This window comes from Lampetra planeri, chromosome 18 (genome assembly GCF_965212315.1).
Source record: "Lampetra planeri chromosome 18, kcLamPlan1.2.h2, whole genome shotgun sequence".
In the NCBI taxonomy this organism is placed as follows: domain Eukaryota; kingdom Metazoa; phylum Chordata; class Hyperoartia; order Petromyzontiformes; family Petromyzontidae; genus Lampetra; species Lampetra planeri.
Window position 1 is genome coordinate 8,588,293 of NC_136124.1, and position 67,887 is coordinate 8,656,179.

At 47.9% G+C, this 67,887-nt stretch overlaps 2 protein-coding genes across 2 annotated transcripts; one reads left to right on the forward strand and one right to left on the reverse strand.

Annotated features, from left to right (window-relative positions):
- Positions 1-9,248: 9,248 nt before the first annotated feature.
- On the reverse strand, positions 9,249-27,858 carry AIDA (axin interactor, dorsalization associated). The gene is made up of 10 exons (XM_078602475.1): positions 27,525-27,858; positions 23,403-23,472; positions 21,150-21,203; positions 20,201-20,255; positions 19,736-19,799; positions 16,196-16,314; positions 15,575-15,697; positions 12,967-13,089; positions 11,821-11,938; positions 9,249-11,473 (listed from the first exon to the last, which is right to left on the reverse strand). Exons 1-10 carry the CDS (start codon positions 27,629-27,631, stop codon positions 11,377-11,379), a joined length of 930 nt encoding a protein of 309 aa, XP_078458601.1. The 5' UTR covers positions 27,632-27,858; the 3' UTR covers positions 9,249-11,376.
- Positions 27,859-31,393: 3,535 nt separating this feature from the next.
- On the forward strand, positions 31,394-41,993 carry LOC144723607 (F-box only protein 33-like). The gene is made up of 4 exons (XM_078602476.1): positions 31,394-32,847; positions 34,170-34,572; positions 35,466-35,811; positions 38,023-41,993. The coding sequence occupies exons 1-4, from the start codon at positions 32,105-32,107 to the stop codon at positions 38,346-38,348; spliced, it is 1,818 nt and encodes a 605-aa protein (XP_078458602.1). The 5' UTR covers positions 31,394-32,104; the 3' UTR covers positions 38,349-41,993.
- Positions 41,994-67,887: the final 25,894 nt, after the last annotated feature.

Here is a 67,887-nt window from a genome sequence, read left to right on the forward strand (position 1 = left end):
GTCACTGATCTGGACTGGGCTGGGGAGATCACTGCCTGGCTCTGACACGGCTTACACACACAACATGCATGCGCCTACTGGTGGCGATGCGATAACCAGCAGTGGATAGACCTTGACAGATGGTGCTGATGATGATAAGAAAATGCTTTTTGGCGATGAAAGTCTCACTCTGAGACCCATGGATTAATGTATAGAATGTGCACGTGTTTGGGTGATTTATTTATCTTTCTTGTACTTTCCACTCCTATAGTGTTTGTTGTTAAAGCGTTCGAACCCGCCCCTGCTGGACATTTGTGAAAAAGAGCTTTATAGCTTATCAGATTCCCCCATTTTAATAAATATTCTGAGTCTGATTTATTTCTCAATGGAAGCTGATTACCGGGTCACTACTGACAGATCGGAGTATGCGGCATGTAACCAGTAGCCACAACCACGGCGAGGTGTCTGCTGGTTGTAATGTGCCGGGTACAAACATCTCTTTTCCCGGGATGCTGATCCAGACGGATCGTGCTGACATCTCCTCCTGTGTGTATACAGACACAGGACACACTCAGTGCTCATCTCACTCCTGGTGTCACGTCATGTGCGAGTGAACCCAAGGGGCACGGATGGCAAACACACGGACTCCTCATCACCACGCAGCTCACACCACACAGCACACACCACACAGCTCACTCCACGCAGCTCACAGCTACACAGCTCACAGCTACACAGCACACACCACGCAGCTCACACCACACAGCTCACACCACACAGCTCACACCACACAGCTCACAGCTACACAGCTCACACCACACAGCTCACACCACACAGCTCACACCACACAGCTCACACCACACAGCTCACAGCTACACAGCACACACCACACAGCTCACACCACACAGCTCACACCACACAGCTCACACCACACAGCTCACACCACACAGCTCACACCACACAGCTCACACCACACAGCTCACACCACACAGCACACACCACACAGCTCACACCACACAGCTCACACCACACAGCACACACCACACAGCTCACACCACACAGCTCACACCACACAGCTCACAGCTACACAGCACACACCACACAGCACACACCACACATCTCACAGCTACACAGCTCACACCACACAGCACACACCACACAGCACACACCACACAGCTCACAGCTACACAGCACACACCACACAGCTCACACCACACAGCACACACCACACAGCACACACCACACAGCACACACCACACAGCTCACACCACACATCTCACACCACACAGCACACACCACACAGCACACACCACGCAGCTCACACCACACAGCTCACAGCTACACAGCACACACCACACAGCTCACAGCTACGCAGCTCACAGCTACACAGCCCACACCACACAGCACACACCACACAGCTCACAGCTACACAGCACACACCACACAGCTCACAGCTACACAGCTCACAGCTACACAGCACACACCACACAGCTCACAGCTACACACCACAGAGCTCACAGCTACACACCACACAGCTCACAGCTACACAGCTCACAGCTACACACCACACAGCTCACAGCTACACACCACACAGCTCACAGCTACACACCACAGAGCTCACAGCTACACACCACAGAGCTCACAGCTACACACCACACAGCTCACAGCTACACACCACACAGCTCACAGCTACACACCCTCACGTCTCGCTGCGTCCGTGCGACAACAGCTGCAGGGAACCTCCCCAGCGCAGCCGCCATGTGGGGGCACCCATTCTGACATTATTATTATTTATCTCTCCATCTACGCTCGTGTATTCATTCGTTTGTTTACCGCGCGCGAGCGAATAAATGAATGAGCGACCGCGCGATTTCTCACTTGCTCGTCCATTGCGCTGTGCGGGGGCTCATTTGCAATCTGCGCGGTGAATTCCCATCCATCCTCTGGCGGTATCGCGTCCGGCACTTGGCATGAGATGCCCGTGGCTGCCTATGGCCGGTCTTCGCGAACGTCTCTTGAATTCTGTTTTGCGGTGTCGAAAGTGCGACCATCACGGCCACTCACGGGGCCACGGATCCCAACGGCAGGTCTTGTCAGCCGCACGCCGCCAAAGTGATGATAATTATATCGGTGTGATAATGTGGCTACTCTCGTTTGCTCTGAGCACCGTTTACTAAACAAAGAGCTGTGGCCTCGATTTGGTGAATTTATTGACAGCGGACATAACTTTGAATCCAACGCCAGAACATCGAATTGCTCTCAGAGGAAGTGATTTATTCTCACGTCAATTTTAACATTTCTTAAATCCGCCCAACGGGATCAGCAGGCCAGCACTGCAGGACCAGATATGCACCGATTGTCAAAACCCAGCCTATCTCATGCGCTAAATGAGCACTGCGCATTGATAAGGGGAAATGAAATCAATGTGAGATGTCCGCTCCGTCCATAAATCAGCGCCGTGTTATCGGATACAGCGATCTCACTCCGCTGAGGATGATCAACGCGAACCTAAAATAAAACATGATACAATAATTCTCACGACGTTTCGGCCACAACGCAAGCAGAATTATTTTATTATGTTTTATTATTATTATTTTATTATTTCCCTTCTACGTGACTTTACCGAAAGAACCAAGAAGATGAATCCCTGCAGTCACGAAAGCTTTAAATCGAAACGCACACACCCAATTACATTATTGTTACTGCTACAAAGTAACAAAGCCACATTATTTTAATTCTGAAGCAATATTCCCAGTTGTGTCACTGGAGTCCTGCCATGAGATGGAGGATCTGTTCGCAACTCTGAAGCCAGCAGTGGAGAGTCACCACGGCGCCGCCTCCATCTGCATGCAGCACATCGGTGTGAGTGGGAAACGCGTGTGTGGACAGAATTGATAATCGCCGGCCATGCCTCGCTGAGTGCTCAGATATCTCAGTGTTTTGCCAGTTGGTCGTGTGCTTTTTGTTTCCGTAAAAAATTAAACACAAATCAATATAAATTCAGACAAAAATCTAAAATCTGTACATTCATCTTTTTGTACAGCCCTCTTGTCAATCTCACTGTTGGAAGAAGGGCTTCCCCACCACACCTTCCGTTGATGGGGGTTGATTGACCATACTTCACCATACTGGTCAGGGCATGTTGGTTCAGGGAGCCAGCACCGGTTCAGTTATCTATCGCCACGTGTTAGATGTGGCTCGGGTCTGCTGCGGGTTTCATAGCACAGCGGGTTAAGCGCTGCGTCACCGCTCGATTAGAATACGAACTCCGAAACAGAACAACTCCCTGTGTGATGCAGCGTCTGCTCCGGTGATTAATCACAGCTGAACTCGCCGGTGTAACACCCGATGATGTTAATTACTAAACGCCGCGAAGCGTTGCCTAAAACACACACACACATCGGGGTGGGTGGCTAAGAGTGCGGCCATTGAATCGTCACGACTCGCCAGTCTTTCAACATGAACCACGCCGGAATGTGGCGCTGTACGGGCAGTGGCGCCCAACCACACATATCAGCTGGGAAGCCCTATACCAGGGGTCGGCAACCAAAACAACAAGAAGAGCCATTTCTTTCCAATTCGGTACAAAATGCAGTATTTCAAGAGCCGCAATGCATCTATGTACATACGTACATATCGTCAAGAAGCAGCCCGTAAAGAGCCGCATGCGGCTCCGGAGCCGTAGGTTGCCGACCCCTGCCCTATACGGTAGTCGCAATGCGTTTGGCCTCTTGCCGAAACATCGCCTGTTATTATTTTGCTTTTCCAAGTCAAAGCAAATTTCCTCCCGATGCTCACGGGGGCATTGAGGCAGTGGTAGTCTCTTGTTTACAGCCCTGAGTCGGGAGTAGGAAATTCCACATTATGGCGGGAGCCAGTTTCTCCAGAAAACAACCACTGTTGATATTATTTGGTTCTTTCGGTAAAGTCGCGTAGATAGAAAACAAAATATAAATGACAATAAAATAAAGAATCAAGGCGTTTCGATCGCAACACAAGCGGCCGTCATCAGGCTCAATGACGACCGCTTGTGTTGCGATCGAAACGTCGTGAGTTTTTATTTTTATTATTTTAATTGTATTTTCTATCTATGTGACTTTACCGAAAGAACCAAAGAATATGAATTCATGCAGTCACGAAAGTTTTAAGTCAAAATTTCACCACTGTTGACTTGACCACGACGCAGTAGTGATTTTACCGACCCCGGAGGGATGATGGGCTGAGTCAACACCCAACCAGGATTTAAACTCGCAACCTTCCTTCCGATCGCAAGCCGCTCGCACGAGCGCTGATTTGCCCGGTCAGAGGTCCTCTCCGTGTTGCTGACGAACGCGTGGAGTTTTTTGTGATTATTTAACTTCTCTGCAAGCCTCGTGGAGAACACGCAATGCGTCTGCTCCAACGACACAGGCAACCGGTGACCGCGCATCACGATCACGTCGCGCTCTCGATATTCTTGGCTCATTGTCCCCGCAGTTGAAAGTCTGTTTACATTCCTGTTGATTGCTGTGAAGCAATGACCTTGCCAGGAGCATTGCGACATTTGAACAGCGCTTGTCCCGACAGCCACACTGCGCGAAACGTCACAAAAATCAAGTTCAGCGAGCCGTGGCGTTGGTTGCGAAGCTCCTCGTATACAGCGTCGGTCTACTGCTGGATGAGGGCCTCCCCACGCGGGGCGGGTTGTGGCTGCTCATTTGACCATACTTCACCACGTTGGTCATGGACGGTTGTTGATGGCGGGGAGCAGTGCCGGATTATCCTAGTAGCAAAAGTAGCTACTACATATGTAGCAGCGACGGGCCCTGCACTTTCAAGGGCCCCGCGCTAAATGCTTTCAAGCTATCAATTCCGGTTCAGTGATTCTGCACTTGCTCTATTACTATAGTACTATACTGCCTTCAACTTTTATGAACGACTAGGTGTTTAAGGTTAGCGATTTATCTTATTATCTGGATGTATAGAAAATGAAAAACTACAATTACTTTACTATGCAAGTTAAAAATGTGTTTAATATTTGTGTTAATTTTGATTTATTTAGGGCCCCTTTATAACATATGCTACAGGCCCCCGCACTAACTTAATCCGGCACTGGCGGGGAGCGTAGATGGATTATAGTACTGCACAACAACAGACGTTGTTTTTGTTGTGCTATCCTCTGCTGACAACGTAGCACACTAGCAGCAGCAGTCCACGTCGACGGGCTGTTAGCCCGGGAGGACGTCCGCCGTGGAGACGGAGCGATGTCATCAGCCCAGGATTCACTCAACTGCAAGATCATGGCGGCTTCTGGCGGCTTTCACCAAGCAGTGGTTCGCCCACGGCCGATGACAATAGGCAATTAATTAGCTATACTATTTAATAACACAACATTACAATGATCATAGCCGCTAAGAAATTAGAATTGTGGACCGGAGCTTGACAGTAATGGGAAAGTAAAATGGCAGAAATTATCGTGACATTTGTAAAAAAAAAAAAATGAGAGAAGCGTCAGAGAAATTGTGCCCAGAGATAAAGCGGCTGGCATTCACTCCCCAGAGTAGCGGCGTTTGCAGAGCTCCTAACACGCACACGACCGCACCCCCCCACCCGTGCGCTCCAGCGACCTTCGTCCCATCATTGACACTCCACGCTTCTCGGAACCCGCCAGTAGCAGCAGCAGCCGCCAGCAGCAGCTGCTGCTTCGGGGGATGACACAAATATTTACTCCGCTCAGCCTGTCCAAGCAGCAGCAACCTCAGCCGCGTTTACCGGGACCTCGAGTGATTTGTTCGCAACTCCCGCATCATCCTCCACCAGTTTTATTTGGGTCTTTCGGTAAAGTCACGTAGATAGAAAATGAAAGAACTACGACGTTTCGATCGCAACACATGCTGTCGTCGATTGTGTTGCGATCTAAACATCGAAGTTTTTTGTTATTTTCTTTGAACCTATCTACGTGACTTTACCGAAAGACCCAAAGAATATGAATTCCTGCAGTCACGAAAGCTTTAAGTCAAGATCCTCCACCAGCTTTTACGCAAATTACTTTACGGTCGATGATTTATTTGTTTCTGAAGAGCCACTTTGGGATGACCGATATTAATTGCAACCTTGGAAGGCTGAGGTGGTAAATTAGTGTTACTGAATAGTTCAGCTAATGCATTAATTTCCTATCGTCGTTATCAGCCGTGGTTGATCCACTGCTGGATTCAGGGCTCCCCACGCCACCACCGCCACCTCTCACGGTCCCGCTGTAGAATAATTATATGAGATTATTATATAACCGGCACCTGCACACACAAACGGATCGAGCGTTGCATCACCTTGGTGGCCGTCCATTGCAGAAACCAAAAGGCTTGAAGGAACGCGAATTTCCTAATGAATGTAAAAACAAGTTTATTTCCGTCACAATCTTGCACATCACACAACAGACAAGAGCCCGATTAGCGAGGCCGACCGACCAATCGTTCTCTCACAGCTCATGGCACGCAGAGTGTTTTGGTAAAGGAGGCGGCGCTGAGGTCTCCAGCCAGCTCCGAGCTCACACTCAAGTCTCCCTGTGGTTGTGCATTTGTAATTAATGAGCGTGAACAAATTCACCGGCTCGAGGCTTCTCCGCGGTCGACCGTCCGAATCCTGACAACACGGCCCCCAGCATCAGAATACAAAGCCACGCATTCTTGCGCCGTGCAATCTCGTCGTCGTCGCGTGAAGAGAGGGAGATAATGAGAGTATATTGACCATATCGGGCAGGCAATGTTATTTTAATCACAGCAGGGATTTTGCGGATACAGTCGACGAAATTAAACCCAACAACACAACGGAATGCCGTTCAATAGCGCGCCCTTCACTTACAAGTCAATGTTACTGACTCACTGCTGCCCATCCACTTTATCATAGGCAGATAATAGCACTAATGGCTCTCTCACCTTTGGTGCAACGGATGTCCTCTGTTGTGACTTTCACTCCCCGCGATGTTTAGAAATTCCGTCTAAAATGCACAGCTCAAGCAGTGTAACCTGTAATCGTACGTGGCACCTACTATCGAACACTTGACATGTGATGTCCGTGTGGCCGCTTGAATCGCTGGTCCTTATGAACAGTTATCAGCGGTGCTGCAGGAACACCGATCGAATTCCAGCCTTTCCTCATTCCTCGTGGGAACACCTCCCATGTTCAGGGCTCCGTCTCTCAGACTGTTCTGTCTCACCCACACTGTTCCACCATCACAGTGCAGGTCACGATACCGCACTCACACACCCACTCACTTACCCACTAACCAACCCACTCGCCAACCCACTCACTTATTCACTAACCGACCTACTAACCAACCCCCTCACTAACCAATGCACTCACTCACCCACTAACCAAGCCACTCACCTACTCACTAACCAACCTACTCACTCACCCACCCACTCACCACAGTGCAGGTCAAAACACCGCACTCACCCACCCACTCACCCATCCACCCACTCACCCATCCACCCACTCACCCATCCACCCACTCACCCATCCACCCACTCACCCCCTCACTCCACTGCCGGTCACCTCACTTATCTCTCTCTGCTTCTTCCCCTGCACTGCTCCACTTTGGAATCCCCTCCCACCATCATCTCTGTTCACAAGCTCCTAATTGTAATAACGTTGCTCAATTAAAAACGCGTTGTACACTCTTGTCTCCTGCAGCTGTCGGCGTGCTGTTTGTTGCTGCTCGCTGGGCACACGGCGCGAGTGTGTGAACAACGCGCGGTTCGCGAGCGGCGCTGCCGTGCTTTGAGCCAGGCTGCCCCCGTGTGGACGCGGACTGCAATTGTCCAACAGCCTGCAAGCGCGCACGCTTCACAAATACACGTGCCCGCACGGAGGCTTGCGCGATACGGAGGGGTGCAGCGACGCACCGGATTCATCAATTTTGATATGGATTGTTCGTTGGGTTTTTCGGTAAAGTCACGTAGATAGGTTCAAAGAAATTAACAAAAAACTACGACGTTTCGATCGCAACGAAAGCGTTCGTCATCAGAGTCGTCTCCCACCTGAAGACGATTGCTTGCGTGGCGATCGAAACGTCGTGCTCTATTATTTTTTCTACCTACGTGACTTTACTGAAAGAACCAAAGGGTATGGATTCCTGCAGTCACGAAAGCTTCAAAGCAAGATTACAAGCGTTCGGCTTGTGTTGCGATCGAAACGTCGTAGTTTTTTGTTATTTTCGTTGAACCTTTCTACGTGACTTTACCGAAAGAACCAAAGAATATGAATTCCTGCAGTCACGAAAGCTTTAAGTCAATATTTGATATCGATTCTTCCAGCTACTAACGCGTGCAGTCGAAAGGCGTGTGTCTGCAGCCGTTGCATGTGTTGACGGGGTTTCACGTGGTGCCTCCAGGCCTAAGAGCAGCGGCTGTTGGCCGTCGTGGGCCAGGGTCCACCAATAACATCGCTGACTCAACGAACACGGCGCTCAAATCCTCCCGCGGGCCACTCGCCACGGCCGTGCGGACAACTCATCGTAGAATGTAATCGCGATCCTGAATCTTTACAAACCACCGATTTGCGTCGGAAGCGGAGAGCTACCATCGTACACAAGCGCGGAACCTGGCCCCTGGGATGCGTTCGTTTTCTCTCCAGGTAAAAAAATGTTACACATCCATACGCACCCATAAAAAGGAGTAAAATAACACAATAAAGTTATAATGGCACGCCCCGGAAAGGAAGGTTTTACTTGCACAAGAACAGTTAAAACAGTTACGGTTAGTGGCAACACTATTTTAGTGGCAATAAAATGTGCAAATGTTTACTCGTCTCCGTTGGTGACGTTAAGACGCCGAGAGCGTCTCTCCTTGCTAGGGGCGAGCCCACACACGGAGCCCGGAGCACCTGGATAGAGGAACGGCGCCTGCAGGGACCCCCAGGCCACGCAACGAGGTTCTAGCACAAGCGTGAACACCACGCTCCTCATAACAACAGCAGTAGTAGTAGATCAGAGAATACATTCCTGCGGAGGGAGCTGGTAGGAACGTTGGGTTGCTCGGTCAATGGCCAGGGTCAACGGCGGCGTGGTGTATTCCGCAAATATGCCCGACTGTGAGGGCGGGCACAAGCCGGCGTGAGTAGGTTAAACGTTGAGTTTTATAAGGGCACCACGGGGTGACCAGCCCCTCCCCACCCAGCCCCACCCCTCCCACCCCCCACCCAGCCCCACCCTCCCCACCCAACCACTCCCCACCCTCCCCACCCAGCCTCTCCCCACCCTCCCCACCCAGCCCCTCCTCTCTCCACCCAGCCCCACCCCTCCCATTTTTGGATGCACGACGGACGGACACAATAATCCCCTGTGGGCTGGTGTAACCAGGAGGTTCCTACCAGTATAACGGGGACAGCCCTGCAGGAGCGCTCACGCAACTACTGGCGGAGGGGCCTCCACTGGAGGGAGCTCTGGAGAGCCCCATCCAGGAGGGTGTTTGGCCTACTCTTCCACGCTGGCTGGACATCTTGCAAGTGGTGGTGATGATGATAATGGTATAATAATAAACATAAAAAGGTGTTTGAGACACCATAAGCACGACGAGAAGTCCCAACATGCTTTGCATGGCAAGATGCTGTCCAAATATTCTGCACGCAAGTTGCGGCAGCCACGTGCTCAAAAGAGCTGAAAGTTTCGGGCTTCGTTTTAGGCGGAAACATGACAACGAAGCAGCTCCGTACCGTTTCCGTCCTTGCGAGGACTCGTCAGTACGGAATAGCCATCGTCGCCTACTGCCGCCTTGAATGGCCGAGGGAGCCGTGCCACGCAGCTCTCACCCTACACGGCGCGGTACGGAAACTCCCGGGCTGTCTGCAGCGCACAGAGAACAGCAAACCAGCCAGAGGAGCGCACGACGCCGGCCTGAGACGGCGTGACAACTACGCAAGCAGGAGCCGTAGGCAGTGAGCGCTCTCCTGGCCGTCTCACTGGGTGTTCTGTCGTGCACACACATAGCCTGTGTGTACACACGTGCCCCGCACGCACACACACATAGCCCGTGTGCACACACACCCACACCAAAACCCGCCATTCGTCACTAAGTGACGGTGACGTCACCACTTTGAGGCCACGTGAAGTGTCGAAGGCTCGCTGACAGAAGGTCTCGGGATAGGCCTCGGTGCCATGGGTTGGCAGATTGAGATGACTGGCAGATGCACCAGCTGTACCCCCTACTTGGCGTACACACACCCTGGCATACGCACACCCTGGCATACGCACACCCTGGCGTGCACGCACACCCCGCCACCGTGCAGGCGTGCGAGCGCTGCATCCTTGCGCAGTACCTGGCGGAGGATTGCTACTGCCGTCTCGCGAGACGCCGAAAGGGGAAAGCGAAATTATTAGGCGACTTAAATTAGCTTGACATTCAATATTATTTGTTAAACGATTTGTTTTGCAAATAATAAATAGCGACTTGGATAAATACCACGTTGCCTAACTTTCTCCCACCTCCACGTGAGAAGTTCACAACTCGGACACACGGGGCGGGAATATAAACGGTAAATGGCACTCCGTAACTACAAGCCACTATAGTTACAGTCGCTCACACGCGGACACTCTCGTGCTACGCCAGAGTGCATTTAGTGATTGGCTATTGTGCATTTGCATTGTTAATAACACAGAATGTATAAAAGGTAAGAAACACACTCTTCCGTCACAGTATTACTCACTTAGCTGCAATGCAACTGTACATAAATAGCGACTCAGTGCTGTGGCAAAAGGCTTTGCTGCGGAATGACTTAAGTTCTTGAATCTAGCGCCAGGGCCCAAACCTGCCCTGCCACCGGCACAATCCTAGCCGTGCCAGCGTGGGGCTGCCACGGTGTGGGTGGTTTTTCACTGGCTATTTGCCGAGCCGAGCTGGAACCAAACTGCGATTCGCCGGCCTCGCAGGGCATTTGAATCCTGCTGGGGGCCGAACAGGGCCAGGGGCGGGGTTAATCGTTTCCCTCATCCTCGTCCATCGCGTGGTACGACGACGCGAGCGGCAGCACACCGCGGGATCTGCGGTGAGCAACATCCTCACGCCTCCTGAGCCCCTGGCGCCCGGCCGGTTCGGCACGGCCCCAGCGCCGCTCGGTTATGCAGTGGAAACATAGGTATGAACTCAGTACTGGTGCTTGTTTTATGGCGCCATCTGGCACTGTCACTTTGTGCTGCTGCCGCTGCCACCGTCAAAGGCAGACTTTTTAGTTTTTTTCAGTGCCAAGTTAAAAATCAGCGGCCGGCGTTCTCAGAAGGGGACGGTGTCGGGCTCGGGGCCCCAACGCCTCGCCACCGCGCCGGCACGCACGCGGCACCGGGAAGCAGATCGCTCGCCAAGACCCGGAGGGCCAAGGATACCGGCACTCTGCGTTCAGGGTTGCGGCAGCGAGGGGCAAGGCCGTGGCGCGTCAGTCCTTGTGCAGCGTTTGGTGCAGGTGAAGGTAGAGAGGCTTCTTGGTCAGAAGGGTGAGCTTCCTCCTCTTGAAGTCCGTTGGTTTTTTGTACCTGGAGACAAACATCGCAAACAACATTACGATGTGCGCCCTCTACTGCTGCCCCCGCACTCAGGAACTCCCTTCCCCCAGCCATCTGTGCCGTCGACTACCTACCCATGTTCAAGTCGAGGTTCAATGCCTTTCTTTGTTCCTCTGCCTATCACTGATGGAATAAATACGCAGCCTGTTTCTGTGCAGAGTGGTTCATACACAACATAAAACATACCTTACATACACACAACACACGAATACACAACACGACATAAATAGCACACAACACACTGACGCACAACATGGAACGCAAAGGCCTCTCTTAACGCCTGAGCGGTTTGCGTGGACGGCGAGCCCGGCACTCACAGCTCGATGACGACAGGGCCCGGCTTGATCTCGTCCATTTCCATGAAGGCGAAGCACTTGGTGCTGGTGAAGTGCTTCTTCGGCTTGTAGTGCTTGAACTCAAAGAAGATGGCAGCGCCTGTCACGCAGAAGAATGTCGGTGGGGAGGTTGATAGGAACTGGTAAAGACGAAACTTTTTATTTATTTTTTACAACCAGGCAATGCCCACTGAGCTATGGGCTCTTATTGAGAGGTGACCTATCCACATTTGATGATAGCTCATCCAAGTGGCTGATATCATCATCACACGTGGGCATTTATAGCAGCAGCCAAATGATCTAAACGCGTATTTATAAATGGGGAGGGCAAACCCGGAGGTTCCGGAGAAAAAGCAACGCGACCACTACGGGGACGGGAGAACACAAATTCCCAATAAAAAAACAGGCATCGCCAGGGTCCGGGATCGAACCCACAACCTTCCTGTTTGCCAGGCAATGGAGATAACATCTCGCCACCGCCCAATGTTCAGCTCTCTGTTTACGTTTCATTTGCTGTGGTCACGTTGTCGTAGGTGACAACATTACGAGCATCTTCTTTGCTGATCACAACACCAACTTAGTTGTGTGTTGTTTAAGGATCTATAATCATCAGCCATGGTCAATCCACTGCTGGATGAAGGCCTGCCCAAGCCGTCGCTATCTCGCTGTCATGTGATGTGACAATCCACCCAGCGCGTGCACACGAGGTGCCGACTCCATCACTCCGTCTCCGTTTGTATGTCCTCTGGGCATTACCGAAAGCAACATGGCTCCTATTGCCAGACTACTCCAGACTGTGTCTATGACCCCAGCAGCGCCTTGGTAATGCCTTGCACTATAAGAATGGTGGGAATACCAAATATGCTAAATTATTAATTATTGCACCTTAACCAGCCGGGTGCCTCATTGGTAGAGTGAGCGGTTCGCAATTTGAAAGATACAAGTTCAAATCCTGGCTGGGGGTTGACTCATCATCCCTCCGAGGTCGATAAAATTCGTACCACTTTGTGGGAAAGTCAACAGTGGTTGCTCAATGGAGAGACTCGCCCCCCCCACCATAGGAATGTGGAATTTACACCCCGCTGGTCGTTTGACGTTGAACCGCTTGCGGAGCGGTGCGAGCGTCACCCTTGGGCAGCTGCTCCACGTGCTTCTGAATCTCGACGTCCGTGCCAAAGTGGACGAAGGTGTCCTCCTTCCTGGAGGCCACCGGCGTGTCCTGCACGGGGCTCAGCTCCACGGCGCTCGCGTCTGCGGGCGAGAGAGGCCGGGCACGGTCGGCGAGCATGTCCCGGGGCCCGCGGCGTGACCTTCTCAAGCAGTGGTTCTCAACCGGGGGTACGCGGACCCCTGGGGGTGTGTGGCAATGTACCAGGGGGCATGTGAGGTGATTTATAAATGTGTAAAACTATATCATCCGTGAGTCATTGGGGAATAATCGTGTACAAATCTGCGAATATAAAATGGCTACGATAACATTCTAATCCGTATGGTAACCCCAGAACTATGTAAAAGACCTTTCTCAACTCATTGATCGTAAACAATGGGGTTTCCAAGAGTAACCAGCTAGCGTAAACAAATGACGTCACGCGCGTAAACAAATGACGTCACGCGTGCAGAGTGTCCGCTGACATTTTTTATTCGCTTGCAGTTACTAGCAGCTAGTTAGAATATCCCTTCTTGGTTCTTTCGGTAAAGTCACGTAGAAGGGAAATAATGAAATAATTATTCCATTATTTAAATTTGTATTCTTTTATTATTTCCCTTATACGTGACTTTACCGAAAGAACCAAGAGGATGAATCCCTGCAGTCACGAAAGCTTTAAATCGAAATTTAGTTAGAATACCTCACAAAATGGACAATCGGTTACAATGTTGATGTTCATTATTCGTACATTCATTTCTCAGAACCATGTTGGCTCAGGCAAGCGGCTGCTCAGTTGAAATAAAATTCAACCGTGCAGTAGCTAAAAAAAACTACAGTAGCCATAAAAGGTTGAGAACCACTGTACTAAAGGATAACATTGCGCTGAAAAGCAATCGGTCGACGAGCTAAAAGATACTTACCCTTAAAAGGAGGAGGCATACATAACTCAGGAGGGAGCACGACACGGCCAACGTTAAACAAACTTCGTGAAACACTTAAAACGGAACGCGTAACGGTACGACATGGTTGTGCCTGCCTGGCGTTCTGCCGTAGCCCTCACCCCATGTATGTACGACAAACGTTTTGTCCGGCCTCCACCAACTATCGCAGGCAATTTGTCTATCATCTCGCGAAGCTTGATCATGAACAGGACACCATGGCAGATGAGTCAGTGTGTGCCGTGCTGGCCTTCATAGGTGCTTGCTAACAGCACTTGCCCCAAAAGTCTGCTGAAGGCTATATGGGGGAACTTTATTGTTGTTGTGTGAGCCATCATCACAATGGTTGGAGCCGACGTGGACGGCCACGGCAACGTTTTATTCGTGACTCTGGGTGCCCGCCGAACTGGAGAACTCTAAAGGAAAAAAACGCCACCTGTGTTAAACATTCTATTTCTTTCTTGATTTGAAGCTTTCGTGACTGCAGGAATCCATACTGTTTGGTTCTTTCAGTCAAGTCACGTAGGTATCAAATAAAATAGATCACGACGTTTCGATCGCAACACCAGCGGTCGTCCTTAGGCGGAAAAAATAGAATCCAGCAGTGGATTATATTTCTTGACTTGATCATTTATAAGGGGGGCTAAGCCCTCAACAGAGGTGGACTCTGCCCCCTTCAGCTCCCCGACGCTACAGGGCTTGCACGCACGCACAGGCGGATGAATCTGCGAGGTGTTCGCATGGAGAGCTTGCGGATATGATAAGACGTTCAACTGTCGTGCAGCGCACACTTCTTACATGCGGAGTGACATCGTACTGGAAGAGTTTTAGAGAAATAAACAATGCGCGGGCAACGGCGGGCGGAATAAGAAAACGTATTAAAGTACGCAGGCTTCCTTCAGACGAAGCTTCGCTTTTCCAAGCAAAATATACAAATGCAACAAGGAATGTAGAACGCCCCTTCACACATTTGTGGCCGCGTTGAAGAATGTGTGATGTCATAGCCAAACAGTTTATACTTGCTGCCGAGTGAAGCCTTCCTCTGCTAATGCCTTAAACAAGTATACATTCGGAGTGCAACGACACATTAATATCAGTTCTTGAACTCAAGAGGAAGATGCTCGCATATAATTGCATGGGTAATAATTCACGTATATTAGGTGAATGTGGATTGCATCTAAACCCCGCCAAGGTGGCTCAGTGGTAGAGCGAGCGGCTCGCATTCGGAAAGTTGCGAGTTGAAAAAATGTTTGGGGATTGACTCGGGCCCATCATCACTCTGAGGTCATTAAAATATTTACCACTTTGTTGAGCAATCAACAGTGGTTATTCTACAGGTAGATTCTCCCCTGTTTTATGAATGAAACATTTCCATCACTGGCCCCGTCAACAGGCGATGAGCACCCCTTTTGATGCTCATTTGACGAGGAAATGACTTTGCATTTTGTAATATAGTTTACGTGTGAGGAGCGGTGGCGCAGTAGTTGGCGCACTGCAGGATAAACCCTGTAACCCGAGTTTAATTCCTCATCATGGCGAACATGAGTGGCCAGTGATATCCGAACCGTTTCTTTATTTTCCCCTTCACCAACCCATGCCAACCGGTACGGCCAAAGTGAAGTGAGGGAGCTACCGTGTGGGACGCTGGTACCTTTGACGCTCACGGTGATGTACGGGTCGATGCACTGGCCTGCGTCCTTCAGGCCGATCTTGTCGATGCGGATCGTCAGCAGGGTCATGCCGGGCTCAGAGGGCAGGCGGGGCAGCAGCGTGCCTGTGGAGCGGAGGGCATCAGTGTTAGGGGTGCTCTCCAGAGCAATCCAAAGATTTTCCGTGCTCAATTCTTCAGGATGCTTTCAAAACAGCAGCAGACCCCGCATCCTGCCCCCCCCCCCCGCATGTCCAGCGTGACGCGGCTGACGGTGCCGATGACGTCACCAAGTCTGGCCCATCACCTCCCATCTAGCAGCACAGGTCGCAAAAAGAGGTCATGGTTTTTATTATAACCGTTTTCGCATTATCTAATTCGTCGAGTAATGGAACCGATAATCGGTAGAGTGGTGTCGTAAAGCGTGGGCCGCCAACGACATGCCAACGTTCGACTCGATCCTCGGTGAGGAAAAGATTCTATACTCCTGATCTACTATCAATGATGAGCAACAGAAGACGGGTTTAACGGCGATAATGATGATGACAAAGACAATGATGATGATGATGATGCGAAAGCGCGCTTGCTATGCCTCAACAAGCCCGTCGTCGCACGTGCCATTACCGGACGGACGGGCGTTGAAGACGTGGGAGGTGACGCCGCCAGCTGCCCCCACCGCGCCGTCCTCCTCCTCCTCCTCGCCCACATCGAGACTCTGTTCCTCACCAGGAGCCAGGAGCCTCCTGCAGGGTGGAGTGAGAGACATCGCATTCGCTACACCTGCTGGAGCCCACCCCATAACTCAGTGGTGATGGGCGTGTGCACAAGACCGATGGCGCAGATATCGGATGCGCAGGTGGTGCAATTGCACCGGGGCCCACGACAGGCCAGAAGAAGGCCCAGGTACCACAAGAGGGCCCACGACAGGCCAGAAGAAGTCCCAGGTACCGCAAGAGGGCCCAGTATACTAGAAGAAGGCCCAGGTACCGCAAGAGGGCCCAGGATACTAGAAGAAGGCCCAGGTACCGCAAGAGGGCCCAGGATACTAGAAGAAGGCTCAGGTACCGCAAGAGGGCCCAGGATACTAGAAGAAGGTCCAGGTACCGCAAGAGGGCCCAGGATACTAGAAGAAGGCTCAGGTACCACAAGAGGGCCCAGGATACTAGAAGAAGGCCCAGGTACCGCAAGAGGGCCCAGGATACTAGAAGAAGGCCCAGGTGCCGCAAGAGGGCCCAGGATACTAGAAGAAGGCTCAGGTACCGCAAGAGGGCCCAGGATACTAGAAGAAGGCTCAGGTACCGCAAGAGGGCCCAGGATACTAGAAGAAGGCTCAGGTACCGCAAGAGGGCCCAGGATACTAGAAGAAGGCCCAGGTACCACAAGAGGGCCCAGGATACTAGAAGAAGGCTCAGGTACCACAAGAGGGCCCAGGATACTAGAAGAAGGCCCAGGTACCACAAGAGGGCCCAGGATACTAGAAGAAGGCTCAGGTACCGCAAGAAGGCCCAGGATACTAGAAGAAGGCCCAGGTACCACAAGAGGGCCCAGGATACTAGAAGAAGGCTCAGGTACCGCAAGAGGGCCCAGGATACTAGAAGAAGGCCCAGGTACCGCAAGAGGGCCCAGGATACTAGAAGAAGGCTCAGGTACCGCAAGAGGGCCCAGGATACTAGAAGAAGGCCCAGGTACCACAAGAGGGCCCAGGATACTAGAAGAAGGCCCAGGTACCGCAAGAGGGCCCAGGATACTAGAAGAAGGCCCAGGTACCGCAAGAGGGCCCAGGATACTAGAAGAAGGCCCAGGTACCGCAAGAGGGCCCAGGATACTAGAAGAAGGCTCAGGTACCGCAAGAGGGCCCAGGATACTAGAAGAAGGCTCAGGTACCGCAAGAGGGCACAGGATACTAGAAGAAGGCTCAGGTACTGCAAGAGGGCCCAGGATACTAGAATAAGGCCCAGGTACCACAAGAGGGCCCAGGATACTAGAAGAAGGCTCAGGTACCACAAGAGGGCACAGGATACTAGAAGAAGGCCCAGGTACCGCAAGAGGGCCCAGGATACTAGAAGAAGGCCCAGGTACCGCAAGAGGGCCCAGGATACTAGAAGAAGGCCCAGGTACCACAAGAGGGCCCAGGATACTAGAAGAAGGCTCAGGTACCGCAAGAGGGCCCAGGATACTAGAAGAAGGCTCAGGTACCGCAAGAGGGCCCAGGATACTAGAAGAAGGCCCACGTACCACAAGAGGGCCCAGGATACTAGAAGAAGGCTCAGGTACCGCAAGAGGGCCCAGGATACTAGAAGAAGGCCCAGGTACCACAAGAGGGCCCAGGATACTAGAAGAAGGCTCAGGTACCACAAGAGGGCCCAGGATACTAGAAGAAGGCCCAGGTACCGCAAGAGGGCCCAGGATACTAGAAGAAGGCCCAGGTACCGCAAGAGGGCCCCGATACCAGAAGAAGGCCCAGGTAGCAGAAGAAGGCCCGGTTACCAGAAGAAGGCCCCGGTTACCGGGCTACTAATAGGGAAGGTAGGGGAATTATAAATTATGCAAGGGGCCCAATTTAATTCCTTGCAGCAGGGCCGATGCCAATCGTGCTAGGCCACTCCACATGGTGAACAAATTCAAATCAGCGAGTTGCTGCATTGCATGAGAAATTGATTTTCTTCATGAGCTTGCATCCGCACCTCCGATTATGACGATTGGCTACGTACGATGTGAAAGAAGTTCAACATACATACGCGCAGTTTATTTTTTCAAATCTGCGTCAAACACACCCATAAAACTATTTCAAACTCTTACGTAAATCTGAATAAAAAAAAAATTGTGATTGTATTGGCAGTGTTGTACAACCACGAACAAAGACGAATGGCTCTACATCTCCGTCATGAACAGAGATGACTCGTTTGACTCTCCCTTCTCTACGAAGCGTGTTAATTTGCATCGTATCGTCACCGTTGTCTAGTTCGTACCTCTGCACAGCAGTCCCCCACTGCATATCTCCGCAATGCGCGCACCGCCACCCCCACTGTTTGTTTGGACAGCATATGAATCAAAAAAGCATTATATATCGAGCTCATTTGGTCAATGCGCTATGAACCCATCGACCTAAGTTAAATTTCTGGCCAAGGCTGATGCCAGTAGCAAATGATTTCTGAACCGGACTTGGGCCCTGTGCACTTTAAACGACCCGCACTGACCAGCATGGTGTAGTATTATCATACTAAACCCCAACCACTGACATTGTGTAGAGGCCTTCATTCAGCAGTGGGAAAAAATTATAATAGTAATAAAAGTGTTATAGGCCGTATCGAGCAAATGGCCCCACTGCAGGGACAACTGCTGCCACACTGCCGGAAGGTTGCGTTTCACCACAACTTACTCTCGCTCACCAGCGTGGCTTCGCAGCCCACTGCAGGGCACCCGCATAAAATTACGAGCCAGACACAGAGGGAAAAACATCACAGGAAAGGAGCAGGCTGAAAACAGGAAGTGCTACAAACAAAAACGGTGGCCAGACGGCCTCGCCCGGCCCGCGCAGGATTGGGTGTGGGCACCGTGCTCCCCGGGGTCCCCTCGCACACAAAAGGCAGCGACCATCCGGAGCACGCCGGCGACGGGGCACCGTCACAACACGGATGCGGCGCAGGGCATGCCAGCCAGTCCGTAGGCCGGCCGGCCGGCTCGTGGCCCCCCCTCCGTTCAGTCGCTCGGTCGTCTAGCGAGCGTGTCCCCGCAAATAATTTCTGTCGAGCCGTGAAATTGTGACGCATCCTCAGCAGGTGTGGGACTCATCTTCTTGGTAGAAGGGAAATAATTAAATAATAAAAAATGTACATCATTAAATAATTCTCACGACGTTTTGGCCACAACGCAAGCAGCCGTCCTCAGGTGAAGAACAGGTCTGTCGGAAAGACAGCGTCATTCAGACCATACTTCACCACTTTCCGACAGACCTGTTCTTCACCTGAGGACGGCTGCTTGCGTTGTGGCCGAAACGTCGTGAGAATTGTATTTTATTCAGTTTTATTTGTATTATTTTATTATTTCCCTTCTACGTGACTTTACCGAAAGAACCAAGAAGATGAATCCCTGCAGTCACGAAAGCTTTAAATCGAAAAAACAGGTGTGGGACGTCGACGCGCCCAGAACGGCACGGCTCGTTACCTTTGGGGCAGGGGCTGAACATCAAATGGGAATTCTTTGTTGTACGTGAGAATGTTCTTTATTACTGTGAAAAGAGATAAAAAAAAGTAATGAATGTAACTTGAAAAGGAGGGTTCATTCATATCACAGTGGCGTGACTGTGTTGCTATGAACACTGTCATTTCAAGTTATGACTTAGATACAGGGAAACAGTGACGAGTGCATTGCACTATGAACCCGGAGATCTGAGTCTGCTTCCCAGCCAGGGATAACGCCAGCTGTTAGTGATATCTGAACTGGTCCTGGTCTCCCCATTCACTACCCGCACTACCCAGTGTGGTGAAGTATGGCAAACAACCCCCATCTGGCACAGTTCCATATATGATTATCAGCGATGACCAATCCATTGCTGGATAAATATCATTAATGTAGTATCCTGTGAGAATAAAATGCACCGTGGCCAAAAGGGGAATAAACAGCACTCGCCTGGTTCCAGTTGCTTCAAATCTTCGAGTGGAAATTCTTCATTTGATTGTGTGGTCTAAAAGAGTACAACAATATATATATAAGTTATTTGTATACCAAAGAAAAGTATCTTGGCATAATAAATAACAATAATAATACATGTATTTTACATTAAATCATAGTCGTTTACACATTGTACATATATTCTTTTTCACGGTTTACATTTTCAGCGCAAACAATACAATGCAGTGAGACACTTTAAGTAGAAACAGAATGGTTTGTGTCGTCATAAACTTACTGCAGGATTATGGACTCGTATAGAGTACAGCGTAGAGTATAGAAGTACAGGGTCTAGTACAGAAGTACAGGGTAGGGTATAGAAGTACAGGGTAGAGTATAAAAGTACAGGGTAGGGTATAGAAGTACAGGGTAGGGCACAGAAGTACAAGGTAGAATATAAGAAGTACAGGGTAGGGTATAAGAAGTACAGGGCAGAGCACAGAAGTACAGGGTAAAGTATAAGAAGTACAGGGTAGGGTACAAAAGTACAGGGTAGAGTATGAGAAGTACAGGGTATGGTAAAGAAGTACAGGGTACGGTACAGAAGTACAGGGTAGGGTACAGAAGTACAGGGTAGGGTACAGAAGTACAGGGTAGGGTAGAGTAGTACAGGGTCGGGTACAGAAGTACAGGGTAGGGTACAGAAGTACAGGGTAGGGTACAGAAGTACAGGGTAGGGTACAGAAGTACAGGGTAGGGTACAGAAGTACAGGGTAGGGTACAGAAGTACAGGGTAGGGTACAGAAGTACAGGGTAGGGTACAGAAGTACAGGGTAGGGTACAGAAGTACAGGGTAGGGTACAGAAGTACAGGGTAGAGTACAGAAGTACAGGGTAGAGTATGAGAAGTACAGGGTAGGGTATAAGAAGTACAGGGTAGAGTATGAGAAGTACGGGGTAGGGTACAGTACCTGCAGAGACTGACTCCGCACCTCCAGGCAGGCGGCAATCTTCCCCAGGATTTTCTGAAGAAAATTAAAAACACGATTCCAGATGAACAGGAATCATAATAATTGTCAAATACTTACCTAGGAAAGTTTCGTCGAGTCTCAAGGCTCTTTTGCAAGAGGGTCTTGTTTTAACCTTGAGAACCAATTTAATAGTATGAATGAGTGTTCATTTAGTGGGACAAAACCAGAGCACCAGGAGAAAATACACATAAGAGTGGATACCACCCAACATACAATGCAAGCCTTGTGATGCAAGTCCCCCGAAAAAACAACTTCATACAAAGACTACAACAGACTAGATGCCCTGTTAAACAATATATCACCATTGGCACAGAGAATATAAACAGTTAACAGTGTCATAGAAACCTCAAGCCAATTGTTCCCTTCGTTTCTCATGTAAAGCAGTACGCTTTAAGCACAAACAACGTCACTCCAGGTGTTTTATGCAATCAGTCACTGGCCCACAAGTGCCCCTTGCAGAGCGGCCAACTCCGCTTGGTGCACACCCATGTTTATTAACGAGCGGTGCCTCTGCCAAGCTTGTTTTGGAGGCCTGCTGAGCTCTGTCGGTGGTCTGTCCAGGAAATAATTCAGTTTTAAGCCCCCTTCGTTGGCTTTACGCTTTGCCGCAGGGACCTCGGCCTTTTGGTGTTGCGAACCCGGCGGTTTGGTCTGTCACATACAGATCAGCCTTTGGTCAATCCACTGCTGGATGAGGGCCTCCTTATGCCGTCGTAGGGGCTATTTGATCAACTTGCACTGACGCTGGTCAGTGCAGGTTGGTGAAAGTGGGAAGCATAAACGTGGGGGCATAAAAGTACACTGCCCACAAAGGTCTGTGTGACTCGAGTGATTAATAAATAAATCTACCCTTTCCTCGGGGGCAGGGCCATCTAGAGGGGGGAGCGGGGCCCGGAGCAAATCCCACCGTGTGGGCCCCCCGACGCCTTCAAACAAAAGCTGAAGTATTACTTCTGGCACCGTAACGTCGAAACGCGGGGTCCCCCAAATCACGGAGCCCGGTGTAACAGGCTAAAATAACCCCTGCCCCGATTAAACCCGGGTATAGTTTGGCCCAGGCCAGAGTATACCCGGGGGGATAAAGTATCCTCGGCTAAACTATACCCCCCGGGGGTTTAAACTAGACTGGGCCAGACCATACCCCTCCAGGCCAGAACATGCCCCATGTGAAAGTTCAAAGGCAATTATCCATACAGAGAACAGCCGACAAAGAACTTCAATCGATATCTAAAAAGCATATAAATGGAAGCAAGAATCTCAATTTGATCAATTGAAGCATTTTAATGGGGTAGGGGTAATATTAAAGTTTTTATGGTTGAAGCAATCAAAGTCTATGTGTTTACAGTTTTAAATAAAATGTTGGAAAAATTTAGTAATTCACGTGTATATCGCTCAACACTATTACTATCATGGGGATATGATTTGGCCTAGAGGGGCATAATTTGGCCTAGGCCATAATATACCCCAGAGTATAAATTGGCCTAGGCAATAATATACCCGGGTATAATCTAGCCAGGGCCGTTTTAACCCCGGGTATACTACGGCCTGTGGGTATACTCCGGCCTGTTACACCGGGGCGGTCGCCTAGATTCGCCGTACCCTAGGGACGGCTCCGATCAGGGGCATCTTACAGCAATCGGCAACTGTTCTGAAACCAATGAAAGGGCAGCGCCCTACACAGGCATCTGTGTTTAGTAAATTGTATCCACAGAAAGCTTCCAACTACAGCCAGTGACCAAATTGCCCAGAATGCACCCGATCTTAAGCTCAGCAGGCTTGAGCTTGGAGAGCTCTTGACTGAGTGACCGCCGTGCATGAACAGGATGTGATAGGCGGTTGCAGAGTTGCACTGCGTGCTGGTCAGCAGAGGGCAGTGCAGCTAAATAAATTTGTTATATGGTTCTTCTAAGTTCCCACGTCTATATTCCCTGCCTTCACCACCCCCCCCCCCCCCATGATCTGTGTGGTAAAGTATGATCGATCACACGCACACACATTACGTGCTCATGCAGTAGGCCTTCAAACTTGTGGAGACAGCTTGATTTATACAAAATGAAACGCACAATAGAAATGAGACAATATGCAAGACGGACAAAACACCTCGCGAAGAACGTGTGACCAATCAATACAAATGAGACGGAACGTAGGAATCCAGATGCTGAAAACCCATCCTGCAGTTGAGAATCCGCATACCTTCTGGTCTTCAGTGAATCCCGAGCAGTTTGGCGGTGACTGTGCCTCTTTGAGAAGCTGCCTGGCAAGGCTGCAAGCACCAGATAGTCAACACGGGAAGCAATGGCATCAGTCCCTGCAGTCGCTGCATCACAAACCTCCTATCGAGTAGAGGATCAACAACACAATGCACAACACATCACCACTGATGATGATAATGACGACGATGATGGGAATGGAAATCGATTTTTAATGAAACAGGTTGGGAGTTATTTGAAATGAGTTATGTTCAATCAAATTGTGGTTATCCAGGAAGTTATATTTGTATATGCAAATCACGGTTTATCACTCAACTTGAAAAGTGGGTTGTGCTGTAGGAATATTTTTCACGTGCGAATGATTACTGATGTTTGAGTTATTTAGTGATGGATGATTACTTGTGGACAGGAAGATTCTGTACTTTGTGATGGTGATTACTCGTGGACAGGATGATTCTGTACTTTGTGATGGTGATTACTTGTGGACAGGAAGATTCTGTACTTTGTGATGGTGATTACTCGTGGACAAGATGATTCTGTACTTTGTGATGGTGATTACTTGTGGACAGGATGATTCTGTACGTTGTGATGGTGATTACTCGTGGACAGGATGATTCTGTACTTTGTGGTGGTGATTACTAGTGGACAGGATGATTCTGTACTTTGTGATGGTGATTACTAGTGGACAGGATGATTCTGTACTTTGTGATGGTGATTACTAGTGGACAGGATGATTCTGTACGTTGTGATGGTGATTACTAGTGGACAGGACGATTCTGTACTTTGTGATGGTGATTACTAGTGGACAGGGATGATTCTGTACGTTGTGATGGTGATTACTAGTGGACATGATGATTCTGTACGTTGTGATGGTGATTACTAGTGGACAGGATGATTTTGTACGTTGTGATGGTGATTACTCGTGAACAGGATGATTTTGTACGTTGTGATGGTGATTACTCGTGAACAGGATGATTTTGTACGTTGTGATGGTGATTACTAGTGGACAGGATGATTCTGTACTTTGTGACGGTGATTACTAGTGGACAGGATGATTCTGTACTTTGTGATGGTGCTTACTTGTGGACAGGATGATTCTGTACGTTGTGATGGTGATTACTAGTGGACAGGATGATGCTGTACTATGTGATGGTGATTACTAGTGGACAGGATGATTCTGTACTATGTGATGGTGATTACTAGTGGACAGGATGATTCTGTACTATGTGATGGTGATTACTAGTGGACAGGATGATTCTGTACTTTGTGATGGTGATTACTAGTGGACAGGATGATTCTGTACTATGTGATGGTGATTACTAGTGGACAGGATGATGCTGTACTATGTGATGGTGATTACTAGTGGACAGGATGATTCTGTACTTTGTGATGGTGATTACTAGTGGACAGGATGATGCTGTACTATGTGATGGTGATTACTAGTGGACAGGATGATTCTGTACTTTGTGATGGTGATTACTAGTGGACAGGATGATTCTGTACTATGTGATGGTGATTACTAGTGGACAGGATGATTCTGTACTTTGTGATGGTGATTACTAGTGGACAGGATGATGCTGTACTATGTGATGGTGATTACTAGTGGACAGGATGATTCTGTACTTTGTGATGGTGATTACTAGTGGACAGGATGATTCTGTACTATGTGATGGTGATTACTAGTGGACAGGATGATTCTGTACTTTGTGATGGTGATTACTAGTGGACAGGATGATGCTGTACTATGTGATGGTGATTACTAGTGGACAGGATGATTCTGTACTTTGTGATGGTGATTACTAGTGGACAGGATGATTCTGTACTTTGTGATGGTGATTACTAGTGGACAGGATGATTCTGTACTTTGTGATGGTGATTACTAGTGGACAGAATGATTCTGTACTTTGTGATGGTGATTACTAGTGGACAGGATGATTCTGTACTTTGTGATGGTGATTACTAGTGGACAGGATGATTCTGTACTTTGTGATGGTGATTACTAGTGGACAGGATGATTCTGTACTTTGTGATGGTGATTACTAGTGGACAGGAAGATTCTGTACTTTGTGATGGTGATTACTAGTGGACAGGAAGATTCTGTACGATGTGATGGTGATTACTAGTGGACAGGATGATTCTGTACGATGTGATGGTGATTACTAGTGGACAGGATGATTCTGTACGATGTGATGGTGATTACCAGTGGACAGGAAGATTCTGTACTTTGTGATGGTGATTACCAGTGGACAGGAAGATTCTGTACTTTGTGATGGTGATTACTAGTGGACAGGATGATTCTGTACGATGTGATGGTGATTACTTGTGGACAGGATGATTCTGTACTTTGTGATGGTGATTACTAGTGGACAGGATGATGCTGTACTTTGTGATGGTGATTACTAGTGGACAGGATGATGCTGTACGTTGTGATGGTGATTACTAGTGGACAGGATGATTCTGTACGTTGTGATGGTGATTACTAGTGGACAGGATGATTCTGTACTTTGTGATGGTGATTACTAGTGGACAGGATGATGCTGTACTTTGTGATGGTGATTACTAGTGGACAGGATGATTTTGTATTTTGTGATAGTGATTAATAGTGAACAGGATGAGTCTGTACTTTGTGATTGTGACTCCTGGTGGCCAGGATAATTCTGTATCTCTGTATTTTTCTATGGAGAGTCTCAACGAGTCTCAAGACACGAATCTAGGGGGGGGGGGGTCATGCATTGCGGCACAGTATTTGGTCAGTTCCTTTATTAAGAAACAAACACTTCTGTTCACGATGTATTCTAGTGGATGGTGAATATGATCGACACAATGATGCTGTTGATGATTGCTATTGCTGAACTTTTGATGATAATGATGAGGTCGATGACTGCTTGATTTCTTATTACTTCTAGATTTGAAGCTTTCGTGACTGCGAGAATTCATACTCTTAGGTTTTTTTGGTAAAGTCACGTAGGTAAAAAATTAAATTAAAATTAATAAAAGTAAAATAAAAATCACGACTTTTTGGAGGCAACACAAGCTTCCGTCTTCAGGTGGATTACTGATTGTTGATGATGTTGAAGATTTCTGCTGATGATTTTGGCTCGTGATTATTGCCTATTTTTTTGTAACTATGATGATTGCTGTTAATATTGATTCACATTGCTGTTGATTTCAAAGTGTGATTATGACATTGATGGCTGTGGATGACTTGATTGTGACCATGATGATGATGTTGACTATATGTATTATCATACATATATATTCTTGGTAAGAACCAAGAATATGAATCCCTGCAGTCACGAAAGCTTTAAATCAAAATGTATCATACATATAGTCAACAGACTGATTACATCTGATGATGGATGCAAAGTATTTCTGTAAATTACTTTTAACTGTTGTTGACATGACTGCTACAGACAATCCCTAGTAACTGCACTTAAAGTCAATTACCTATGCTACGTATGTGTTGAGTTTTTATGTTGAATGTGTGGAGTTAATTGTGTTCTTGGTGTTATTATTACTTGTGTTATTCGTGCTTGTGCACCGCTACAAACGCAGTGTCACCTTGTAATTTAATAGGTAACTATTCCAATAGAAACTTACAAGTGTTGATCAGGAATAATTTAAATGTTTTATTCTTATCGGGCACTCTGATGTAAAGTGCAGACTCGAAATCTTCTCCACTCTATCTCCTTGACCTCTCTATGCGTGTCCTATGAAGAAGGGCCATTCCTTAAGACGTCGCCTGTTATATCATTTTCCTATCATGACAAATATGTTAAGTTTCGTGGCTATTTATGCTCCTTGTACTGGACTCAAAGGACCCCTGCATACGAGATGTTCCATCAGAGGCGATTATACAAGCAAAGCATTTTCATAAATATATGTAGTACTGGAGATGATGATAACGATGTTGACTTCGTACCACTGCCATCATTGTGATAACGAGAAATGAATGAACTCCCCACCCTATAACTCACACACACCAATGCCCCCATCTCACACTCATACACGGCTACATCCATCTACACCTCATCCCAGTGTGTGTGTGTATAGGCATCAGAGCCCAGCGAGATCCACACAACCTGCACAGCATCACCGCACTCACATCATGTACTCGTCCACCGCCTCCACCAGCTGGCCCCACGAGTCGAAATCCGTTGCTTTTCCAAAGCTGCCATGCCACTTCAACACCAGCTTTCCGATGTCGCCCATCCTGACTTGACACCACGGGGGCTGCAGAGATGCGCACAGGAGAATCGGGCGACGGGAGGACCTCGGTCGAGCGAAGAGGTCTGGGATGTGGGAGCAAGGAGGATGGGGGAGAACGAGGAGGATGGATGGAGGAGCCCGGCTGAGTGGAGTTCCACGCCTGCTCGGCCGAGGAGAGCAGTGCGGAGTGGAGCAGAGCGGATTGCATCGGGCGGAGTTACTCCGAGCACTGCTTGCGTCTTAAGGAGGATTTGAATCCTCGCACACACATGGATAGGCACCAGACGCTGTCTCCCCGACAGACCTGGTCTTCACCTGAGGACGGCTGCTTGCGTTGTGGCCGAAACGTCGTGAGAATTATTTTGTTATGTTTTATTTTTATTATTTTATTACTACCCTTCTACGTGACTTTACCGAAAGAACCAAGAAGATGAATCCCTGCAGTCACTAAAGCTTTAAATCGAAATTAATAGGTACCATAGCGTTTGATAAATGTTATATATATTTTAAAATATTAATATTACAGAACTTTGTCAATCCACTGCTGAATTAAAGACTCCCCCACGCCACGTCGCTCATGGAGTTGACCATACTTCACCACTCTGGATGGTGAAGTGGGGGGGGGTGCAAGGATCGGTTTTGATGTCACTCCCAACTGATGTTAGCCGTGATCGGGAATCGAACTCTGATGGCATTGTTCATAGGGCAGCGCGCTAACCCCTGCGCCACCTCTCCACCATTATAATAATACTAACGCATGAATAATGAAATCAGCGTTGTTCATTCTGTTGCCGGTTCAGACACTGGAAAATTCTACTTTTGCATGACGAGACCATGTACTGAGCTATTTCCATAGGCTGGCCCATGTTGATTGTTCACAATGTGGTGACTGTTGTATCGGCCCTGAAGAGATGATATGCTGAGCCAACCCACGTCCGATAATTATTGAACTTGGACGTTTCAACCTACGATTACTTTCTCACGCCGCTGTTGGCTTTGTTGTGGTATCGTTTCTAAATTTGCTAATTTGGAAACCCCATTGATCTTTCCATCTCTTAATTACCCCTGATCCCAGGGGCTGGGTTTAAACCCCACTGAGATGTGAATGTGTTCATGGTAATTATTCCTCCGCACACAGCCAAGCTAAGCCGCCCTCTGTCAACAGTGATACTGGGAATTCGTTTGCATTCATGAGCAAGATCGCCGGGGCTAATGACAGTGCCCACTGCTTTGTGGTAAAATTAGTTTAAGTGCAGGTTAGGAGGGGAGTCCGTGGAGGCTGAGATGGAATCATGGACTAATAAGCCTATGCTGATGAGATCCTAAAGGTCGAAACCGGTCCAGAGTTTGCTTGTGTGAACACATTCTGGATAGCATTGGTCTGGAATATCCATTGGTTTAATGGATTCCAACATATTTTGTGCATATATATTTTAACGGATGTCTTTATTAGAGAGGGGTTGAGTTTAAAGACTGGGACCACGATGAAAGACTTGAGTTTACATTGCGGCTCTTGGCACCACCCAAGCAATACCACGACCACGGACACGATGGTTCAATGCATGGCAGATGTTTGTTTAACGGTCAATTAACAGCTCATCGTGTAGCAGTGGCATTTCTTAGCAGCTTAAGAGCCTGGGAATTAAAGCTTTCCGGTGTAAATTACTGTGCACTTCTTTGATTACTCTAGGTAGCGTCGTGGCTGGCCTCACGATGCCAAAGATGTGTGGGATTTACAACCACAGCTTTGAAATTATACGTCTGGATCATGATACCGTATAATATTGCAATACCTGCGTGCTCAATTATCACACCGTAAACAGTGCAGTGGTTCACTCTTGCATATGCTGTGCAGTCATTAAGAAAAGTGAGCTGAATTCCCACTGCATCAGCATTTTTTGAAGCGGATGAGTCGCAAAGTAGTCTTGGACTCAAGGCAATTCTTCCTAACTTAAGAGCAAACAGTGCCTATGCAATGTTTATAACTACAGCAGGTCGGTGTACAACTCAACAATAAATTGATCCTCGCTAGTGTTTAAATGCAGTGTTTTGGCGATAATGTATTAGACAAATTACACAATTGACAGTTATCTAAGGAATGATTTAAATTACCATATCAATACAACATAATCACACCCAATATCAGTTCAATTTGTGTTTTAATTGAACAAAAAAACTCGCCATGTATTTTAAGTGGGTTTAAAATGTTTAAAACGTAACATGAACAAAGCACATCCCAGCCTCTTTTACAAAGCTATCATGACATGTTCATGGTGAGAAATCTATCTCATGGGCAAAACAAACACGTGGACTTCTGATCTCCCTGCAAGGGACACGTGGGGCCGAGTCCTCCTTAACACGAGCCGCCCTCGGCTCGCCTCCTCATTGGCTGCCCGCACGGCGCGTGCACTCGATTCTTGTATCCGATTGGACGACCGCCGGGCAGCGCTTCGTCACGGAAGCCAGCGGAAACGTCGTGGCTGCAGTACTCATTATAGACTGTAGGTACAGACAGTCTGTAATACTGCAAGTGTGCACCAAATTATTATCAATCGCTGTCTATTTGTTCCCCACGGTTCCGTGTCTGTATGGCTGGAAGGTTTTGTGCATTTTTCTGGGAATGTGAGAATTATTTATTTTCATGAGTGACCATTTTCAATCCACCGCTGGATGGAAGCCTTCATCATGCCCTGTCGGTCACGGGGTTTGTTTACCCACTTCTCCTGCACAATGGTCGGTGCGGGTTGGTGAGCAAGCCCAGGACCGGTTCAGATGTCACACTTAGCCACCGATGTTGACCAGGAATCATACTCATGGGTCGGAGTCCACGCCATAGCGAGCCAAGATATGTCCCACTAATCTGCATATTTCGGTAGACAAACCTCGACTAGGAAGCATCTCTTGGCTCTAATGAGCAATGGGGCAACGCTCACCCCCATTGTGGCTGATGGGAATTCCACATTCTCATGGCGTGGTCCAGTACGGACCAGTCACATTAATCGGCTAAATTTGAAGTACTTGTATTCAATGCAGGGGTCTGACTGGGCGCACACACCAACACTAATGGTTCAACACTGTGCTTATTGATGGCGGAGCGGAAGCGATTAGCCCACTGCGCTAAAGGCCCATCAGAGATCGAGTCCCGCTCCTGGATAACATAACATGGCGAGCGACATCACAACCGGTACTGTGCACCGCTTCACCAACTTGAAATGAACCAACCCGCAGTGACCATCGTGGTGAAGTATGGTCAAACAATAATCATGACCAATATTGATTCGGGAGGCCTTCATCCAGCAGTGGATTGACGAATTGTCAATAAATCTAACTCCTGCATTAACGTGCCACTGTTGTGGTTGCGATGGTCGCTGTTGCCGAGGTTATTGTTGTTGTTGAGGTGGATGTTGTCGTTTCATCGCAATTCGTGCTGCGCCACAGCGCCACACTCGGGGCCCGAATTCGCGTTCCGGGGCGCCGCGTCCTCGTGTGACCCTGACGGGCGATACCACCTCGCTCCACACGGTAGGGGGGGGGGTGTACAGCCCGTTGCTATACAATGACAATCCCAGATTTGAAGCTTTCGTGACTGCAATGATTCATACTCTTAGTTCTTTCGGTAAAGTCACGTAGGTAAAAAATGAAAGAAAAAGAAAATTGTTTCAATTAATTATTTTTATTTATATTAATTTTTATTTCATTGTTTACCTACGTGACTTTACCGAAAGAACTAAGAGTACAATGACAATCCCCGCTACGAACGATTTCGCGGTGAAGTCAACCTGACCCCCAGCAGGGGGCCTTGGGCCCCGATCGGTTGTTTAATTCAGACTTTTAGTGACATTTTCACTTTTTTTTGTTAAAGGAGATATTGTCGAATTTTTTAACAAGCAAAAAACAAATAAGTGTGGCCTTGAAATGAAAATATCTATTTATCTTGGGCAACGGCCTTTGATAACAACACATCCATTGCCCGAATAATGACCATTTGTCCAAAATGTCGCCGATAATACAAGTTCAAGTTCATTTATTAGGTAGAGTCCTGTGAGCCATTTGGCTCTTGAATCGGGTGCAACCGCAACAAAACAAAAACATGAACAAGAAAACATCTTAAAGTGACTATGTGACTAAGTACAAACAGAAAATCCAAGAATAAACTGCAAAATATTGCAGAAAAAACACCGCACACCAACGCTGTGTGCAAAAATCAGTGTTCCTTTTAACGCCAAACAAATTCTGAAACACGGACCGTCTTGACTGTATGCCTATTTGCGCTTTCACGCCACTGCCAGCAGCAAACAGCAGCAGCAAACAGCAGATTCACCGAATAATTCGCCAATCTCGACAGTTTCCCATCACCACCACCACTATCGCACCACCCCCCGCGCGTCGCGTCGCGATGGTTTGTCCCTGTCGGCCGGGGTCAAAGGGCGCTCCGTGGTGGCCGTGCCGCTTGTTTACGGGGGCGCGGGGCCGCCCATGGCGATGGCGCTGGCTCCGTGCGGCCATCGGGTGGACGCCTCCGCGCTCCCCTGCGAGATTATCGTGCACGTCCTCTCCTTCCTGCCGCCTCGGGACCGTCTCGCCGCCTCCTCCGTGTGCTCCCGCTGGCGGGCCTGCCTCTTCCAGCCGTCGCTGTGGCCCGCGCTGAGGCTGCGGGTTGGGGCAGCTACTGCTGGTGGTGGTGGTAGTGGCGGTGGTGGTGCTACAAGTGTTGTTAGTGGTGGTGCTATCGGCGGTGGTGGTGGTGGTGATGATGCGCTTAGCGGCGCCACATTCTTGTCGGGGCGCTGCGGGTCGTTCGTCCGCGAATTCTCGCTCTCCTTTGAGCACTTGGCCCGCGGTGGCTTAGAGAGCTCATCATGGGATTGGGATGGTGGTGGTGGCGGTGGCGGCGGCGGCGGCGGCGATGGTGACGGTGGAAGTATCGGAGGCAATGCTGGGGCCAACACCATCAGCAACAACACAAACAACAACAACAACAGCAGCAGCACCGTTGGTGGTGGTGGTGGTGCTGGTGGGTGCTGTTCCGTGACCGCGCTTCTGCAATCGCATGTGGATGGGGCTGCCGAGGTGCTGCGCTCATTGAGGAACAACCGTAACCTCGAGCGCTTGGCCTTGCTCGGGGACAGCGTGATCGACGTGGCCGGCTCTCTGCAGCCCATAGCCGGCGGCACGGGACCATCGGCCGCCATCGACCCAGACGGGGAACGTACCGAGGAGTGAGTGATGTGGTTTGAGTGTGGGCCCCCCCCCCCAAACACCGTCACTACCGCTATCACCAGCAACACTACAGCCACAATCAATAATACCCTTTTTGCTCCTATCACAACTGCATTCACTACCACTGCAGTCGCCACCACGAGCACGAACGCCACTTTCACTACCAACCCTGCCAATCACTACTAACATCAACCGCACAGCCACAACTTTAATAAACCACCATCACTGCAACCACAATTATTCGTATTCTAACAATACCACTACCACCGCTAATCACAACCACCAGCAGCACGGCTGCACTACATTATTACCACAATCACCACAAGTACAATAAACTCCACCACTACCTCCCCCATCATTACCGTCATTACCATCTGTTAAAATTATTTGTTTACTTTGAAAAACGCCACTGGGTGTCATTACTCATTTTTAGGTGGGTCCCTCTTGAGATGTTTGGCCTTTAACTATTCCCGTGCTGTATTTTCTGCGGGGAAACTCATCATGCGTGTCGTGGTCAATCGGCATTGCCCCACACATCGCTACAAATAAGCCCCGGAATAATTTTCTCTTGCTCACTTTGAGCTGGCTGTTCGTCAATCCATCGGAAATCATCTATCCACTGCTGGATGAAGGTCTCAAGCCTTTTCCACTCAGTACTGCGATGTTATCCATCTAGCTCCTGCACACAAGCTAGTTTAAGATCCACAGTGGATGTGCTCTCAGGCGTATTTACCATTTGATTGCCACGCCGATATTAGTCTTGACCACTAGCCATCATCTCTTCTGGTGATGTCCTGCCCAAGCCCATTTCTGCATCGATTACTAGTGCTAAAATTAAAGTTTTATAGTGAATATAAAACGATATCCGATGGTTTCACCATGCCAAACTATTCTACTCAAATATAACCTTGGCACTGGCCCTGATCTGCTCATTTACCATATGCAAAGTTTATTTTTTAGTGGACATGGAATAGTTTTGTTTTGAACATGATGTAGTCTATGGCCAAATCTCCCGGAATCTGTTCCATTTTGGAAACGAAGCTGTGTTGATCTTAAGTAGTGCTTTGTGGGTATCCAACATGAACCACCTGGGTGTCATGGGGCAACAGGACTGCGTGGTTGGCAAAAACAAATGTTGATACCCAGTGAAGCACAATACATTGTTATACTTTACTACTCTGCCCTTCGCCTTCAACCCACAATGACCAGCGTGGTGCAGGATGCTAAAATATCTGTTGTGACTTGCACAGTGTTGGGAGGCCCTCATCCAACAGTGGTCTGACAAAGGGCCACATTTGAGCATGTTTTTCCCCACCCACAGACTACAGTCTCTGGTGCGTGAGATCCTGCGAAACTGCAAGCGCCTGCGCTCGTTGTCGCTGGCCTTCATGCTGGAGGTGGCCACGCCGGAGTTGCTGCCCTCGCTGCCAGAAACGAGCCTCGCGTCCCTGCGTCACCTCGCACTGCTCCGTCTCCACGGCGGCCGTCTCACGCCGGGCCCCGACGCGGACACGTCCGCCATACCGCTCCTCCGACCGCCGGAAGCCGGCCGCATGCGCAACCTGCGTTGCCTGGCGCTCGACCTGGCCGACTTCACGGCGGAGCTCGCGCAGGCCCTGGCGCGAAGGGCGGAGAGCCCTGGCGCCGTTCCTCTGGTCAGGATCTCGCTCCTCTTGCATAATCAGCATCCACGAGCTGGGAAGTCGCTCGAGAGCATGCCCCAGGTGGGTTTGTGGAAAATAATAAAGTGATTTGCTGAATAGAGTTCTGTGGTTGTGCTGTACAGCAATCCCATGTATTTTCAGTTCATGCTGTGTAATTTTTGGCCCGGTGTTTTGACGTTTCATTAGTTTAATGCACACAGTTTTGTACTGAAAGTTTCAGAATTCGTTTGTACAAGTGACAAATGGCATTTTTCCACTTAGAGCTAAACTTGGTACAACCCAGAACAATCCACAAACATCGGGTAACTATGCAAAGCCATTTTTCTTTCAAAGTCTTAAAATAAAATCCAAGCAGGCAAGGTCTTGCAAGAATGTAAACTTTAGCTTCCAATTGTAAACGTTGAATTATTCACATACCCTGACGAGTCTCAAGTGGCACTGATCTTTTTTGGTGGCTCTAAATCCGTTGTAGAAATTCCATATTTGTATTCTGATGATGGGCAGCATAAACTGTTCTAAGGGTGGCTTAAAACTTATGTTCTTTTAGCCAGGCAATTGTGGCGCACACCTGTAATTCAGGACTGGAGGCAGCGAAGGTTGGTGGATCACACGCATTATGTGAAACACCCTCCCATGGACATTGAGGTGCCAAACCCTGGCTTGCCAGCAATAGAGCAAAATGTGGACATCTTTCCCATTTGCATGGGATAGACTGTTGCCCCCTCACAAGCGTAGGTTTATATGCCCTGATTGTGATGTTTTGTTTTCTATGTGCAGTCATTGGTTACCCAGCTGAGACCATCAACCCACGCTCTACTCGAGAACCCAGATATACCACACGAATCCGTCTAGATTCGAACCCAGGATCTTGGCCGTGACAGCTCAGCGCCGTGACCTCCGAACCACCTGTCGTCCTCTCGATGCCAAATTGTCTTTTTAACGTCTCCCTCTAGGACAGCGACTGGTCTCTGCTGACAGCCGGAAACACGGCTCTGCGCGTCTACCTCCTGGCGGTGGGCGTAGGCAGCGACCTGCTGCTGCGAGTGCTTCGCCCCGCGCTGCCCCTCGAGCGCCTGCACCTGGACGGCTGCCCCGGCCTCTCGGCCGCCGTGCTCGACCTCGTGTCCCGCCAGTACGGCCGCACGCTGGCGCAGGCCGTGCTGGTGCGGGAGGCGTGCGAGCCGGCGTCCGCCTCTTCCATCACGCAGCTCTTTCCGGACCTGAGCGAGGGCCAGCATGAGGACCCGCTCGTGCTCCTCGCCTGGAAGTGCAACCGCCTGTCAAGGCTCACTATTCACGGTGAGTGGGCAACGCCGTCTCGGCGATGAGCGTCCTCGCAGTTCAATGGGGGCGGCAGGGTGGTGGCGCAGTCTTAGCGCTCGAGCCTCGCAGCAAGAAAGGCCTGGGTTCGGTTCCCGACTCGGGCGCCTTTCTTTGTGACGTATGTTCTCCCCCCTATTCCTCCGTATTCTGAAGTTTTTTTTCCCCATTGCTAAAAATAACAATGTAACTGGTATTGGCCAAATATCCAAATTCTGAAAATCTACCTGCAAACTACTCAATTTTCATTACGGTTAGCAACATTTCCTCCACAAAAACTTGGCAGGATCCTCCTGAAAAAGTCTTGAGACTCAATGAGGCTTTCCTAGATAAACAAGCATAGCCGTAATAATGATAATAATTTGATTTATGGAGCGTCTAACTGCGACTACATTTTAAGATGCCGTACATCTCAAGAAGCAGTTGAGGTATTTATTTTGAAGAGGAATAGGGAGTGATATAGGTCTCTACGTGAGTCTATGTATACATGTCTCTGAGTAGTGGGTGTCAATGTCGATCTCTGCAAGTCTATAAAAACAATTACCATAAATGCGACTGCATCTCAAGACTTTGTACATCTCAGGAAGCAGTAATCATCTAATTTTATAGGGGGTCAGTCAGCCATAGGCAGAGGGAAAAAGGCAAGTGTGAGTGATTTGCAACTAAGAAAATTTTTTACTGGAGGCTTTGAGAGAACCTTTGGTTGCTGAAGCATAGAGTGTGTTGAGGTGAGATGGGAGATTAGAGATAGGCTTGGAAGATGTTGAAAACAGTTATTTTGGTCTTGGAATGGATTTGGTAGTGCTTACGTAGTGCTTGGTACTGGTTTGGGGGCAAGTGGAGGGATTTGAGTATTTGGATAATATGTTTTCATCTAAGGATGATGGTGAGAAATCTGAAAGTGACATTTCGGATCACGTGGAGTTTGGGGATAAGGGATGTGGGTGAGGCCATATTGGAGGGCCTTGCAATCTTTGAGTGGGGATGTGATGCCTGTGAGGATGAGGGTTTCGGCAGCGGCTGGGGCGAGGAGATGCCGGATTTGGGAGATGCTGCGCAGATGGAGGCATGAGGTCTTGGAGAGTTAGGAGATGTGAAAAGAAACTCTTATTGCACTGAATTGTGGAAACCATGGGGAGATTATAGGAAATAAACTTATCATATGCAATAGGTATTTTTTTTTATTGACAAACTTTAAAGCACTGCATTGGCAGTGCAGCACAAGCATACGATCCAATCTGTAAATTAGGCAAAACTCATAACAGAAACGTAGTGTAGGCCGAAACACCATAAGTGTAAAAAAACACAAAAATGTGTACACAAGCACTCGGCCTTTTTGCATTATACAAAAACCATCAGCAGTTCCTGCAGAATTCCATCAAAATAAATGTGACCGACTGACAGGTAGCATGGAGACCGAATTAGACAATTTAGACTGGTTTCATATTTATTAGCACTCATCAGAACAGTATAGTAACCATTGCTCACTACTGCATAGTCTGCCTCCTGAGAAAACACATATGTGGAGTCCCCATTTCCACATTATGGTTTTCCAGCCTGGGCTATTTTTGTGTTCTAGGGTTTTTAATCATTTATGGATTTGATTTTTGTTGGCATAAGCCAAGCTAATAGGCTTCACAGTGTGAAAGTGAGGATTCTAAATCTTGGGTTTTCAGAGGCAGAGACTTAGCTGCAGTGAGCACTGGTGACTGTACTCTAATGATGAGTCCTAATAAGACTGAAATTGCTCCACAGTTGTCTGTCTCACTGCTGTCTGTCAGTTGGTCTCATTCACTCAAATGTATTTGTATTTGACTCAAGGCAAGAGGACCACAATGCAGTTCTTCAGGAACTGCTGGTGGTTTTTGCATGATGCACAAAGGCTAAGTGCTTTTTGCACGTGTTTTTGTGTGTAGTTTGAAATGATCACGCATTAGCTCATTGAATTTTTATTTTCTGTCTTCAAGCTAATTATAAACTGATTGTAGGATAATTAGAAATGCACAAGAGGATCAATGAATGTTTTGCTGCAGAGCAATATTCCTCCAAGTTTCAACATCATAAACAATGCAAATATAAGTTATTTCCCTCCCCACCGCGTATCTTATTGCCTGCCTACTGACGTGGATTTCCCTGCATTTTCTGTGGCCGTAACTGACGCCCTTGGCGCACCTTGCGTTGCAATTGCAGGCTACGTGATGTGGGCCGACAACCTGGTGGCCATTGCGCGACTGCGCGGCGCTTGCCTGCGCGTGCTCGAAGTGACGGAGGAGAGCCTGGACTTTGACCCCGAGGCGTTCCTGCACGTGCAGATGGTGATCGGGGACCCCCCGGTGCTCACCACCACCACGCCCGCCACCGCGGGCTGCAGTCTCGACGTGATGGGGGCGCTGGTGGACGAGGTCTCCATGGCTCTTGGCAGGCCCTGGTCCCCCACGCCGCCGGAGCAGCGTCTCGACGTCTTCAACCAACCCACCTGGACCTTCTGCAGGGAGGTGGAGAGCTTTGGAGAGTAGGGAGGGGATCTAGACTCTGTAGAGCCACCGGGTCGGTAAGTGCAGGTGGCTCGTTTAGCGCCCTGTCCACCCTCCGTTAGAGCTCACAGACCACGATGACGATGTGTTTGTGTGAGAAAATTTCAGTTGCCTGCAGTTCAAGCAGACGCAGTGTTTACCATTTTTTTTGTTCAGCTGTGGCTTTCCTGTGATGGATATATGAAGGGTTACTAAGTACGTATTACATATTTTGAAATGTTAGAAGAATAACTCGTAATCCAATGGCAAATGTTGCTGTTTTTTGTAACTGTAAGGTGGAAAGTGTAATCGTGGTTCAGACATGCTGTTTACCTCCGTGGCCTAAAATATACACCATTTTAGCCATGTCAAGCATGATCACTTAAATTCAGATAACGTGTAAGAGTTTTAAACGGTCTGTGAGCTTTACCGTCGGTGGACAAAGTGTTAAACATAATATTAAGTTTTTCGATTTGTGCTACGTATGCAGAGCTTTAGCATGGACTAGCCCAGTTCAGCAGGTTACATAAGGAGTTAGAAATGTTCATAATTGCAGCTGATTTGCTCAGAATTTACTTTATCGGTCAGTTTCAAAGTTGTAGAATCATATTGCCTTTTACACAATACGTTTAGTGAAGGTGCGAGATCAATAGATTTTTTTTCCTATCAGATTTAAATGTTTAGCTTTTGCTAAAGTATATTAGCATGCCGTGCTTAATGGTTATATACACACATTTTTGCCCTTGGCATTAGCTTTTTTTGGGGTTTTGCTCAAGCGCTAATTAATTACTCAACAGTTGTGGCAGTTCTGGGAGAAAAAAAAAATTGACTGATAAAATAAATTAAAACTGTGCGGAGGTGAGTGTAACTTTGTAGATGCGTAAATTGGGCAACTGCAGAGTGCGGAATGAATGTTCGTTGTGTTAATAGTTGCAGCCCAATTAAATCCTGCTGCACGTGTTGTGTTTAGAAGCACATTTTGAGAGCAGCGGAAGGCGAACAGCAGTTATGCAAAGTAGAACTAGAGCATCTGTGGCAACCCCTTAATTGGACTTGTGTTGGGCTTCTAGTTGATGGAGGTGAAGATTGATCATTTAGTACAAATGCTGCTTTTATGACTAGTGTAGGGCAATATACGCCAAACAAGTAATTAATGCATATTAATGTAGTGTTAGAGTTATATACATCCCATTGGTTTTCACTTCTAAAAGGGTTTGGTTATTAGGCTAGAGAGAATGTTGTGTTATTTTGAAAGCATTTAAAGTAAAGTTTTTTTTTTCCTCTCAATATTTCGTTTAGTTCTGCTGCTAGGACCTCATGGGCATCCTCTTAAGAGTTGAAGACCAGATGGGAATGTAAATGCGTTAAGACCTTGCATCAGGTCCAGTGGGGCAGTTTGCAAAAAAAAAAACAACCTCCCACACACACTGGCAAAGAGAAAGGTCATTAACAACTGTACAGTACTGTTAAACCAGCCTTATTTGAAGCGAGTTCTACCTTACGGATGAAAGGCACACAGCTGTGCTGTGGCTATCTGCCGATGCTGCTAAACGACATCTTGTCAACGCGCAGTAACTTACGGGACAGCAAGCGACACGCTGGCACGCACGCACGCGCTGGCAAGGATGTGCAGGTCTTAGTTTGGGAAGGCTGCGGAGCCTCAAAACAGACTGCCACCTTGGGCTTGGCTTGCCTTGGCTGCTGTGCGATGGGCGCTTGTTGGATTTTCACAAATAGCGCCATGGTGCAGTTTATCTGTTTGCCCTCGGTTGTATAAGCCTGGGCAGGACGTTTCATGTTTGGGAAGGAGAAGGTAATAATGCACTTAAATTTTATCCAAATGAATGATTTTTTGTATGATAGAAAATTCATCAGTTTGTAAACGTCATGGTGTTTCCAGTGTGTGAAGCGTAGGCAGTTTCAATCCATTAAATGGGAGCCCGAGTGAAATTTCTCACACCACTGATGAATTGTCGTCATTCAGGATAATTTTTTTAACAATATTAGAACAGAGAAAATATATTATAATACACTTCTGTTTGAATGTAATCCTCCTTCCTCATGACTCGACTGAAGTTGGCGGTCTCTCCGTAGCACTTTGCAGGCATGAGCAAGTCGGCAACGTATCACACCGCTTGCTTTGTGCACCATCCAAGACCTGTGAGCATCCTGCTAAACTAGTGACTGGCGCTGCCACACGCAAACATTCCAGACTTGTTGCTTTTAACACGAGGAAGCTGTCGTTACGGGTGTGCACGGCTGTGTCTCTGTGAGACCACCACTGAATACGTTTTTACCGAGTTTCGAGCGTAACGCGAATAGTGTTTTACTTCAAACACCCGGGTAAGGTTTGCTCTTTGTTTTATGTACTTGGTATTCCAACGATGTCATGCGAAGCCAGTGCCAGACACCAGACTTATATTTATTTATGATCATTTACTTGTATTTATTTTTCCCTTTAAAAGTGCGCAGGGGTCCGTGGGCTGCTTTTTTTAAAGAAGAAAAAAAACTCCTAAGCATGTTACAGCAGTGTTGTCAATCACGCGATTTGTACGCGATGGTGGCAGCGGCCACGGCTCTGTGTTCTACCCCGGGAGCGCTCGTGTGCCGAGCCCGGCTGGGAGGTGGGAGGCAAAGGCCCCGATGTTTTACAAACACCACGCCTACTGTACACCATTCCTGCATTTGTTACTGCACACCTTTGCAATATAATGCACCTTAATGTGGGTAGAGAGTGACCTGTGACCTTGTTTGCTCGGTGATTGTTGCTGGAAATCTCTTTATTTTCTCCAGCTTGATTTAAAAATGAAATGTGGGAAAGAAAAAAAAATACCACCCCATGTGTTCGTGTGGATCCATCGCCGAGACGCTATCTTCACGTGCAAGCGGTTTCTCTTCCATTGCAGAAAATGATTGTATGATGTGTGACCTTAACAAGTAGCGCATGGGTAATGTGGGTTTGACTACGGTTGCGATGAGAAACCCCGACAAAAGTGTGTGATTTTAATGCGGATATGGCGTGCGCGATGATACGACCGGCATTTTGCGCCGTAGCGTTTGTTTCTACGTAAACAATCTTCACGGAAAATAACCAATGCTGGTGCCGCATCCGTCGAGGTGTGCACGCCGAGCTCTTAGGCAGATAATCATAGGACTCGAATGGCTCCCAAATACATTGATGGAGCAGGACAGACGCGATGTCACTGGTGGATAAATGCAGGTAATACTGGCCTATGTTTTACGGCCCATGAATGTAACAAAAAATGATTACAGCACTCATGAATATATGCGTAGTCCCGACATCGGACAATTTTGTATATAGTGAAGCTCAAGGGGGTAACTTGCAATGCAACGAGAATAGGTCAAGCGATGGTTTAGTCAAACTTTTAAGCCCAATGTGACCGGGTGTTTTTTTTCTGAAGTCTGCGGGCAGTAGGTTAGTCTGGATCACCGTGAATCACTGCTCCACTCAACCTTTCACCCAAGAGACAAAGAGGTCCGGTCGACTTGTGTAGTGTTGGTCTGTGTTGTTTTCTATGTTTTGTTCCCAGCGTTTGTGTACAAAGTGTTGCTTCATGTCGGTGAAGCTGTTAGGATTCATGCTTTGCTCTTGTTTGGTCATTAATAAAGCATCTCATAAGCAGCGTAGATATTCTTTGTGTCTTTGGAAGACTTGAGTACTGTGTTTGGACACCTGGTTTTCTGCTCCCTTGGCGCCCTAACATTCCTCGAAGAGCACCTCCAGACACATTTAATCTTTTACACTTAAACACAGGTTTTGGAACAAGATCACTTGGGGTATGTCTTACTCTCTGCTCTCACCGCATGCTCACACCTGCCAATTTGTACTGTATGTGTATGTGCCTTTCTCCTACTTTATATGCCCTAATTAAAAAAAAGTGTATAACATGACAGAAAGCAAAAGGTTTATTAATCTGGTGACGCAGTAGTCTCATGCTGGGGAATCCAAAATACTAAACTCAAACGTAACTGTGGAGCTACATAGCTCTTTCGGAAACGACCTGGCCACAAATAACGAAGTGGCTTGTGGAAATTAGTAGCAGCCAAATTAAACGCGCGATGTTGCAAAATGTGGAGGGGAAAGTCCGGATGACCGGGGAGAGCATGCAGACTCCAAATATACAGGCGTCAGGGTCGGGGATCGAACCTGCATACCAGGCGAGGTCGTTCACATCTCGCCACCGAGGCACTTATGGTTTGTTAACCAAAATATTTTCAACTTTTAGCCACTGATTCTACCTGCCCTTTCAATAGAGTTGGCTGCGTGGCTCTGGTTGATGCCATACATGGCAAGGCACCCGGCCAAAACCGCTGAAGACAATTTTCGAACTGAATGTCAGCTTCCTGTAATTAAACCCGGTTATTACATCACATGCGAGTTGTCTCACCATAATCATGCAAAAATAGTGACATTAAGTTCTCACGAAATACTGTTTGACAGCTCTACGATGAAGTGGTGGTGCAGTGGTTTGCACGCTGCTTTGTGAATCCGGTGTCCCGAGTTGGAATCCTGGCGTTGACTCAGCCGAGTGATATATCTGAAGCAGTCCCGGGTTCGTCCTCCAACAATCTCCACTGGCTATCGTAGTAACGCCTTCTCAAACGATCTACACGCCGTGCCAGTCATGGGGAGGGCTTCACTTAGTGGAGTGGCGACGAGTTTTGTATGTAGAACATGTGCAGCTCTTGAGGACCACACATGTGGTGTTGTCGTGTGCTAAATAACGCGCTACTCGCAGGCTTGTAGCTCAAAAGTTATGTGATGTTATTTTCCCGAGGTTGTTGAATAACAACACCGGGCCACATTGCACTGCTGTCTTAGAGAGTTCGAAATAACCATTGCGTCGTGCCATGATGCCCATAAGCACATCCGCAATGTAACTGGGAAACCTTCAAATTGTCTACGTCCCGTACGGACAACTGCACTCGATTTCCCGTCTTGTCTGTGGACAATCGTCCATGGGCCCAGACCAGAACAATCACTTATTGGTACCACCTGAGATGGCAAAGTCTCGATTTTTGTAATCCTCCACGTGTGTGGGACATATTCTGATAGGATAACCTTTGCGGAGTGGCAGCTTAGTTGTAGTTACCATGACTTTTATACCCAGACCCTGTGACAGGCGTCCGGAACGATGAAATGGGCATTATTACTGAAAAACTACCTGGACAAAAGCCAGTTAGGTCACAAACTGGTCTTGATTGGTTTAAATACACAATGAAAACACAGGATAATAAGGAATACCATAGTCAGGTAAGGAACTACTTGAATCTTCTTGGTTCTTTCGGTAAAGTCACGTAGAAGGGAAATAATAAAATAATAAAAATAAAACAATAAAATAAGGTGAAGAGCAGGAAAGACAGCGCTGTCTTTCCGACAGACCTGCTCTTCACCTGAGGACGGCTGCTTGCGTTGTGGCCGAAACGTGAGACTTATTTTATTGTTTTATTTTTATTATTTTATTATTTCCCTTCTACGTGACTTTACCGAATGAACCAAGAAGATGAATCCCTGCAGTCACGAAAGCTTTAAATCGAAATTTAACTACTTGAATATTATAAACATTGACATTCGCATATACTTAGTCAATGATACAAGTAATCCGATATATATATCGTTTGTGATTGGTATATGTGAAAAAGGTTATATTATTGTTATCAAGCACTGTGTGTACTTAGATGGTGTTAGCAAGGGTAACCAAGTCCAGAATTACCACACTGCATCTATCTCGGCCTCGCCGTGCGCTGCGTTGCACCGCTAGTCGAGTAGATAACCATGTGTTCAATAAACCCTCGGAGCCAGGATGACCGTCCAACTCCGATCGTCATTTATTGATTGTAACAGGTAAAACTGGTGAGAAAACACAGATACAGCATCTGTTATAATTCGGAAACACCCACACAATGAACACCACAGCATCAGAACATTGTCTCAGATAACAATAGATCCTGGAAGGACCAGGCCACCAAATTACCCCTGAACAACTAGACAAAGGCACAAGCTGGTGCGTTGCATACAGGCACATAGTGTATTCATCCCACTGCACCCCAAATGTACAGCATTACACTTAACACTAAACTGTGGATGAGATACTTCGTCATCACTCTCAGGATCGCAACATAGGCACAAGTCTGACTCGACCTACTAAATCACAAGTAACATCCACAATAAGGAAAGTCACAGGCTTCGTTACTAACTAGGCCTCGTATTTACTACAACAACTTAACGGCACCATAAAGGCATTTACATTGCTATAACGGTCATTCCAACATTACAACAGCATTTCCAATATTATAGGAATATAAACAACTTACAGATAATGCTTCTTAAGCTCCCACAATGGACAAGTGCGGCTGTGTTCTCACTGAGATGTGATGCATGCCGCCATCTTGACTTATCTGTGTAATGGCTGACGCCCGCGTGGTACAGTGGAAATCTAACATCGTCACTTCCTGGTCACGTGACCAACATTAGCATCAAAAAACAGGAACTTCCTGTGAACGTACGCTCCCCATCTGCCGTGAGGCAAGACACTCCCCGTCTGGTATCTACGAGATACCACCATTTATTTCCTATCTCATAAACAAGTGTATAACAACTTCAACGGGTCGACTTATTTGTCCATATCTTTGCGAGAGAGAAGTAGTACTATCTCGACTATGGGCCTGATGAAAGTTCTTGCGACTCCTTGCTTCGCAATCATAACCTCGACCTTTCGAACTTTTCCATCGGCACTTGGAATCGACTTGAGGATGCGGCCCATTGGCCACTCATTCCGTTTGGCTTGGTTGTCCTTCAGTAGGACGAGGTCGCCTTCTTGGATGTCTGGTCTATTAGACTGCCACTTGTTGCGCACTTGGAGTGTCGTAAGGTACTCGTTTTTCCAGCGACGCCAGAATGTGTTCGCGAAGCTCTGCACTTGTCTCCATTGACGTCTGTAGAGGTCTGCAGTGCTGGCCTCCTCGGTAGGTGCTGTGAGCACATCTGTCTTCTGGGTAAGAAGTGTAGCAGGTGTCAAGATGAATGGTGACTCCGGGTCGGTTGAGACGGGGATCAGGGGTCTTGAGTTAATAATGGCTGAGACCTCGGCCATGAGAGTGGTCAAGACCTCGTGAGAGAGCCGTGTGGACCCGACATCACATAGCATGGAGTCGAGAATGCGTCGAGCAATCCCGATCATGCGTTCCCAGGCTCCACCCATGTGCGAAGAGTGGGGAGGATTGAAGATCCATGTGCAGCCTTGGTCACCAAGGTATTTCCTGACAGAATATTCTTCGACATTCTCCGTATTGATCTTAAGCTCTTTACATGCTCCTATGAAATTGGTTCCACAATCAGAACGGAGTTGCTTGGCTGGCCCTCTGATGGCGAAGAACCTCCGGAGTGCATTTATAAAGCTCGAAGAGTCCATGGACTCGATGACTTCTATGTGCACTGCTCGTGTACTCATACAGGTGAACAGCACTGCCCAACATTTGCTGTTCGCGAGCCCTCCTCTGGTGCGGCGGGAGATGACTGTCCACTGTCCGAACACGTCAATCCCTACAGAGGTGAAGGGAGGTTCCACACTGAGTCGATCAGCTGGGAGGTCTGCCATTTTCTGTTCTTCCTGTTTTCCACGTAGCTTGCGACACCGGATACACTTGTGGATTGTGCTGGCGATGCACCTCTTTGCTCCAACGATCCACAGCCCTGCAGATCGGATTGCTCCTTCTGTGAAGTGCCGACCTTGGTGCTTGACCTTCTCGTGGTAGTGGCGCACGAGTAAGATTGCGATGTGGCTCTGGCTTGGGATTATGAGGGGGTTTCGTTCATTCTCATCTAATTTTGCATTCCCTAGCCGACCACCGATCCTGAGCAAGTCGTCTTTGTCCATCCCGGGGTTTAGCTTCCTGAGGGTGCTGACCCTAGGAAGGTCTTCTCCCTTGTTGATGGCCTTGATCTCACTTGCATAAGCTGCCTGTTGCACACAGCGGAAGATTGATTTCCTTGCTCTGGAAAGCTCGTCTTCAGTGTGTGGCACTGTGCAGTGATGCCATCCATTGCAGCTACCAGTGGTGCCTCTCATCAGGCGATGGAAGCAGTCTGCGATATGCGTTAAATGTGCTATCGCTCGCACGAGCGTCGTCCATTTCGAGAAATGTTCAAAATGGTGTGGACTCAGTGGACTTCTTGGTCGCACATTTGTTACGAAAGTTGTCACTAGAGGACGAATCTCCTTGTCGGACTCGGGCTCTAAGAGTCCAAAGGTCTCCTTGGTCGTACATGGGCCAACGTCAAGTCGTAACAGGAACGCTGGACCCGTCAGCCAGATGGTTTGATTCAGTAGAGATGCAGGGACGGACCTAGTTGCGAGATCTGCTGGATTCTGGTCAGTTGGAACGTAATTCCATTGCTCCGGCTGCGTCGATCTCCTGATGCGCTCCACCCGGTTGCTGATGTAGGTGTAGAACCTTCTGGTTTGGTTGTTTATGTAGCCTAGTACGACCTTACTGTCCGTGTAGAACTTGACCGCGTCCAGTTTGACGTCAAATTCGTCTAAGATCAGTTCCGCCACCTCTGTAGCAAGAACCGCTCCACACAGCTCGAGCCTTGAGATGGTATGTTCCGGTTGTGGGGCCTTGCCGTGGAACTCCTTCCAGAATTCCCACTCGGACGATAGCTCCGAGTCGAGGAACGGAGAGGCCACGGTCACAGCGACCACCGCCACGACCACCAGCAGAGCGACGAGCAGCGGCTTCACCTTAGTCTTCTTCCCGTCAGTCAGGACTGGCTTGGAGAAACGTGGAGGAACAAACTCCAACGAAGACGGTGGATGCACAAGCGAAGTCATGGTGGTTTCTTCGTAAGTCTGCACGGTACAGCCTTGACTTCTCTCGCCGAGTTCCTCTTTCAGCGTGAAGTGATTGGGGCACGGTTTGAAGAGCGACGTGCGTCCATTCGTGAGCACACTCGTTCTGAATGTGCTAATGTGGTCTGGTTTGTGTATTCCCTTCAGACAAACGTCACCTACGATGACCCATCCTAGGTCGAGTCTCTGGGCATAGGGAGCGTCGTGAGGTCCATTGCGTTGGTTACGAACCTTGTGGACTCTCAGCATGTCCCTGCCGAGCAGAAGTAAAATCTGTGCCGCGTGATCCAATGGCGGGATGAACTCTGCTATGGGTTTCAGGTGTGGGTGGTGACGTGCAACTTCGGGCGTGGGAATCTCACTCCTGTCGTCTGGTATCTCATTGCACTCTGTCACCGTAGGAAGGGCTAGCTTCATGGTGCTATCTATGGTTCCACCATGAGGCGGCTCGCTCTTCTTCCCGCTGTCTCCATCAGTCCTGAGCATGTTCTGAGCATGTATGGAAAGGAATTCCCACCTACACTTAGCTGATCAAAGAACTCTGACCTTGCCAAAGACCTGTTGCTCTGGTCGTCCATTATGGCGTACATCCTTACTGCCCTTTCAGGATGTCCTTTGGGATAGACTCGGACGAGGCATATCTTTGAGCAAGATCTTCCTTTGAAGCCTTCTCCACAGACTTCTGTGCATTTGGTTGTGATTGACGAAGTGAGTGCGGCAGTCTCGCCTTGCTCCCCGCCGTGCTCTGCTTCGGGATCGGAAGCCTTAGTGCTACTGGGTTTCGAGTAAAATGTGTGCAGAGCAGTTGCGTGTTTGTCGCTGCCACATTCCTCGCACTTGATATCTGCCTTGCAATTCCTTGCAAGGTGGTTAGTAGAAGCACAGCATTTGAAGCACACTCCAAATTCTTTCAGCATGTTCTTCCGCTCTTCCAATGGCTTCCTTCTGAACTCACGGCATTTCTGGAGGGAGTGAGGTTTATCATGCAATGGACATTGCTTCTCTGGATCCTCTATCTTTTTCTTTGTGGTGGTTGCCTGGACGGAGTTTGCGAATGTCGCAGGAGAGACCTCAGTCTTGTGTACGGAAATTGGCCCTCTCGCTGTTCCTCGTTTCGCAGTTGTCCTTTCCATTTTTGCGAGATCTGGACTGGAAATCCCCGTGGTGCCAAACATGAAACTCGGGTCATTTCTAGTCTTAGCCAGGTTGCGGATAAACTTTGAGAAAAAAGAGAATGGGGGGAATGCAACCTGATGCTCTGACTTGTATCTTGAACCCGCTGTTCTCCATTTTTCCTGCACGTCAAATGGCAATTTCTCTACGATGGGGTTCACGCCATGGTAGGTATTCAAGAAAATGAGACCTGGTAAGTAGGGATCAGCCTGGGCTGATTCAAGCTCCATCAAAAGATCTCCAAGCTCCCGTAACCTTTTATTGTCTCGACCAGAGATTTTTGGAAAGTTCTGCAACTTCTTGAAGAGAGCCTTCTCAATGGTTTCTGGGCTACCATAGCACTCCTCGAGCCTCTCCCACACCGCATGCAGGCTTGAGGCGGGGTCGTCAATGTTTGCTGACCGGATCCTCTTTGCGTACTCTGCAGATTCATTTCCTAACCATTTCACCAACAGGTCGAGTTCTTCACTTGCAGAGATGTCTGCATTTCGGATTGCATTCCTGAAGGTAGATCTCCAGGCTCGATAGTTCTCAGAGTGGTCATCAAACTTAACGAGTCCGGTGTTGATTAGTTCGCGGTGAGCCAGGTACCTAGCAAAGTCTCCTAGTCCTGCTGATCCAGGGTGTGTCCATACTGGTGCTTGTGAGGCGGCATTATTGGCTGTATTGCCTAGCATGCCGTCATTTGCAATGGCGTTGGACTGTGGGCCCAAAGGGTTTCGATCACGTTGGTTGGATCCCCTTATGTGACTGTCTGGAATGTGGGTCTGACTTGGTGCATCCACGTCTGACCCCACGTGCGTGACGCTGAGTTGGCGACTAACTGCCAGAGCGGGATATGCATTTCCACCATTCCTGTAGACAGCATTCATGTTCATTCGGAGTGGAGATGGCAATGCCTGAACGTCCACCCTTTGTTCAGTATGGTTTGGTGGAGGAGCATTGATGCATTGTTCAGACCAGTCCAAAATATTTTTTCTGGTGAGTTGATCACGGTCCTTGACAGGTTTCTGATTGCCAAACTCACTCCAATTCTCTTCCTTATCCAGGTTGGCTGCTGCCTCGAGCACCTCTGCCTGGGCCATTGCAGCAGCTGCTTCCCTTTTGAGTTGTAGGGTGCTTAACTTAGCATCCAGCTCAATTTTCTTCCGTGTGGCAGTAGCCACTGTAGCCACTAATGTACTCTCTGCTATGCTTGCTTCTTCTTGTATGCGAGCCTTTTCAATTAGCATGGCTTCCTCTTCAGCCATGTAGGCAATACGGGCGCTTGCTGCTTCTGCTGCTGCGCGTGCCTGAGCTGCTGCCATACTAGTAGATGATGTCTGTGAGTGCGCTGAGGCTTTAGATCTTGTGGTGGACCTAGATGAGACAGAGTGCTGAGATCGTGTCTCTCTTAAGCCCTCCACACGGTCCATTGCATCTTGTATCACTGCCTGCACATTATCATCGAGCAGTTCGAGGAAGTGCTCTTGTCTGCGCACTCCCTCAATGCCCTCATCTGTTTTCACCTTCATCAGGAGGGAGATGTATCTATTTGCCAGGAGCTTGTAGCTTGAGCTGCTCACATTCACTCGCTGGATGGCCCGCTGAATTGAGGCCACTGTGTCTGAGGCATTTGAAGCTTCAGATAAATCTGCTTCAACCCGGTTCCATGCCCGTTGTATCCTGGCATCCAGGTCCTGTTTCTCAGCCTCATAGCTTTCCAAGGCCCGTTGCGTCAACCTGACCTCCCTCTGAGGCCTTGAACTCCCTTGGTCCTCTTGAAGCAGGATGGGAGATCCTGGATTGCTTGGTTCACCTTCTTCAGCATCTCTCCCTGCTGAACTGTGGCTTTCCATGCTGCGATGCTTGCAGCGCGATTTTAATGTAGACTCGTTGCAGAGCTCCTTGCTTGTTGCAGGCTGACTGCAGGGCTGGCTGCAGAGCTGGCTGCAGAGCTGGCTGCAGGGCTGGCTGCAGGGCTGGCTGCAGAGCTGGCTGCAGAGCTGGCTGCAGGGCTGGCTGCAGGGCTGGCTGCAGAGCTGACTGCAGAGCTGACTGCAGGGCTGACTGCAGAGCTGGCTGCAGAGCTGGCTGCAGGGCTGGCTGCAGAGCTGGCTGCAGGACTTATTGGGAGCTTTAAGAAGAGTATCTTTTTACTTGGCTGCAGAGAGTTGGCTGCAGCACTGGTTGGGAGCTTCAAGAATAATATCTTTTTACTATCTCGGCCTCGCCGTGCGCTGCGTTGCACCGCTAGTCGAGTAGATAACCATGTGTTCAATAAACCCTCGGAGCCAGGATGACCGTCCAACTCCGATCGTCATTTATTGATTGTAACAGGTAAAACTGGTGAGAAAACACAGATACAGCATCTGTTATAATTCGGAAACACCCACACAATGAACACCACAGCATCAGAACATTGTCTCAGATAACAATAGATCCTGGAAGGACCAGGCCACCACATTACCCCTGAACAACTAGACAAAGGCACAAGCTGGTGCGTTGCATACAGGCACATAGTGTATTCATCCCACTGCACCCCAAATGTACAGCATTACACTTAACACTAAACTGTGGATGAGATACTTCGTCATCACTCTCAGGATCGCAACATAGGCACAAGTCTGACTCGACCTACTAAATCACAAGTAACATCCACAATAAGGAAAGTCACAGGCTTCGTTACTAACTAGGCCTCGTATTTACTACAACAACTTAACGGCACCATAAAGGCATTTACATTGCTATAACGGTCATTCCAACATTACAACAGCATTTCCAATATTATAGGAATATAAACAACTTACAGATAATGCTTCTTAAGCTCCCACAATGGACAAGTGCGGCTGTGTTCTCACTGAGATGTGATGCGTGCCGCCATCTTGACTTATCTGTCTAATGGCTGACGCCCGCGTGGTACAGTGGAAATCTAACATCGTCACTTCCTGGTCACGTGACCAACATTAGCATCAAAAAACAGGAACTTCCTGTGAACGTACGCTCCCCATCTGCCGTGAGGCAAGACAGCATCAATGTATACTACAACTACCACAGTAATACCATCAAAATCACTACCCTGTGTCTCATCAAACTATTCGTCAATCTCGTCATCTGACTCCCTGAGTTCAAAGTCAGGTTCTGGATCATCCTGCAGTTTTTGGTTACTGCAGGTCTGTAACCTGCACATGTCTGTGCATGTCAGTCCATTTGACAGGCACGTGCAGCTTGGCATTTTGCATGAACGCACACACTGGCATGCTAGCAGTTCCAAGACCACATCTGGTGTGGGTGGGGAGCGCATCCAGTGAATGGCCAGCTTGCCATCATCGTCTGTCCATCCATACTCAGCAGGGCTTGGCACCACAGGGTTAGCCTGCAGACAGCACTTCCAGATTGCTGCCTGATAGTTGGCTCATTGAACATGCGTGAAGAGACAGTCTCTACATGGTGGGAGCTGGCTGGACTCGCCTTTTGGTGCAGAAGAGCTGGTAGCGCAGTTGGTTCACCTCACCTGTGCTGCTATCAGCAACATTCATGCGACCAGGTGAACTGCTCAATTTTCTGGAACAGCTCATCATTCACATTCCATGACTGCCCCAGTCGACTGAAAGTCTCTTGGCAGGAAGTGTCCTTTCTCACCATCTTCAGGGCGATCAGCTTCCCTCGACCGGCGAATGCACTGACAGTGTCGCAGCCTGTGACGGCGTGCAAGCTAATTAGACTGTCACAGATGCTGTCTCCAAGTGACCTTGCCAGTTTGCTGATATCGACGAACCGTGTGCGGTTCTGTGTCCCACACTTCTAGTAGATGGGACAGGTGATGTCCTTCTGGAAGCCAAGACAAAGCACCATGACATCAGTGTCCTCAGCTGTGATGATAACTGCCTTTGAGCCCACGTCTGCTGCATGCAATGCATGCAGGAGCAGACAGGTGTCAGATTATTCATGCGTGGAGTGCAGCTCTGCTACTTCCTCACACTCATCTTCTGTCAACTTGTAGCAGGTTTCCTCACAGGTCATGTACAACACCTTGCCATGCAGCATATCTCTGTATCGTGGGAGTTTCCACTCTTCCACCAGAAACTTGATGAGACTGGTCTTGTTGAAGGGATTGCTACAGGAATTTTCTCCGCTGCTGGACGTGGTGTCCTCCTGCAAGGTTCTTGTCCTGGAGAGTGGTGTCTGCACCCCGGTTCAGTCGTTCAGCTTCTTTGAGCGAAGTTTGTCCGTAGACATCATAAACAACATCAATCCTCTCATTCTGTGCCCCCTCGTGGAGGACCTGGGTCAAGGCTGACTCTGCCACCTGTGCAAACGTTTTGTTGTTGCCGTTCATTGTTTGGAGCAGGCTCATCCCATCAATGATGGAAGTAGATGGGGTTGGGATGTCTTCTGCAGGAGACACATTCTTTTCAAGCTCTCTGGCAAGTGCAGCCGTGTTTGTTTTTGGTAGGGACCCATTAGCATTTGCCAGTGCCCATGGCAGTCTGCCCAGTGGGTGGGCAAGGACATCCTTATTATTCACCTTCTTGCTTTCAGCTACCAGGATCATGTGGCTGAACAGGTTTCTATCTGCCTTCAGAACCACATCCTGTGCTTTCTTTCCATGTGCTGTTTTTTGTGCTGATATTGTAGAATGTCTTCAGACTTTTCTTGGGCATCTTGTCGTGGAATTTCACAGATGGTGGGTCCCCTTGTTTGCTTGAATACCTGGTAGGCCTCTTCTCCTATCTCAAGAGCTCTCAAGAGATCCCTGGTTACATCAGGTGGAGCCATGGTGCCAGTGGAGAGGCTGACCAGATCTGTCTCATCAGGGGGGCATAGGATTGATCCAGTTATTCCCCATATGGTCAATGAGAGCCTGCACATCTGCTTCATCTCTCTTGATCCTTGGACCCTGTAGATCTGGATGGGACTGTTTGGACCTGCCTTGACCTATCAGGTCTCTCAGCTGTCTGAGGTACATGCTGCTGTACTCAGCTGTTAGGTAATATTTGGTCACGGCTCCTGGCTTCAAGCTGAATCCATTTGTCCCTCCAGCTGTCTGGGTGTCTTTGTTCACCGTTTCTTTTATAGCTTGGTCAACAGGGATTCGGCCAAAGGGATTGGTGGAGCCCAGTTGAACTGAGAAGCCTCCTTCCATGAATTCCGTGTACACATCTGGGTGTGTGATGGGCAGCTGAGATATCTGGGCGTAGTAGTAGGGGAGGTAGCATGCATAATTAATCATATCATAAGCGAAGCACCATGGGATCATTGCTCGAATGCTTGCCAAGTGCAGCATCCAGTCTCCCACCCTGGATGCTCGGATGAGCCCCAACAAGATTTCAACCATGTCCAAATAGGACATCCAGAAGGTCGAGAGGCTGCCGTTTCCACCTCTGAGGAACTCGCGGTAGACTTCAAACAGTTCCATGATGCGTGTGCATGAGCTGTTCTCGAGGACTTCCTTCAAAGCGGCTTGTGAGACTTCTTTCCCAAGGTTGTCAATGGTCCTCAGTTCTTAAAATGAGGAGACAAATTGCGATGAAAAATGCAAAAAAACGCTAATTTAAGGCTTTGGCGAAGTTTGTATAAAATCGTAATAGTTAGTTTTTATGATTTTAATCATGAATTATTACCAATAACAAAGTTATTGATAATAATTGTGTGCATGTTATGAAAGTTTACAATTTATAGAAGCAATATTTAAAAAATATATATAAAAATTTACAAAATGAACAATTTATTTTTTATTTTTCCCTGTAGTACATGGCCTTAACTAATACATCTTAACGGGTACATTAACAGTTAGCACTTTAGATATCTTTACTGAACAGAAATAATACAGAACCACCAGTACTTGCCTCACCTGCCAGTAAATGATCATGAGGCAACAAGCTGCTAGAAGCAGAAGGGAAACAGAGAGCGCCAATCTATCCCAGACGTCACTAAGTCACTGAAATTGAAGAACAAGCGCGAAAAAATGCAGGAATATGTATGAAATACATGCCTTGGGGACAAACATCCATTTTATTAATTATTTATTGTCTTCATTCACAGCAGAGGCGTTGGAATATTTTATTTGTAACGTCCGGGCAAATAGGCGTGATTGTGATAGGTGCAAAAACAGGTTTCCTGCGAGAACAATTAAACAGCTGCTCACTTGGAAAGGTTATCACGTATTTTATTACTTCTGTTGGTGTCACAAATAAAATGTCACCATTGAAGTTTTGCCACCTTGGCTGGTACCGATATCTGGTCTGGCCCAAGGACGACAACTCGGTGCTTCGATTTGTCCTACAGGTGGCGACGAAGCGCTGCGTGGGTCCTGTGGGATCGTGACTTGGCCAAGTTGCTGTGGCACTTGACCTTTGATGGAAGTGGCGAGGCAAATTTTCGCCGTGCGTTTTTTCGACAGGTCAGCTTCGCCGACTGAGACTCGCCATAATGGGTATTAGAGCGCAACGGGTGGCCCATTGTTGACTGTCCTGCCTCACGACAACAAAAACCTGGGTTCGATTCCTGACTCGAACTCCTTTCTTCTCTCTGGAGTTTGTATGTGTATTCTTTGGGTCTTTCGGTAAAAAAATGACAATAAAATAATACAAAATTTAAGTAAGTGAAAAAAAAAATTATTCACTTAATTTTCATTTTTATTATTTTATTGATATTATTTTTTCTATCTACATGACTTTACCCAAAGACCCAAAGAATATTAATTCCTGCAGTCACGAAAGCTTTAAGTCAAGCGTTTGTATGTGCTTTGACTCCTCCGCATGGGTTTCATCCAGCTTGTCCGGTGTTCTACCATAGCTAAAAACACACCGTGCCATCTGCATTTACTAAACAACATCGCCCCTACTGAAAACTTGGCAGGGCCCTCCTGAAAAAAATAGTCTTGAGACTCAGTGAGGCCTTCCTGGGTAAACAAGCATCGTAATCATTATGTTTAGTACACACGTTCATCCGTTTATCAATACCCACTGATTCTAATGGCCCTGTTTTCAATTTAATGTTCAAGCAAATCACACCGGCTATGTTGGGCAAAGTGTATCAGGAGAGGATTAAACGGTTTGCAACGTGTATTGACTGAATCTTGGTGGGGTGTCTGTTTCGTTACGTAACGTGATCTCATAACGCTCCGCTGGGTGGCGCTGTGGTTGCGTCAACTCGACAATCCGGCGTGAGCTCCAGTTGAACGAGAATCGGCTGTCCACCATCATCATCATTTTGTGGTTGATAAAAATTACGGTAAGTCATCAATTTTCGATGGATAGACAAAAACTAAATACGGAGTGTAAACCGCTGGCTCACTTCCATCAATGTTAAACACTCATGCAATTGGTTAAAAATCCCAAATTCATTACAGCAACCATAATGTTAAATATTTTCTCAATCCAAACTAACAATACATTGCTGGATTGAGGGTAAACCGTCGCTATTACAGTCTCGCGATGCAACAACCCGCACACAACCTGCTTTCATCGTGCTTTCATCGCTCCATCTCCCCAGTGGATATCCTTTCAGACGCGCTCCCTCCTTTGACTGCCACTTTCATCAGTCTCGACCACCCGCCATCAGGGCAGTCCTTGCGGGGGCGGGGGAGTGTGGGGCCCGGGGTGGTCACCCCGATTCGCCGTACCCGAGGGATGGCTCTGCCGGCCGTCATCGCTTCTCGTGACGCGTCCTGCCCAAGATCTCATGGCCCTCTTGTCTCGACAGTCAAGACGATGTCTGTGACCTGAGTGTCTGACGTTACAATCACAATACAATGCATTATCCAACACACGTGTTCTCCTCCTACTGTTCCTTGGTGTAATTCCTAGCATGCACCTCCATACTTCTCTGTGCACTTTTCAGCTTTTTATAATTACTATAATTATTTGCATTTATAGTGGTCCTTGCTTAAATGCCGCAGCATCTCAAAGCCCTTTATATCACATATATCATCTCAATCATTCGAAGGGGACTCCCAGTGGCACCTGTCCCTGTGTGCCACAAGGTGGGTCAGCACCGGCCAACAAGTGGGTGTACAAGTCTGCCAATCGTAGCCGATGAAATACAAATTAAGTGCGTAATCAATTTAAATTTGGATGGTGCTTTTGGAGAAAAAAAAGTGCCCTCTCTGTGTGTGTGTGCTATGAATATACAATACAATGCACTTCTGAATTTCCCACCAATCTGTTGCATAGGCCCGGAGGCGGGCAAGCAATTGACAAGCCAGACAAACCTGCAGCCCTTCATTCTGCACATTCCACTGGGTGGGTGGGCCCTCAACATATGTCTGCTCGACAATAACTCACGGTCATTGCTGGTGGAGGGAATCCCCCAGCTTCGGTCTGTACCTCCGCACAGCTCTACACACAGAGCACGATGGCAACAAACAAACCGTGCACGCCTGTTTTTCCACTCCGTGAAATTTTATTTTTAATTTAATCTTGATTGATAGTAAGCACGGGGACTTTAGAAAAGGTTAGGAAGTGTTTGCAGTTCTTTCGCATGTGTGTGGTTTGTGGGCAGCCACAGAAAGCACATTTAGCACAACTGAATGTTAAAATTAAATGTCAAGTTGTGCAAGTGCCTCCCTTGAGCTGTTACATTTAGAACACATTTTCACTGTACATGGCGTATGTGAACATTAAAACGCTTGCACGCGGTTTAATAAGAGAATGTGGAATTACCGAACGTTTGTTTCGGTGTCACATTTTAGCATTTTAACCACCGGTATATAAACATAATTCACAGACCAGTTTATGTTTTTAAAGTACAATATGGATGAGGGCCTTCCCAATGCTGTGTGGGTTATGAGTTATTGGACCATACTTCACCACTCTGAGTAGTGTGGGTTGATAAAGATGGGGAGACTAGACTTGGGGGCATAGAAGTACAATACTACAATGGATTTTGCGAGCACGCCTACAATATAGCCCCATCACAAGAGTGTGCAAAGCGTGTGTATGTTTGTAAACACCATTTAGTATAGGGCTACGATGCATACAACACAGACACGATGCATTCCATGTGTATCTGCAGAGCAGGGCTCACGATGGGCCCTGGGCCATACACCACCAGATGTCCCTTTGGCACCACCAAAGTTCAAGCTCCTTAGCGGTGAATCACTCTCGTTGTGGCTCCCCACACGACAACACGACTAGACCCCTTCATCCGAGAGGAAGCCGGCCCTGATGCTGCTTCTGCAGAGGTAGGCGTGAGGAGAGGGATGGGTGTGGTGGTTGTTCTTCTGGTGTTGTTATTTTCGGGAGTCGCTCAGCTGTGCCGCAAAAAAAACACTTTAATCAGCAAAGAATCAGTGACTCACTTTTGTTGAGAAGCGCGTGCATGAGGATGAGCACGTGGGCCGAAATATCTGCGTTCCAGTGTCTAGTTTTAGATGAAACATTTTGCAGTTTTTTTGCCAAATGCTATGCAGAATGGTGAGCCGTGTCTCTGATCGTACCTGAAAATTCATGTCGTGTAAAGTTATTGAAAGTGACGTTTAATCTCATGGACTCTGGAAGAGGCAGTAATGGTTCCTGTTTCCAAAGAGGGGTTCACAGTGAGTCACGATGCAAGTTCGATATTTTCCTCTGCATCGACCAACGCTGCTAATCCATGGGGCGTCTCAAAGCGGTCATGACAGCATCTTGTCAGTTGACATTATCCTGCATTTCCACAGGGAGTGTATCAATATTGAGGTTAATGAGCGCTGAGCTGGCATCGCAGAGATCCTGGGTGTGAATCCAAGCCACTGCCTGTCATTAATCTGGGTTATCAAATGTAATAAGTTGAAGGTCTCAGCCTGGTCACCAGTGACTGTACAAAAAAACATCACGTTAAATTTGGTTCTGCACTTAATGTGGCACTAGTTACAGCTCTGAGAAATTAAAAATATTAGTTTGACTGTTTTTCAACAAACATTACTCTTGTGTGCAGAGCAGGTGGGCGAGTGGAACAAAAGTCACTTGAAGGGATCCCAGAAATAGTTCTATGGCATTCCCTTCCGTGGGTCGTTCCCGAACGTGAAGGCTTGAAGCACTGCTGAGCAAGAGATCCCAGTGGTAACTTCGTCACACGGCGCTAAAAGTGCAATCGGAGTAAAAATGGAGATTTGGTTCACAATAATAATATTTATAAAAAATCTCATACAGTACTATAGTTTCAAGCAAAGTATATCTGCATATTACAAATATTCCTCTCACCATAGTTCTCCATGCAGAGTATACATACGCGTTGTATTCTAATAGTTGCAAAGATGCAATAATTATTAGAATATTTGGACTGCACTCGTGGCAGGCACGTGTTGCGTGAACTGCAGCGATACAACTTTACAATATTAATTTGTACTGCAAGTGCAGCCGAGCACAAAACAATACAATGACATTCTGAAACGCAATAACCGTATAAAGTTATCAGAAACTGATTTTGTCTTATTCGTCATATAGTAAAAAAAATGCATTGTATCATGACGTCATATCGTGATGACTTTCATTGCAAGCTTCAGTGGCGAAGACATCAGCAACAGCCCTTGATGAGCCTGGTTTGAGTCCAATCCATTGACCCCGATCCATCTTCCTTCAGCGCCCACGCTTTGCTCCCTCCCTCATTCCCTACCCACACACAGTGCATTTATAGACTCGCAAATGTGGCCCCAATCAATACAGCGGTTTTGACAATTCGAGGATTTGCCGGCATCTGGCAATATGCAGAGTCACGTTTGCATAAACTCTGTGGCCTATTTAGTCACGCCAGGAAGTGAGCACGGGGCATTTAAGGGCTTTCTGTGTGCAGCGGAGACTGTTGACTGCCTTTGACGTGCGAGGTACTTTCCGGGTTCACGAGTGCCTCGTCTTAGCTCAACGGTGACCACCGCCAAGAAATTCTGTAAGAAGGTGTTTTCCTCCCACAGAAATGTTCAGAAAAGTACCAAAATGGTGTTGCTCAGCGTGGTCGTCAATGGTTGTGCCGATTTAGATCATTTGTTTATTCGGTGGCTCAATATCAAATCTTCAATCAAAACAAAACTCCCGATGTGCGTCATTGACGCTGCCCTATAACAGAACGTGCCAACATTTCAGACCAGGTCCCGAGTTCCAAGTATAGCATTACTGTTGCGCTACTGAACTACCCCGAAGGTGCGCCAGCATTAGTCCATGATATGTTTTCTTTGATGGACGAAAATCGGGATGGAATCGCAGCCAAAGGAGGGATTGTGCCTCGGAGGACAATCATTGTGGAGATGGAGCGATGAGGTCGGCGGTGTATGAGCAGGAGTGAGACGGACTCTGGCTTCGCAGAACCATGAGGGATGGCGACGTCACTCTGGACTTGCAATCCAGAGTCGTCGCTTCGACTCTATCTCCCGGCGTAGGGGGCCGTCCATAAATGACGTCACGCACCTAGGAGGGGGGGGGGGGGGTCAGATATTTGTGACGATGTGTGACGAGGGGGGGGGGGGGTTTGAGAAATGTGACGTCACATCAAAATGCGCAACTTTAAATAAATATTTAATTAAATATACTTTTTAATAAATGTTGTCTCCTACAACATCAGAGTGCAGCGCCACGTTACATATGCACTACAATGACAATAGTTTAAAGCGATTTGAAGCATATTTCGTTTGGGGGGGGGGGCAAAGCTTTGTGACGCCGTGTTACGAGGGGGGGTGGGGTTCAAAAATCGTCCAAAATCGCGTAACGTCATTTATGGACGGCCCCAAGCCGTTGACACAAAGGTGCACATTTCTCAAATTTACCCTCCTCTGTCCACCATCTATTCCTAAACGTCCAGTCAGTATGGAAGAGTAGGCCAAAGACACCCTCCACAATGGTCTCTAGAGCTCCTTCTGGTGGAGTTCTGTCCACCAGCAACGGCATGCGTGAGGAGTTGAAAAATAACTCGGCAGAGAATCCGCATCCTTCACACAAATCTGTCCCTGAACATTAAAACAGAAAATTATTTTGTAGACATCCTATCTTGCCACACGACCTTCTGGGAGTGCATAATCTCAGCAGCTTTTGTTTAACGCAACACAAACTCTGTACTCGTTTCAACTTTCGTTGGCATTAGCGATCGGGCTTGCTTGAAACCTATGCTACTGTTTTTTTAGTTACAGCATTACAGTACAGCCACCACTACCACATCCGGTTCTCGGTTAATATTTCAACTCAGCATTCCATTTTCTTTGTAGCTCAACGCGTTCAAGTCTTTGCGTGTGCAGAGTGCTGTGACGACAACGCGCGTTGACTTTACCCTGCATTGTTCTCTGGGGGATATACTCAAAGGACGCACACACGCACTCGCACACATGTTGGCGCGCGTGCGTGCACAAATAGGCAGAGCGCAAACACGGAGGCTAAAAAAAAAACGTTTCTCATTCTTCTGTGGGAATTCCCTTAGACCCTGGGGCGAGAGGTACTTTTGTACATTGCTGGGCAGGATATCTCCTCTTAAGATCTTCAGGTGAATAATGTTTTCTTCGGTCACTGAAATGGAAACATTCTTTTCAAACATCAAATCGTACGGAATATTTTAAAATCTCCCCTGCCAGACTTCCAGTGCGCGTTATTCGTTTTCATATTTATTTTTATGCCAATTGTGACCACCCCATCTTCGCAAAGTATAGACCCGAGGGAAAGATGGAACTATTACACGTGACCGCCGCTTGTTCTAGAGGTTTGCGGTTCAAGATCAACGGCTGCCCTGGTTAATACTGAGTGTGCATGAACGGTAACATACTACGCGACGTCTAACACAATGGACGGGGCAGCATCCCGTGAGTTTCTTCGAAAATGTCTAAAAAGGACTTGGCCACGTGTGCTGGCCTCATGGTCCAAACTTGCAGAAGTTGATCAAATTTCTTGGAATGCAAAATCGCCTCCCCCCACCCCTTCAGTGAGACTAATGCCCGCTTGCAGGCCAATCCTCATGCGTTCACCTTGAACAACACAGGGGCAGCTGCTACTGGGGGTCCGCTGCCACATGCAGCTTCAAGATGTACTGCATGGGAAAGCAGTGTAACTATTAAGTGACGGTAGAGAAAGAGTCATACAATAAGTGAATAAAACAATTTAATCTATCTCAAGAATTAAACTCTTTTTCAGATGAAGAGGAGGAAGTCCCAGATGTCACATTTGGAGAAGTAAACACTGCCCTTAACAGCATGAACAAAAAGCAAAGGCTGTCAGTACAACGTGAAGACCTCACGCATGGAATGATGTCTCAGTCATTCGATTATTGAAATTGGAGATAAAAACCATCTTGAAAAAGTAGAACAGCTACGCAAATATTACGTCAGTTTTGCTGATGACGAATGATAATAACAAATCATGTCGATTATCTACAGGGAATGAGTGAATAAACTTAATAAAGGTGCAAAGTTGAAAAATGTGAGCGAAACAAAACTCATGAATTAAAAGTTATCTCAACACCTGACGAGGTTTAGTGGAGAGACGCAGCGGCACAACTGCAGAATAGCATCGGCGTTAACGCTCGGGACAGTTCTTGAGAGAAGACCGAGATCAAAACGACGAGACAGTGGAGAGCGAGAGCAGTTGTAGTGCTTTTGGATGCTGGATGTAATCATACAAAACAACATACCAGTGCGTCTTCTTGGTTCTTTCGGTAAAGTCACGTAGAATGGAAATAATAAAAGAAAAAAAAGAAAACATAATAAAATGTATTTCATTATTAAAACATAATAAAATGTATTTTATCATGTTTTAATAAAATAATAAAAATAAAACATAATAAAATGTATAACATTCTACGCGACTTTACCGAAAGAACCAAGAAGATGAATTCCTGCAGTCACGAAAGCTTTAAATCGAAATACCAGTGCGTCTTAAAAAGAAGGGTTTAATCAGCGTGTGTTACAGAGCATGGGACAGTGACAAAGACATTTTAACAAAAGATGAAGTGTGCATAGAAGAATGAAAAGGAGCAAGCTTGGAATTACGCTGAGACAGAAATAGAACCACATGAATCGGAGAAGTTAGACAATATACACAGGACCCGTTTATGATTCATGTGCTTTGTGACTCTTAAGAAAAGCAAGCGTGCCTGCGCAAGACACATCACGAAGAGTATTAAAATGTAAATGTTGACTTAAAACTTTCGTGACTGCAGGAATTCATATTCTTGGTTCTTTCGGTAAAGTCACGTAGATAGAAAATACAAATAATAAAATAAATTTAACAATTCAAATAATAACATAAACTTTAAAATAAAAATAATACGTTGAAAATAATAGAAGCAAAAAACCCACGACGTTTCGATCGCAACACAAGCAGTCAAAACGTCGTGAGTTTTTTGCGTTTATTATTTTCAATGTATAATTAGTATTTTAAATGTTTATTTCATTATTTTTATTTTATTTAGTATTTTCCATCTACGTTACATTACCGACTGAACCAAGAATATTCAAATGTACCCAAATTCTCGCCGCCCAATGCAATCCAGCGCTCCTACGTATGTCTTATTATCTTCGCTGTGAATCCCGCTCCTAAAGAGGGTTGATTTGCATACCCCCTGCCATCATGGCCACCACGACTCGTGCGTTTCTCATCATTACTCGCAAATCGTAATCACGTGAGTTTACGGTTCCCTACTCTTGCGCGCGCGCTCATGCGCTCATTTGCTTATTGTGGCCTCTGCGGTGACTGGTGGCGGCTTTGGCCACGGCTGCCATTCCGTGCTCGCCGCCGCTGCGACAGCACCCCGCGACGCTTCCTCGTCTCTCTCGGGACTGGCACACGGAGCAAGGACCCAATTACCCCGCTCCCTCCCGGCACTCACTCGGTCACATTCCAGATCCCTATATATTTTATTTTACCAGGTAAGGCCCACGGAGATATGAAGCTCTTTTTTCAGAAGCGACCTGACTGCAAATGATTGCTCAACGCGGTGGATTATCGCGTGGAAATGTATAGCAGCCATACACTCGAAACGCATGTTTCTAAACGTGGAGGGAAAAGCCGGAGAAGCAGGACAAAACTCCACGCGACCACGGGGAGAACGTGCAAACTCCAAATATACATGCATCGTCAGGGTCGAGATCGAACCCACAACATCCTGTACACCAGACGAGGTAGTTAACATCTCGCCACTGCGGCGGCTTTATCTTAGGCGCCGTCCGTCGGTTTAACTGCCTGATTATTATCGTTCGTTGAGATAAAGTGCGTTTACGTTTAAACCGACCAGGTGGTTCAGCGCTAGAGTGAACAGCTCGCAGTGGGAATGTTGCGAGTTCTAATCATGATTGGGGATTGACTCGGCCCATCATCCCTACGTGGTCCATAAATAATAAGTAATATTTAAAAAAAAAACTAAAAAAAACACGCTTTTATGAAATGTACTAGTAATGGCAGAACTCCACGACTCCAGGAAGTGGCCCCGAAGCTTGCCACAGCGTAAGGGACCGTGGCCAATTACAGCCAACGTCAGTTGAGCGTGTACAATTAGACCCAAGCCGAAACATAACATATAAAAGAGAATGTTTAAAATATAGATTGTTTTTTTTAAAGATAGAATATAGTATTGTCATCAGTATGACATAAGTATGCCAAGTTTGCAGTCGATACCACATTGGGAAGTGGGTTAAAATTGAGTTACAAGATTTGAGGATACAACAACGACAACAACAACAGACAGAGTGAGTTAAAAGAAAGCGTGTAAAAAATAGGGACCAATTTGTGGAAAGCCAACGCTGATTTATATGTAAACACTCATAAATGGAGACTGCTAAACATCCGATTATGGGACCACAGAGTTGGAGTAATCATTGTCCTGGTGCTCGTCCTGGTTGCCTTCCATTTGTCTGTGGCTTCTTGCACCTGGGAGCGGAAACTACGCCTTACACAATCTTAACTACGCCTTACACAATCTAAACTATGTGTAGTGAGTCAAACCGAGTCGCAGACGTTGTCTTGGGAGCAACACTATTTATTACATCAACTCAACACAACATAACGTAACCTACACTCGGGTGTTGAACGCCCATCTCACCACGCTACTACGGCAGAACTAGACACGATCCCGCTATCCCAGTCCAGACCACGAGCTGGGTTCCGGACCGCGTGGCTAGAGGCTTCTTCAACCCGACGTGGATCTTCACTCACCAACAGTCAAGAACCCCGAGCCCCACACAGGGCCCCGTTATACTGGTAGAGGAACCTCCTGGTTACACCAGCCCACAGGGGATTATTGTGTCCGTCGTGCAGGGAGAGGCTGGGTGGGGAGGGGAGGGTGGGGAGGGGCTGGGTAGGGAGGGTGGGGAGGGGCTGGGTGGGGAGGGGCTGGGTGGGGAGGGTGGGGCTGGTTGGGGGGTGGGGCTGGTTGGGGGGTGGGAGGGGTGGGGCTGGGTGGGGAGGGGCTGGTCACCCCGTGGTGCCCTTATAAAACTCAACGTTTAACCTACTCACGCCGGCTTGTGCCCGCCCTCACAGTCGGGCATATTTGCAGAATACACCACGCCGCCGTTGACCCTGGCCATTGACTGAGCAACCCAACGTTCCTACCATCTCCCTCCGCAGGAATGTGTTATCGGCTTGGGCTGGGGCTGGCTCCGCCTCTCGCCCTGCCCATTTTCTAGATCTCTCGAGCTCTTTCCCGAAGGCTCCCGAGAGCTTCTCTATACCACTTGACCACCCAGCGGCCCCCGTCCACCGGTGGCCCCCCTCCAATTTCATCCGGTCACGTGTCGGCAGGTCAACCAGCGTATCATGCCCCAACGTAACCCTGGCTGGCTGACACTCTCTCTTGCTCCCTCACCTGGAGCCCGCACCGCACACTGTACGTGGTGCCTATGCGCTGACCAGCATTCACCCAAGCTCCGCTAGGGCTGGTACTACGCCCAGTAAGCGGGGCTGCACATAATGCCAACACATTATCCGCCGTGGCCTCGCAAGGCCGGCACCACACAGTGACATTCACAGTCACTACATATGCCTTACACAATCTAAACTACGCCTTACACAATCTAAACTATGCCTTACACAATCTAAACTACTCCATACACAATCTAAACTACTCCATACACAATCTAAACTACGCCTTACACAATCTAAACTACGCCTTACACATCTCCAGCACTTTGCACCGCAAATTGCATGAAAAATGCTTTAAAAAAATAAAAACAGTTTTCATTAGTTTACTGGTCCCTGTCATAGGAATGGAGAATTGCCATAACCGACTGAAGGTCATCAATGGAGATGAGCACTGCAGATAGCCCGCTTGAGCAGGGAGACTGACTTTGAGAAATTAAATTTCGATTTAAAGCTTTCGTGACTGCAGGGATTCATCTTCTTGGTTCTTTCGGTAAAGTCACGTAGAAGGAAAATAATAAAATAATAAAAATAAAACATGATAAAATACTTTTGCGATTGTCTCTCTGCTTCGATTATGGCGCTCGCCGTTTAACTACAGCACAGCAACCCCTGGAGCTGTGCAGCTTCACTCGCTCCTCTCCATGAGTGCAGCCCCTGAGCCTTGGAAAAATATCACTGCCCCCCTCCCCCGTCTGTACAAATGTTATCTGCCGGTCACTGCAATGTTCCTTTCCTTGCAGTGAAGTGAGAAGTCAATGAGATAACATTAGCGCGTATTAGTAGCGAAGTAAATCAGCAGCCAATACGCATCCTTCACATATCTGTCCTTCCACCAAAACAAATTTCAAGTATGTTTTACACAATCCATCAGCCACCCGTGTGGCTGATGGGAGTGGATAATGTCAGCAGCATTGGTTCAACACGAGCAAACTCTGGACTCGTTTCGACATTCAGTGTCCCATGGGCAGGGCTGCCACCTTTGAATTTAACAGAATAGGGACAAGGATCACGCAGGAGAGTGTTGGACTTCCTGGCAAATACGAGGTGTCCGTAATGAGAGCATCTTACAGCTTCATCTTTTAAAAGAGTCCAAACACTCTCGTGTTGAAGAGACCCATCCTGAATATGCACTGTTCATGCATTGTATAAACCGATTGTCTACAATTGGCAGCCCCAAGGGTGGGACGATTTGCCACGGGCCTCACAAAAGAGGGCCCCACAAGACCCGAGGTTTTTTTTGGTGTGAATTAATTGGTGTGTGTGGGGGGAGGCACATGGAATTCTGCCCTGCAGGGACCTGTGGGTGGCCCTCGTCCCATGCAAGGCAGACTCGGTGAGTTGGTGGCTGCACCACGGGGCCGGTGCTCGCTGTTCGAACGAGCATCGGGGCTCGTCCGTTCACAGCTCTGAGAGTGGTGAAAATGCAACATTCCTCTATGATGATGGGGGCGAATCTCTCCACAGGACGATCACTTATTCCCCACAAAGAGGTTATCCTGGTATGGACCCCATGAGGGATGATAGGCTAAGTCAGCGCCCAAACAAGATGTGAACCCGTACCCTATTGAGCAACTTGGCCGGCTTATATAGCAGAAGAGCACATCGCAGGGTTGCTTGTACTGTATTCGTATTTGAATATAATTGTAGTGGCTGGAGACAATAATCATGCTCGGCATTCGGGCTGTGGCATTTGCCACCTATGGCAACTTCTTGCAAGCCCCGGCCACTTTGTCCGTTCATCGATAACCTCCCCTTGCTCGTGACATCGCACAGCTTCGCGTGCAGATCACGCGCGTTACACGTCGCAATCCCCACGTACATGGCGCGTGGGAGTGGCGCGTGCCGGGAGCCAGAATGTCCTCGAGCTCACGAGTGTCGGCCGATGCAACGGCCCTGCCCTGCCGTGCGTGGGCCTCGGGGTCGCGGTGTTTGCACGGCTGTGCGACACCCACAGTGACCTTCCGCGTGCCACGCCCGGCGGCGTTCGATTTCGGGTTATGCGAGAAAACTCCGAAAGAGTTTATTATGGCGCGCGCGTGACTTCGATTTGCCCCGCGCGAATGTTTGCATGCAGATCGAATCGTATCGGCTGCTCATAATTTTATACGCACCGCGGGTATTTTCCTCCTTTGAGGGCTTGGCCAGAGTTACGGGCACAAAGTCAACAAACACAAGGGTGCAATCACTGAGGAAGCGTGTGCGGGGAAAATACGGAGCGTTAATAGCAGCAAGGCTTCTCAGTTTATTAACATCGTCATTTGTTTAGGTGAAGTGTAAAACCAACAATGAAAACAAATACAGCTTGCAAGTAGAGACAGTCTCGTGGTGAGTGGATTCCGACAGGTTGCAGGCGAATGGGGAAAGCTCATAGTGCCTTGTAGTTCGGGCACTCCCACCCACCCGTTGCCTTTCCGACGCTGAAATCATCCAGACGCTTAGATCATCCGGGAAAATGCCCTATTACCTACTTGAAGCGGGTGCAGCTATGCAGCCTTTCCATTTGTAGCTTTTTAAAGTCTGCGTTTTAAAAAATAATGGAAAACATCTAATCTTACCCAGCCCTGCCATGTGGGAAGCCACTTTAAACAACAACAAAAAACCCCAGCCAAATAATTAATTCTGCGTGACATTTGCACTTTGCGGCTACTACATTCATAGTAATAATAATAATTTTTAAAAAACCTCTTTCCACACATTTACTCCCACGCA

What these genes read in the sequence shown, in the direction of transcription:
- AIDA (XM_078602475.1), bottom strand. Translation starts at nt 27,631, where the DNA reads ATGGGCGACATCGGAAAGCTGGTGTTGAAGTGGCATGGCAGCTTTGGA. An exon ending in GCGGTGGACGAGTACATGAT is followed by an intron (nt 23,473 to 27,524) that starts GTGAGTGCGGTG and finishes TGGTGCTTGCAG; the next exon opens with CCTTGCCAGGCAGCTTCTCA. An exon ending in TGCGGAGTCAGTCTCTGCAG is followed by an intron (nt 20,256 to 21,149) that starts GTACTGTACCCT and finishes GTACTCTTTTAG; the next exon opens with ACCACACAATCAAATGAAGA.
- LOC144723607 (XM_078602476.1), top strand. Translation starts at nt 32,105, where the DNA reads ATGGCGATGGCGCTGGCTCCGTGCGGCCATCGGGTGGACGCCTCCGCG. An exon ending in GACGGGGAACGTACCGAGGA is followed by an intron (nt 32,848 to 34,169) that starts GTGAGTGATGTG and finishes CCCCACCCACAG; the next exon opens with ACTACAGTCTCTGGTGCGTG. An exon ending in CGCTCGAGAGCATGCCCCAG is followed by an intron (nt 34,573 to 35,465) that starts GTGGGTTTGTGG and finishes GTCTCCCTCTAG; the next exon opens with GACAGCGACTGGTCTCTGCT.